The sequence below is a fragment of the Lissotriton helveticus genome, chromosome 5_1, assembly GCF_964261635.1.
Source record: "Lissotriton helveticus chromosome 5_1, aLisHel1.1, whole genome shotgun sequence".
Taxonomy (NCBI): domain Eukaryota; kingdom Metazoa; phylum Chordata; class Amphibia; order Caudata; family Salamandridae; genus Lissotriton; species Lissotriton helveticus.
Window position 1 is genome coordinate 689,865,349 of NC_136065.1, and position 72,089 is coordinate 689,937,437.

A 72,089-nucleotide genomic window follows, 5' to 3' on the forward strand; every position below is an offset into this window, starting at 1 on the left:
AAGTGCTAGTGCTTGGTTATTTAACAACGAATACACATTCGCCACAGTGCTCAAGTGTCTAGACAGAGAAAGAATTATTTACTGCAAGTAAACTACTTCCATTTACTTTTCACGCGCTGCGGGTAGATCTCTTCCGCCTACCCTTCACTCTAGCATCGGTGAACCTGTTATTCCCCTAAACTCATCCACTTCTCCGGGATATATCCGAGTCTAAGGTTTCCCAGCGGACCCCTCTGCTTTCCCCCAAGCTCCGATGAACCTGCTACTCTTCCGATGTGACCCTTACTAGGTTACGCCACTATGGGAATTTTGCCAATGAACCTCGTTACTGACATTTATTCACACACGTATTCAGAAAACCCTAGTTAGTGCTTCCCGGTTATCCTAACCTGCACCTAACTTTTCCTTAAGCCTGCGACCTCAAGGCAATGGATTCTATTCACCACTTGCCTTTTCAATTCCCCGGGGAGTTCGGACAACAATGAACGAGACGGTTTACAAACGCATGGATTAATACATATAACAATATAAGAACAAGAATAACAATGATAAAACAATTCATGAATTTCAAAAAGCAACACCTTTCAAGAGAGTGATCAGTTCCCTCGGAATGGCCGCTCTTATAGCAGCATTAATATACTAGCAGCTACCGAATTAGCTAGCCTAACCAATCCTGCCTAACCTTCAACTAGTCCCTAACCATCCTCTGCTAGCCAGAAAAACTGATAGAGCGCGCGAGGTCACCCAGCCAATAATTTCGCCGTTTCCGGCTTCGGGCCCATATACTTTCAATTCACACTATTCATTGACAGGGTGACTTCACGGGCTGCTACCAATTTGTGTGAATTCCCTACTGTTATTACTCAGTGTACCCGACTTACCATCCACCGACACGGGTACCTATGACCTCAACGGATCAGGGAGCTAGCTGTAAAAGGAAAGGCAGCAAAATACGGACTCAAATTGACATTTAATACTGTTGTAAAATGACCACGGACAACTGGAAGTTTAAAAGCTTTATCTAAAGTTCGTTTTCATTAAGCATCAAGTTTACAAGAATAAGGCAATCAATAATCAAGATAATGAAAAGTACATAACTATAGAGAAATAAAGTCAGGGTAATCATGGAAATGCTAATATGAGATGCAACAGGAAACGCTATGCATTCAGGGTAAAAGTTCTTTGGACAGTTTAAGCAAGGCCGTTCTAGACCATATCAGAAAATGACAAACTGCTATGCAAAATATGATTTCTAAAAGGTAGGGTAACATGGGAACAAGTTATGGAAATATGCAATTGACTTTACGTTTCAATAGTTGCGGCAAAAGCATGGAAAATCAACATATGCAAGGTGTCTCTTTATTGAAGCAAAAGACAGAAAAATAGAAAGGTGCAAGTTTAAAGAGTTTAGAGCAATATTTACCTAGACTGGTGTGGAAACCAAACCCTGGCCACGGGTCAGTTAAGGACAGGAAACCCTCAAGGAAGGATACCCCTCAAAGGACAGCAGGTGCAGAATGGACACCCAGGACAGGACAGGATACCCTCAGATTAGGAATCAGGACAAGGACCTCAGGACAGGACAGCAAACCCTCAGGACAGAACCGCACAGGACAGGACCGCACCCGCAGTTTGGAAGCAACGCCTGCGCTCCACCCTCTCTGCAGCTATCGATCAAGACCCCGATTGGGTCAGCGAACTCCCAGCAAAGTGCTTCGCCAGCACTTTAAGGTTCAGTAGAACCTTAGTCTATGGTCAATTTCGGACAGAGTGCTCCGCAGCGCTCTGTATCTTCAGTCACCTATTGAGTACGATGGGTCTGTGACAGGTCAGCTAAACCAGACAAGTCGGACAATTCCCTAGGTGAACCCAGGGTAGATATACAGTTTGGGGACGGTGTACCACCCCCCAATGTTGCAAAGTGTCAGAATCCCTCAATTTGGATTGGTCCTAAGATAGGATTTGGGTAACACACCAATCAGAACACAGTATTTGGAGGCCTTATTTACATCTCAGGGCACCGCCTAGCAAGATTGGGGTTCCCATGAGAAAGTTGCGCAGAATACAGGCAAAGAATACATTTTTGCAACATATTAGAACAATATCATGACGTTGCGGGTGAAGGTGCTGCTTTCCCAGGCTTGCTTCTGGTATCAACCTTCTTTGGCAGCTATTCAATGCCGAGATGACTTTCGGCGAGTCTGAGCACAAGCACCCTCCAAGATGGCTTTCAGTTCAGTCAGACCCCCATTCCCCGCAGTACATGAAAAGTAAGCGAGAACAAATTAATACATAGAAATAACATTATGAAAACACATCACAGGGTTTGTACTTTCAACTTATCACCAAAAAATATACTTATGCAGTCTAAATGTTAGCTACATACAAACAGATACAAGAGCAGTGGCACGAGCAGTACCACGTTATTGGCAAAGCAATGCATTACGCATGCGCAACTATTTCCCTCCAACTCTGCAAACACATCAGGACACGTGAGTGTGACTGACGCATGCGCAGACACTTACTCCCAAGCAGCGGCCATCTTTAAAAGACTCGAGTTAATTATTTTAGTAAAACACATAGGCAAGCTTCGGGAAACCTCGTTTAAACATAAAATAAAAGTTAGCAAGACGTACAATTTATTACTGGGTTACACACGGACGAGGTTCATGAATTCGGCAAGTCGCAAAATATGCGAAGCTTTGCTTCATCAGGGTCCCCCTGCCCCAAGAAACTCAACCTGATCAGGTTCAAGCTCTTCTGGGACAGTCTCCTCTTGGATCTCAGAATCATCCTCCTGTGAGGTCTGATCCTCAACCTGGGGCAAGTGGGAAGGCACTGCCTTGACCCTCTTGCTCTTTCTCTTGGGTTGTGGTTGGTCTATTGTTTCAAGATCCGTCACAGGTTCAGGTAGGCTCTTCTTAGCCTGGGACCTGGTTACAGCAAGGACATGTGCTGAAATCCCCAGCATTTCTGCATGAGTCCTGTACTCCACTTCTGACCATAAGGATTCCTCAAGATCATTGCCCAAAAGACAATCAACTGGGAGGTCTGCACTAACAACAACTTCCTTGAGGCCAGTTACACCTCCCCATGAGAATTTACCAACAGCCACACTATGTGTAGTAGTGGCATTGCTAGCATTGGTCACTAGGTAGTTCTCACCTAGTATCATTTGTTCAGGGTCCACAAAGTTAGGTGTCACCATAGTGACACTGGCACAAGTGTCCCTGTAGGCCCGAGCCAGTTTCTCATTAATCAAAGGCGTCTGTCTGTACTTGCCCAAAGTATTAGGACTTATAGTAGTGGACAAGGCTATGTCCCCATCACAGATCAGAACTGCCTGAGTAGGGATTCTGACTAAGCCAGACTCCATCTCAGTTCCCAGGGTTAACCCTACTATCCCCTTGGGTTGCGCACTACCACTGTTAACTGTACTAGGGGGTGCAGGTGTCTTAGGGACTACAGTGGTAGGTACTGGATTTTTCTTAGTGCATTCACTTCCCCAGTGAGAAGTGGACTTACAAGTATTGCACCAAGGTTTCTTTGGGCCATCATTCTTCTTTTTCTTGTTTTCATTTTGGGAACCACCCTCCTTATTAGAATTATTTTGGGGGCCTGTAGAAGACTTCTGGTCTTTTTCTTTCTTATCTCCTCCCTTCTGGTCTGCCTTCTTTTGATCGCCTCCTTGGTTCTGGGGTTTCTGCTTAACCCTTGTTCTGACCCATTTGTCTGCCTTCTTACCCAATTCTTGGGGAGAGGTCAGATCTGAGTCAATAAGGTGTTGATGCAACTGCTGGTTAGGACAGTTATTAAGGATCTGCTCTCTCATTATAAGATTGTACAATCCTGTATAGTCTGAGACTTTACTTCCCTGCAACCAACCCCCCAGAGCCTTAGTGGCACAATCAACAAAATCAGTCCAGTCCTGAGTCTGAGCTTTTTGGGTATCTCTGAACAACAACCTGTATTGCTCAGTGGTTAGGCCAAACCCATCAATAAGAGCACTCTTCAGGACAGAGTAGTTTTTAGCATCCTCAGGTCTAACAGTGAGGAGCTTGTCCCTCCCTTTCTCAGAAAAGGAGTACCATAAGATTGCAGCCCACTGTTCTTGAGGAACCTGCTGTACCATGCAGACTCTCTCCAGAGCAGTCATCCATTTGTGGATGTCATCCCCTTCCTTGTAGGGGGGCACCATCTTTGTCAGGTTTCTATTATCATAGGACCTGTCTTTCTCTCTAGGAATATTGCTGCTACCAGTGGTTATCTCCCCACGCAGTTTTTGTTCCCTTGCTAAAGCAAGTTTAGCTTGGGCCAGGGCTACCTCCTCCCTCTCTATCTGGAGTTTGACAGCTCTCATCCTGGCCTTATGCTCTATTCTCTGGGGGGAAGTCATTCCCCTTTGAGATTCCCTTGAGGCACTAGAAAGGTGAGAATCCCTGGAAAGAGATCTATCCCTTCTATTACCTGTCAGAATTCTGTTATGTACTCTGGGGAGGTGCTGGCCCTCTCCATTTCCATGTAGGTCCAAGTTGACTTGGCAAGGCCTCCCAACTGGTACCTGGTTATCCCTTTGATCATGATCTGACTCTTCACCTTCCAATTCAGGGTCCACTTCCTCATCTTCTACCTCTGGGGTGGTGTTCTCAATATCTGGGGGATTCACTCCTTCTCCTGACCCTGAGGGAACTACACTAGCTTTCTCAAGATCATCCTTTTCTAGGATGGCTATCAGGATGGGAATGGTTGGGTTGTGACCCTTTTTCAGCTTCCTTGCAGTGCACAAGGCACTCAAGTCTCTGTGGCTGTATTTGTCATAGCTGGGGGTTGCCTGTGGAAGGTCAACCAACACAGGTAGAGAGCTGGGAGCTTCACCTGTGCCAGACATGACTCTAGTGAGGTGTAAGTGATGCACTTACCTACACTAAGTGTTTTCCTACTGTACCTTGCTAGTGAGATGTCGTCAGGGTGTACTAAGCCCTTCTACCTACAACTACTAAGTTCAGTAGAACTTAAATATGCTAAGGTTTGTTTATATGTACCTATGGTACTTACTGTGATCTTTCAATTTGATAAAAAGATTGCAATGGTAAAACAACAGCAAGCTCAAATCCCAACCGCTGCACACAAATGTGAGAAGTTGGCCTGATGTATGATGTCTCCAATTCTGGGGGCATCTTGTATCAGTCCAAACAATCCCTTAAGGTGGTGGTTGTAAGTCAACCTTAAGAAGGACAAGCTATTCTAGGGGTAGCATGGACTAAGCAGCCTAAAGGCTTAACTCAAGAGGGCATGTGAAGCCAGCTGTTTTACCTTATGCAATCCTGTAATATCAAATGAAAGGACACCACACAAGTTATATATTATAAAAATATGTGTATTTATTCTCAGAATAATCCCCTATACTCTTTATGAGTATAGAAGCACAAGCGTTTAAACAAAAGCACAGTATAACATATGAAAGTTGCACAATTATGGATGAGGCCGGTGGCCACTCAAACCATATATCAAAAAAGTGGTATAAGTATCACTATTCGATCAGTGATAAGGCCTAAGGCCTTGGGAATCGCTGGGACTACACTGGACTAACAGCAGTTAGGACGGGAGTAGCCCACGGGATTCGGGTGCAGCGCTAAAAGCACACGCATGCACCAATGCAAAGTCAATGGTGCGTAAAAGTTATCGAGTTACAGTTTTAAGAGTCTTCCGACTGGACTAGAAGGACAAAACTTTAGACTTAGACACTAGAGGTGTAAACCACTACAGGAGCATTGGCGTTCAAGAGTTACCTCACCGACAGGAAGCGGGTGCACAGGTGCAAAAGCGTGTCGGGTCTCGTCGTGTAGATCTATGGAGCCTGGAGATTAAGATGCTGCAGGCGGCCAGAAGAGAAGAGTCCGGTTGGATCCAAGGGTGGATCGAAGATGTAGAGTACCTGAAAGCAGAGGGGACAGAGTCTGGGTCACTAGCCAGTGACCAGGAAGGAACGAGGAAGGAACCAGGCAATGTTGGGCACAATCAGGTAGTTGTTGTGAAGCTTGTCTCCACTGCCACGTGGACTCTGGGGCACTGAGGATGTCCAGGAGTGGATCACGAGCTGTCTCACAAAGGCTCTCGCTGTCGTCGGCGGCGGCTTCCAAATCGGAGTTAACAGGCCTTGGCAAATGCAACCCACGCAGGATTCAAAGATCGCTTCTTACTCGGACCAGCAAGGTCTGAGCAGGTGCAAATTCAAAGGTTCGTCGGTACTGGGGCCACTAGCCAATGGGCAAGCGACCAGACCAATGCGTCAAGCAGGAAAATGCAAAAGGGCCCCACGCAGCACTCGATGAGTGTGGAGGGGTGAGCTTTGGTGCAAAAGCTGCTCTGGGTTGGGGCTTCTTAAACCCCAATGCACAGCTTCGAGGGATCCTTGGAAGCTGCACAGTCAGCACTTTGTAGTTTTTCCAAGATGGCTGGCCCCACGCTTCAGGTCACCTCCACGGGTCTCAGCTTTGCAAGGACTGTGGATCGAGCTGTTGGAAGGCAGGAACGCTGGGTGTTGTTGATCTCTGTTGCTCGAGTTCCAGCAGGAACTGCAACAAAGCAAATGGTGACGCGCTGGATGATGCCTGTTTGCACAGGGTGGTCACTCCTTGACCACAAGGGAGATTCTTCAGTCTTCCACGTCGAGTGGGATGTCGAAGGGTCCAGAGTTTCGTTTCATAAGTTTCAGTCAGGATAATCTGATGTGCATTGGCACAGCTCCTACCTTTATTCCAAATCAAGGGGCTGGATTACCTGCTAGGTCACCCCTATGGATGGGACCCAGGAAGGGGGTGGTTACACCCCTTTCCCTTTGTCCAGTTTTGTGCCAGAGCTGGGGCTGGAGTGCCCCAGAACCGGTTTGACTGGATTTTGCATGGGACACCTTGTGTGCCCCAGGCAATGTCTAGTTTATTTCAACCCTCCCTGCTCCAATCCACTATCTCCTGTCTGGGGTGGTGTAGCACCTCCCTGTGACAGGAAACCCTTTGTCCAGGCCTCCCCTGCCACGTTTCGGTCAGCAGCAGGAGGTCAGACTTGTGTCGGGGCAGCAGCATCCATTTTGTGATGCTGAGGCTATGGTTAGGATTAACCGCGTTTTAAGTAAAGTAACATGTCTTCTCCCTCTAGAAGGGTGGAATGCTACCCCCGTCGCCAGAACTGGCGAGGGGGTAGTATTCCAAAGTGTATGACACCAAACACGACATGTTTTGATAAAGCCAAACCAAAGTTAGCATTAACCGCGAGGATTATAATGCACTTAAGAGTATATGGAATGGCAGTATCACTGGGACAGCAGTAAGGAAATGGCTCCGAACGCTGCAGACAGGCTCAGCTCATGCTAGAGTGCCATCTCACATAAAACCAACCACTCTGCCTACAGGATTGTTAAGGCCTGCCATAGGAGTGACTTATAGGTATATATGTGTCCAGATATAGGTTTAGATATAGATATACTATATCTAAGCAAGGGGTGATTACACCACCTTGCCCAAGCTGAGTGATCAGCCAGTTGTGCAGATTTAAGGACCAGCCAGGGGTGGCAAAAGATATGCTGCAGCCCCTGGTAGGCCTTGGATGCACTTATGCCCTTGGCACCTATTGTGCACTGGATAGGGGCTGACAAGGTGTCCAGTACCAAATTGGTGATGTACCTATAGTACATGTCTGTGAATTTAGACAGAGAACAGCAGGCTGTGGGTCTGATTAGCAGGCCCACAGCCACATTAAGTCGAAAACCAGTGAAGCAAAAAGCAAAAATTGGGGTGACCATAGGAAAGCAGACCCTACTCTCCTACACATGTTACATCCTGGTCATGTGCCTAAGATCACACTGTGAGTCAAGCTTGATTTTAAATGGATCTGGGTGAATAATATGCTTAGTTGAAGTCTTTAAAAATACGGAAGAACATGTTTTTTAAAGTCATGGTAGATTATATGTTACATCCTGGTCATCTGCCTAAGATCACACTGATGGGTGAATCAAGCTTCACTCACAGTGTGATCTTAGGCACATGACCAGGATGGTACATGTTGTCAAGCCTGTCGTGGTTGCTCCTCGGGATTGGATTGATGCAATAAAGGGGCCCACCTCTAGATCATCCCAAGTCTGGCTAAGGTTGTCACAGACTATTAAGGAGATCAAGCGGGGGAAAAAGAGAGGTCCGGAGGGGAACAGCTGGGCAACTGGAACCGACACCTGCAGATGGAGAAAGCAAGGGATGAGTGGCAGAAGACCCTCAGCTATAACTACTGTATACACTGCGTTACTCCTTTCCTCACCTGCAATAACCTGCAGGTATGCGGATACAAGGGGTGATATACAAGGCTCTTCTACGTCCCCTGGTGTTCCCACTAGAAAACACATCAAAAGAAAAACATCAATACCCCACTGTTCTTTCCTTTTCACAATACCTATATGAGCATATGTGATGGATGTACACCTACCCAATATGAGGATGTAGAATACCAGGATGCCTACTAGAAACAAACAGTTACTATCACTCCTTGTTCGGTATGTTCTTACTGATAGGCAATTCCCCCCTCCGAGGAGATGGATGGTTTGCAATATCTAATGTCAGTGTAATAAGCAAACAAGTTATCCCCTATAATGAGTTATCAAGACAGTTCCTGATACCATCAAAGCAAGAACACAATTGCCCAAAATGAAACAAAACACAGCGTCTATGCAGATGCCTCTCTGCATGCGCCAAAATCAGTGATAAGGAGGTTCCTTGAAGAGAATGCGGCACCTAAGCCTAGGTGTCCTGCAATGATAGGAACTTCCCACTCCTAGTGATTGTTTTGGAGCAGAAACCAAATGAGCACTGCACTTCCGGTTGAAGCACCGCAACACCAGCACCCCCCTTTGATAACAGAAAACCTGACACTCGTTCCCTGCTCAGGATTCGGGCGCTTCCTAAGCCCCTCCGCAGTAATCCGGGAAGCCAGGGGGAACTGCAAACACAACGGGCGCTTCCTAAGCCCCACCGGAGTATTCCACAATAGAAGCAATGAGACCTCAGGAACACAACTCGCCAAAACGGGCGATGTCCTGAGCTGTTCCAGCCAGAACAACGGATCAACGAAAGCTGTGAGCCCTTTCCGCTCACCTTCAAAGGATACCATAAAGTACACAGGAACTGCATGCACCGCTAGCTCTCCAAGAGGAATAAACGGCAGCGTCTTCCTCTGCAAGCGCCCTGTTATGCCATTCGGTCGCGCAGCGTCAGTCCAGCGCGCGGCGCAAGGGATCATGGGATTTGTAGTTTGTTGTGGGTTCCTCGCCCGCGCTCGCTGCAGTCAGTGATCTACCAGCGGCCGGGGAATCCTGACAGAACGCCCCCTCTCACAAAACTCACTGACTGCCACCAGGCTTACCGGGATGGAGCGAATGGAACTGTCGCACCAGTCTAGGTGCATGCACAGCCCCCACAGGCTCCCAGGAGTCCTCCTCAGGTCCGTACCCTTTCCAGGATACCAAGTACTGGAGTTTGCCACGCACTCTACGGGCATCCAAGATGCGCCGTACCTCGTACTCAACGTCCTGTTGCACTCTCACAGGCGCAGGGGTCTTTGAACGGAGACATCTCGCCGGTTTGAGCAGTGAGATGTGGAACACCGGATGTATCCTGAAATGAGTAGGAAGTCTCAGTTTCACCGCCACCGGGTTGATATGGCGAATCACTTGGTAAGGGCCTATGAAGCGGGGGTTGAACACGCTATACTTGCGGAAACGGATATTACGAGTGGACAACCACACCCAATCCCCTTTCCTATACTCCGGACCACCCCTCCGATGTTTGTCGGCTTGCGCCTTGTACTTCATTTTCGCATGCTCTAGATTTCTCCTTGCTTGTTGCATTGTTGTTCTCAACTGCACCAATCTGGTCTGCAGCTGTGGGATAGGTGCCTCAGCGACCGACAAATGCAAGGGAGCGAATCTAGGGTGAAACCCATAGGAACAGAAAAATGGGGTGTAGGAAGTGGAGGAATGGGTAGCATCATTATATGCAACCTCGGCCGTCCACAGCCAGTCCACCCAAGCCTCAGTAGTGGTATCCACGAAACACCTTAGGTATTGTTTCAGAGTTTGATTTAACCTTTCGGTCTGCCCGTCCATTTGGGGATGAAAGCTGGTGGACAAGGACGAGGCAATGCCCAACCTGTCACACCAGACCTTCCAAAATCGTGCCGTAAATTGTGCCCCTCTGTCCGACACAATAACCTTGGGTAATCCATGCAACCGGATGATATGGAGGAGTAGTAAATGGGCAAGCTGACTAGCTGTGGGAACCCCTTTACAGGCAATGAAGTGACCCATTTTTGTTAAGTAATCCACCACTACAATTACCGCAGTCATGCCTTTATCTTTAGGGAGACCTACTACGAAATCCACAGAAAAGCTCTCCCAGGGACTCTCAGGAGTGGGCATGGTTTGCAAAAGCCCTTGTGTGGGACGGTGATCGCTCTTGGCCTGCGAACAGATGACACATCTCTGAACCCAAGCAAACACATCTGGGCGTATGGTGGGCCACCAATAGGTTCGTAACAGTTTTTCCAAGGTCTTCTTCCCTCCCGTGTGTCCAGCACATGGCAGATCATGACACCACTGGAAGGCTTGTTGTCTCAAGGCGAGTGTGGGAAGAAGCAACAGAAGTCCTTTTCTCGGCAGTCCCTGACGGATCCTCCATTCCGGATGAAGGCGAAGCCATGTCTTCCATGCGAAAGTTTGGATTCCTTTCTTGACTTTCTGGAGGAAATCGTCGGTGTGTATCACTCCTATCACCTTCTGAGGTTCGATGATGCTAGTCTCCGGGGATGCTGCCACTGCTGGGTTGTTGTCTTGCCGTGTGAGTGCATCCGCCTTTCGGTTATCACATCCTGGGCGGAACGTAACTACAAAGTGATATTCAGAGAAAAAAAGCATCCATCGAAGTTGCCTAGGAGTGAGATGGCGTGCCGCTCGCAGAAACTGTAGATTACGGTGGTCCGTATACACCGTAATTCGCTGAGAAGCGCCCATCAACCAATGCCTCCATTCGGTGAAGGCGTCCTTAATTGCTAGAAGCTCCTTTTCCGCTATAGTGTAGTTACGTTCGGCGGTATTCAATTTCCGAGACATGAAGGCGATGGGATGGAGATGTCCTGTACTACCGTTCCTTTGCGAGAGAACAGCCCCGACTGCAACATCGGAAGCGTCTGCTTCCACCACAAAAGGGAGTGTTGGATCAGCATGGGTTAACACAGGTGCAGAAGTGAACGCAGTCTTTAATCGGTCGAAAGCGTTTTGCTCAGCCATGCCCCATACGAAAGGGGTATTCTTTCGTGTCAGTCTGGTGAGTGGGGTTACCATGTCCGAGAAGTGCGAGATAAACCTCCGATAGAAGTTTGCGAATCCTAGGAGCTTCTGGATATCTCTGACACATGCAGGTCTAGGCCAATCCACAATGGCACGTACCTTTCTTTCTGCCATTACTTGTCCAGATGGTGTGAGCATAACTCCTAGGAACTCGACTGTGGTAACATGAAACTCGCACTTTGTTAGTTTGCAGTACAATTGGTTGCTTTGAAGGGCCTGCAGCACTCGGCACACGTGTTGTTGGTGTTCTGGTTCGCCATCAGAATAGATTAAGATGTCGTCTATGTAGACGACTACAAATTTGTCTAGAAATTCTCTTAATACCTCGTTAAGGAAGAATTGGAAAGAGGCAGGGGCATTACAGAGCCCAAAGGGCATCACCATATACTCAAAGAGGCCATACCTAGTTTTAAAAGCGGTTTTCCATTCATCGCCGCTTCGGATGCGCACTAAATGGTAGGCCCCTCTCAAGTCCAATTTCGTGTAGATCTTGGCTGATCTCACCTGCTCCAACAACACTGGTATCAATGGCAATGGATACTGATTTTTTATAGTTATTGCATTAAGAGCCCTATAGTCAATGCAACAGCGTAATTCCCCATTCGCCTTCGGGATGAAGAAGAGCGGGGACGCCGCTGGAGACCTGGAAGGACGAATGAAACCCAAAGCAAGAAGGTTGTCCAGATATTCCCGTAGATGTTCTGTTTCGGGTACCGATAGTGCATAAATCCTGCCACAGGGAACGACAGACCCAGGTGTTAAATCGATCCGACAATCGTATTCCCTGTGGGGTGGGAGAGCACCTGCTTTCACTTTGCTGAAAACCTCCTCAAATTCCTGATAGCAGCCTGGTAATACCACCTCCTTTTCGGCAGCGGTCGAAACACTGTGAGTAACTGCCAACACCGTGGAAGGTCGAGGAGTCTCTCCTAGGCAGTGTTCCTGGCAATGAGAGGAGGTGAATTCCAAGGACTGTTCCTTCCACCGAATAACGGGTTCATGCTTCTTCAGCCAAGGGAGTCCCAATATCACACCATACGTAGGGGCCTGGATGAGATTGAAAGAAAGTCTTTCCTTATGGTAACCCTCATACCACAGTTCGTATTCCGGAGTATGTTGATTGATGGGACCGGATTCCAATTCATGACCGTCTACTGCAAACACGGCTTCAGGTACGGATTTTGTGACTGGGGACACCCCCAATTTACGAGCTTCTGCCAAGTCCATAAAACAACCCGTTGCCCCTGAATCTATCATGGCTCGGATGTTCTTTGGTTCATGGTCTATCCATAATTCCATTTCTAGAAAGAACAAATGGTTTCCTGCGGAGTCCCTGTCGGTCACAGAAGGGATGAAATGTGTGCTCGAGTTCCTCCCTTCGTTTGAACTCAAGCATTGGAGTTTTCCGACCCCTTGTCAATAGTGGATACCGCTGCTGGCCCTGTACGATAACGCCCTCCCTTAGGTTTCACCGGGCATTCCCGCAGGAAGTGTCCTTTTTCCCACAATAAAGACAGAGACCGAACTTTCGGCGATGTTCCCTTTCCGTCGCCGTCAGTGACGCTCGTACCACTCCGATTTCCATGGGTTCTGCTTTGCCTTCATGCTTTTCCCCACTAGATGTTTTGTCTCCCAGGAGTAAAGGTCTGTCTTTTCTTCCTTGTTCTCCTCGTCTTTCCCGTAACCTGTGGTCCAGACGCAAGGCCAGATCAATGAATGCCGCACATGTTGTAGGCTGGGGTTCAACTTGAGCTATGACATCTTTTAGATTTTCAGAGAGTCCCTGGTAGAACAAAACCATTTGTTTCGCCTCAGGCCAATCGGTTTCCGCTATCAGCCTCCTGAAGTGGTTCAGGTAGGTAACCAAATCGGAACTGCCCTGTTTTAATACAAGCAATTCCTTATCAGCAGAAAACGTTTCTGCTCTCCTGTCAAAGGTTTTTTCAAATTCTGTACGAAACAACTCCCAATCGTACAGAATCGCGTCATTGTTCTTGACTATAGGGACCGCCCACTGAGCCGCCTCTCCACCCAAGTAGGATATGAGAAAAGAAACCCTGGATTGGTTGGTAAGAAAACATTTGGGCTTACAGGTAAAATGTAGCATTACCTGGGTCATGAAAACCTGCACTTTTTTCCTGTCTCCCATGAATCGTTCGGGAGGAGCTAATGGTACAGGGGAAGGCATTTCTACCACTACTGAGGCGGGTGGAAGAGCGGGGTTTCCGGCATCGAACGGATTCCGCTGCAAGGCATCCATCCGGGCCTGCAGCGCGGCTGTTTCTTGACGGGAGGTGGCTAATTCCTCCTGTACTAGGACTAGAGCGGCCAGTACGTCATCTAAAGTGGCCATCCTTAAATCAATCCAACCAAGAGGAACAGTATTCTTGGGCCGTTTATTCTGTCAAGCCTGTCGTTGTTGCTCCTCGGGATTGGATTGATGCAATAAAGGGGCCCACCTCTAGATCATCCCAAGTCTGGCTAAGGTTGTCACAGACTATTAAGGAGATCAAGCGGGGGAAAAAGAGAGGTCCGGAGGGGAACAGCTGGGCAACTGGAACCGACACCTGCAGATGGAGAAAGCAAGGGATGAGTGGCAGAAGACCCTCAGCTATAACTACTGTATACACTGCGTTACTCCTTTCCTCACCTGCAATAACCTGCAGGTATGCGGATACAAGGGGTGATATACAAGGCTCTTCTACGTCCCCTGGTGTTCCCACTAGAAAACACATCAAAAGAAAAACATCAATACCCCACTGTTCTTTCCTTTTCACAATACCTATATGAGCATATGTGATGGATGTACACCTACCCAATATGAGGATGTAGAATACCAGGATGCCTACTAGAAACAAACAGTTACTATCACTCCTTGTTCGGTATGTTCTTACTGATAGGCAATTCCCCCCTCCGAGGAGATGGATGGTTTGCAATATCTAATGTCAGTGTAATAAGCAAACAAGTTATCCCCTATAATGAGTTATCAAGACAGTTCCTGATACCATCAAAGCAAGAACACAATTGCCCAAAATGAAACAAAACACAGCGTCTATGCAGATGCCTCTCTGCATGCGCCAAAATCAGTGATAAGGAGGTTCCTTGAAGAGAATGCGGCACCTAAGCCTAGGTGTCCTGCAATGATAGGAACTTCCCACTCCTAGTGATTGTTTTGGAGCAGAAACCAAATGAGCACTGCACTTCCGGTTGAAGCACCGCAACACCAGCACCCCCCTTTGATAACAGAAAACCTGACACTCGTTCCCTGCTCAGGATTCGGGCGCTTCCTAAGCCCCTCCGCAGTAATCCGGGAAGCCAGGGGGAACTGCAAACACAACGGGCGCTTCCTAAGCCCCACCGGAGTATTCCACAATAGAAGCGATGAGACCTCAGGAACACAACTCGCCAAAACGGGCGATGTCCTGAGCTGTTCCAGCCGGAACAACGGATCAACGAAAGCTGTGAGCCCTTTCCGCTCACCTTCAAAGGATACCATAAAGTACACAGGAACTGCATGCACCGCTAGCTCTCCAAGAGGAATAAACGGCAGCGTCTTCCTCTGCAAGCGCCCTGTTATGCCATTCGGTCGCGCAGCGTCAGTCCAGCGCGCGGCGCAAGGGATCATGGGATTTGTAGTTTGTTGTGGGTTCCTCGCCCGCGCTCGCTGCAGTCAGTGATCTACCAGCGGCCGGGGAATCCTGACACATGTAATGAGAAATTAATGTTATGTCTTGCTTATATATAGGTGGCCTGTTTTTGGCCTGTAGAGACAGTGAAATAATATGAGCAGAAACACACATACTGCTCGCAGAGACAGACATGGTAGATTACATGTAACATGTTGGTCATGTGCCTAAGATCACACTGTGAGTCAAGCTTGATTTTAAAAGGATCTGGGTGAATAATGTGATTAGTTGATGTCTTTAAAAATATGGAAGTACATGTTTTTTAAAGACATGGTAGATTACATGTAACATCGTGGACATGTGTCTAAGATCACACTGATGGGTGCATCAAGCTTCACTCACAGTGTGATCTTAGGCACATGACCAGGATGTTACATGTAATGAGAAATTAATGTTATGTCTTGCTTATATATAGGTGTATCACTGGGAAAGCTGCACCTGTCCTGACCTGCGAGATTGCTGTTTGCCATTTGCCTCGAACTTCAGAAGGACTATCTTTACTTCTCGCGGCCCCCGCTTCGCGGGAGCCGCTCGTGAGGGAGGGGCTGATCGGCTGTCACTGCGGGCAGTGGAGGAGACTGACCCCGGACTTCTACGGGACTGCGAGGACCAGCAGGGTGCGCGGTGTTCAATCTCCCACAGCTGGTCCTCTTCCCGCCCCCGCCCCCTGGATCAATAAACGGGCGTGAGGAACCCTCCTACCTGATGTATCACTGGGAAAGCTGCTCCTGTCCTGACCTGCGGGATTGCTGTTTGCCGTTTGCCTCGAATTTCAGAAGGACTATCTTTAGGGAGGGGCTGATCGTCTGTCACTGCGGGCAGTGGAGGAGACTGACACTGTACTTCTGCGGGACTGCGAGGACCAGCAGGGAGTGCGCAGCTGGTCCTCTTCCCGCCCCCGCCCCTCATTACTTAATTGGTTCTCCCACCGCGCATGCGGAACGCGCGCAGGCCGGAGCACAGGGCGAAGCCCGGGCAAAGGGCGGGCCGTCTGTGTCCGTCAGGGGCTGCAGGAGGCTGGGCTGGGCTCACCCTCTTACATCTGGGTTAGGACCTTATTCTGATATTCTGTCGTCGACACAGTGAGTCGTTTCCTGTCAGATACTATTAACTGTTACTGTTAAAGGTCTAGTATTTTTCGGGACTTTTTATGTAGTCGATTATAGTGACCAAGCGATATTTTACTATTGTTGATTGATTTAAGTATGGCTATGTGTACATCAAATCCCTTAGCCTCTACTGTAGGGGTTTCAATATTAGGACCCCTAGATAAATATTTTGTCAGGGCAATTCGGGAGATAGATAGAGAAATCGCACTGGCTGAGAGACGCTCATCCATCGACCTTCTCAAAAATCTTCCAGAGAAGTGGTTGTCATCGGGCTCCTTGGTGCTAGCTCCTTCTCCAACACGTGTAACTGATCCCGTGGCGAATGCTTCCCTTCTCTCAGATCATCCACGGGGTGCTGCTTTAGGGGTCAGTTCGGATAGGCTGGAGAGTATGGCAGACATAGCCCCATTCATTGAAGATGCTGTCTCGGTTTCACGGCCCAGTGATGCTTCCGTCTCTATGTCCCCTCCTAACATTCCTTCCTGCCATGGGGATTCCCTCCCCCCTCCACTGTTGGTATAGCTGGTAGTAAATAGACCTGTCCATACCAAAAGGAAAAGAACTGTTAGCCCGCGTAAAGGCTATCATCCCAAACCTTTCAAGAAACTTAGGAGACTAGGTACTAGGGTGGGTGCGATCCAGAAGGGCGCGGGGGTGGGTGTAAGTTGCCCTCAGGGGGTCACGGGGGTGAGCTTTCCGGCGCCATAGCAGAGAAGCCATGCGTTGATCTGACTATTGACTCCGCCGAACTCCCACCGCATGAGATCCCCTCGATTGCCCTAATTGAGAACATGCTGAAATCCCTGCTGATCCCGGTTTTAGAGAGAGTTAAAGGGTTGGCAGAGCGGTTGGATAGGTTTGAGCAAGTGACCCTGGACAATTTCTTCTCCATAAAATCTCTCATTAAGTTACATTCTAGAATTAGGGAGGATGGACCAGGGGGGAATCTGATGTCTGGGCGACCCCTATATCCCCACAGGGCCCACCTATTGCACTTGAAAGGGCTAGAGGGGTGGCCGCGGCAAATGCTTCTGTCACACACGCTGGGGCTACCAATGGGGGTGTTCGGAACCCAGGGTTGGCCACAGCGAATGTTACAAAACATCAAAGGATACCAAAGGCTACTACTCTCCCTGCTAATGAGCCTGTACGTTCCGAGGTCTCTGGTAGAAGTAGCCCTGCCATTCTAAGAAACTTTGGCACTAGCAAAGGCCCTGAGCTAGCCCAACCAAGTAGATTCAGCTCTAATCGCTCATCAGCTAGTCAGCCTGATGTGCTTCCTCCCAAAGAGGCTCCTAGTATACCACCCGTGAACTTACCTCCAGACTGTCAGCCTTATGTCGCTATTCTTACTAATGTACCATCCTTGAAGGCTGACCAGCAAGACTCCTACCAAATGCTAAAAAAATAAATCCATTCATTGGCTAAGGATAAATAGACCTCTCCCTAGGGAATTAGATGGCCTGATCCTAGGCGTTAGAAGGGTAGGGTGGGTAGGCTACGGGCACAAGCATTTTGAGGGAGACTGTGTGGTGGTTAATTTTAAGGATGTTAGCGTTGCCCAAACAATTTGCAACCAGAATCTGGGGACTGGTGGTGCAGGTATTGGAATAGTAGATTTGACCTACTTCTACCCGAGATCTGTAGGTAACAGATCCAGTATTAATTGGGGTGAGGGATGGAGGCATAATTTTACCCCTTACGAGAATCACTTCATCCCTTTGCCACACCAGCCTGTCGCATGGTTAGGGCCATACGGGAGGATGCCTGGATATTGAAACAATATTTCCCCTGGGGCGGTTCCATTGTCCCTGAGTCCGGGTCTTGTGTTAGAACCTTATGTCCTAGGCCTAAGCAATCCCAGTCCGCCATTTTCACCAGTTGTTCGCAGCCCCCTTGTTCAGGATCTTAACTCGGTTGTTGGGACTCAACAAGGAGAAAGTGCACCTTGGACATCCCCTGAGAGTGAGGGGGTATTTAGCCCTGCACCCCGCGGGGTGCCTGCTGTGGCGAATTTAGATCTAAGGATTCTCAGCTGGAATGTTGCAGGTATTTTAAGCAAACTAGCTCTACCCGACTGAAATACCCTTGTGGAAGGCTACTCTATTTGCATCTTCCAAGAAACTTGGAGTAGGGAGCCTTGTCACAAGGTAGGCTACTCAACCTTTTTTGTACCAGCAGTGCCCTCCCTTTCGGGGAAGGGCCGTCACTCAGGAGGCCTCCTCATATGGGTTGCTATTTCACTTGGCTGCCAAGTTACTCAGCATGCGTAAAATTCACCTGATCTACTGAGTATATCAATTAAGGGACCACGGAGAGGGCTGACCTTGGACATCTTTAACATTTACGCCAGGGGTACAAAGGGAGGCTCGCACTCACCTATAATATCAGGGTTGGAATCTTTGCTTGGGCAGCGTCCCAATAGTTCTCATGTCCTGGTAGCGGGGGACCTAAACTGCACGTTTGAGCCCCTTGGGTTGGAGGACACCTTGGGAACCGCCGACGAAGACATTAGGAGAGGGATACCTGTCCTAACCATACCCCCCATTAAGAGGTGGTCTCAAGTGGTGGTTCAAATTAACTCCTTAAACATGGAATTTGGCCTTAGGGCTGTTAACGGAAGGACGTTGTCAGATCCTTCTGGAGCCCTTACTTATAACAGGGCTAACCACACGTCTAGGATAGATTATATTCTCCTTGACATAAAACTTTGGAGCTTCTTGCAGGATATGGAGGTACTTCCTTCAGTTGAGAGTGATCACAACCTCCTCTCTCCTACCCTCCGTCCCTTGTGGATTGGGAATCAGGGGGTGCATATTTGTCATTTAGCACCTATCCTTCAGGAAGTATACCCTTCCAACTGTGGTAGACGTTTGAAATGGAGTAAGCTTATCATAGACGAAGAGAAAGTCCTAGCTATTGGGGCACTCTTAGACACAGCTCAGTCTAAATTGGACTTGTTGATCCCCTTGTCTGGGGATGTCACAGCGCTTTTTTGTGACACAGCCAAGGCCTTGAGTGACCTTTTCATTCTCCCAAGTAAGGAGCCCCGAACTGGCAAGTGCAAGAAGCTGTCTAAACCGCCGGGTTGGTATACTAAAAAATGTAGGGGGAAGAAAAACGCACTGATAGGTGCTGTTAAAAGTAAATCCCAGGCTGCAATTAGACTGGCCAGGAAAGAGTACTCCCAGACTACTATCGCAGCAAAGAGAGAATGGGAGGACAGGTTCTGGGCGGATCTCATGGAAGCAAGCACGGGCAGGGATGCCAGAAGTTTCTGGAACCTTATAAGATCAAGAGATAGGCCAGTTAGCACTCTGATGACGTGCAACATCCCTGCACAGTACTGGTTCAACCACTTCTCTTCCCTCTATACCCCTATTGAGGTGGCCTCTTATACCACCTTCTCCTTGGCTGATTGTACAGGGGATACTGAGGGTGTTCCCTTTACTGCTAGAGAGGTGGAAGGTGTAATCGAATCCTTGGTGCCCATAAAAGCAGCAGGGCCCGATGGGATACCGGGCGACTTGCTACGGGCAAATCCCAAGGAGTGGGGAAAGCTGGTTTCATCATTGCTCAACGCCATTAATAGCGGTGCGCCTGTACCTGAATCCTGGAAGGGGGCTGAGGTTGTCCCGATATTCAAAAAGGGGTGCCGGGATAACCCAGCCAACTACAGGCCAATAAGTCTCATCGACTCATCCCAAAAAGTGGCAGGGAAGGTGATTTTGGGAAGGGTGATCCAGTGGGCGGACGACAATAACATCCTGTCGGACCTCCAAGCTGGATTTCGCACTGGAACTGGGACTATTGAACAGGCCTTCAGACTGGCTCTCTTGTATTGGAAGGTGATGGTGCTGGGCAAAGGCAGTCTGTACTTGGCCTTTATAGACCTTAAGACTGCCTTTGACCTGGTGCCAAGGGAGGAGTTATGGAGGGTCTTGTTGGAACTGGGGTTGCCTCCGTACATTCTATCCCTCCTTGTGAGATTTCACGCAGGAAATTTTGCGCAGGTGCGATGGGGTACGAATGGTGAAAAAACTGACAGTATTCCAGTGGGAAGGGGCGTCCGTCAGGGATGTGTGCTTGCTCCCACTCTGTTCTCTCTTTATGTGAACGGAGTGGTTGAGCATTTGTTAAGAAATCCCACGGATGCCCCTTCCCTGGCGGGCAAACGGATCCCAACACTGCTTTTTGCAGACGACACCCTTCTTATTTCAAAGACCCCCAAGGGGCTCCAGAGCCTCCTGAATAGTTTCCAGGAGTTTTGTTCACTGAGAGGATTGGTAATCAATACCGACAAAACTAAGTATTTGATTATGAACCCGCCTAAAAAACCTGGGCGAGCTCCGGTGTTGAATTCTGTTCCATTGGAGAGGGTATCCGAGTTTGACTATTTGGGTATCCGCCTTAATGACGCATTTAGCTGGAACCCCCATATTCAAAAAATGCTCCTCAGCCATAAAAGGGTGGGCGGAGCATTACTTAAAGAACAACGCTCCTCCACAAGCAAACCTATAGCCCCAGTTGTGGAGATATTTAAAGCCAGAGGGGTTAGTGCTGTACTCTACGGGGCGGAGCTGTGGGGTAGTTGCAACCTGGATGTCCTAGCAAAATCGGAAAGCAAATTTTTGAAAGATCTGATGGCTCTCCCGTTGAGTACTCCTACAGGACCTGTGTTATTGGATCTAGGTTGCAGACCAATTAAGGACCAAGCACAACTCCGCCCGCTGCTTCTCTGGGCTCGGTTGCGGCGGGTGCCCGAACTAGCCTCCTATGCAGAAGCGCTGTCAGAGGTTATGGCCATGGAAGGCTGGTCCAGGATCAAATGGTTGAGGGATGTAAAACGGCTATTAGTGGAGTTAGGGCTGGGTGATGCGTGGGCACTGAGAACTGCCCCACCTAAAGCCATGATTAAGAAATTGTATTGGAACTGGGTCTCCTCTAAACTATTCTCAGATCCATGTCCCTGTAATTCCACTGCAGCCTTTGTGAGGATAAAAGATGTGGTGGCTTATGAACCTTACTTAGATATGATCTCCATTCCTTTCGACCGCGCCTTGTTTTTTAAGTTCAGAGTGGGGACCCTACCTGTAGGCGAACTAGTTGCCGATGGAAATCCTCTCATCACTCTTCCCCTTTCTGTGCTCGTTGTCCCACTCGAGTAGAGTCGGCAGCCACCATTCTTTTCGAATGTCCGGACTATTGTGCACCTAGGAGGCGCTGGCTCAAACCCTTATGTAGACTTTTAGGTACCCGCCAGCACAAAGTGGCACTACGTATTTTAATGTCTGACACATCCACTTTGATTGTTTGTGCTGTGTCTAAATTTTTAAAGTGGTCATGGTTGATTCGTGTAGGAAGGCTTTCCTTGTCAATCTAATTCTTGTTTTAACTGTTTTAACACTTTCTTCCCTTTTTTCCCTTTTGTGTAAATAGAAAATGACTGTCATAAATGTAGTGTTTTATACTTGTTGTACAAGCTTTTATGATATTTTTGATATCGAAATAAAGCCTATCAATCAATCAGGTGGCCTGTTTTTGGTCTGTAGAGACAGTGAAATCATATGAGCAGAAACACACATACTACTTGCAGAGACAGATGTGGTAGATTACATGTAACATCCTGGTCATGTGCCTAAGATCACACTGTGAGTCAAGCTTGATTTTAAATGGATCTGGGTGAATAATATGCTTAGTTGATGTCTTTAAAAATATGGAAGTACATGTTTTTTAAAGACATGGTAGATTACATGTAACATCCTGGTTGTTGTGCCTAAGATCACACTGATGGGTGAATCAAGCTTCACTCACAGTGTGATCTTAGGCACATGACCAGGATGTTACATGTAATGAGAAATTAATGTTATGTCTTGCTTAAATTTAGGTGGCCTGTTTTTGTCTGTAGAGACAGTGAAATAATATGAGCAGAGACACACATACTGCTTGCAGAGACAGCCATGGTATATTACATGTTATATCCTGGTCATGTGCCTAAGATCACAATGTGAGTCAAGCTTGATTTTAAATGGATCTGGGTGAATAATATGCTTAGTTGATGTCTTTAAAAATATGGAAGTACATGTTTTTTAAAGTCATGGTAGATTACATGTTACATCCTGGTCATGTGCCTAAGATCACACTGATGGGTGAATTAAGCTTCACTCACAGTGTGATCTTAGGCACATGAGCAGGATGTTACATGTAATGAGAAATTAATGTTATGTCTTGCTTATATATAGGTGGCCTGTTTTTTGCCTGTAGAGACAGTGAAATAATATGAGCAGAAACACACATACTGCTTGCAGAGACAGACATGGTAGATTACATGTAACATCCTGGTCATGTGCCTAAGATCACATTGTGAGTGAAGCTTGATTTTAAATGGATCTGGGTGAATAATATGCTTAGTTGATGTCTTTAAAAATATGGAAGTACATGTTTTTTAAAGTCATGGTAGATTACATGTAACAACCTAGTCATGTGCCTAAGATCACACTGATGGGTGAATCAAGTTTCACTCACAGTGTGATCTTAAGCACATGACCAGGATGTTAGATGTAATGAGTAATAATGTTATGTCTTGCTTATATATAGGTGGACTGTTTTTGGCCTGTAGAGACCGTGAAATAATATGAGCAGAGACACACATACTGCTTGTAGAGACAGACATGGTAGATTATATGTAACATCCTGGTCATCTGCCTAAGATCACACTGTGAGTCAAGCTTGATTTTAAATGGATCTGGGTGAATAACATGCTCAGTTAATGTATTTAAAAATATGGAAGTACAAGTTTTTTAAAGACATGGTAGATTACATGTAACATCCTGGTCATGTGCCTAAAATCACACTGATGGGTTAATCAAGCTTCACTCACAGTGTGATCTTAGGCACATGACCAGGATGTTACATGTAATGAGAAATTAATGTTATGTCTTGCTTATATATAGGTGGCCTGTTTTTGGCCTGTAGAGACAGTGAAATAATATGAGCAGAGACACACATACTGCTTGCAGAAATAGACATGGTAGATTACATGTAACATCCTGGTCATGTGCCTAAGATCACACTGTGACTGAAGCTTGATTTACCCATCAGTGTGATCTTAGGCACATGACCAGGATGTTACATGTAATCTACCATGTTCTTAAAAAACATGTACTTCCATATTTTTAAAGACATCAATTAAGTACATTATTCACCCACATCCATTTAAAATCAAGCTTGACTCACAGTGTGATCTTAGGCACATGACCATTATGTTACATGTAATCTAACATGTCTGTCTCTGCAAGCAGTATGGGTGTTTCTGCTCATATTATTTCCCTGTCTCTACAGGCCAAACACAGGCCACCTATATATAAGCAAGACATAACATTAATTTCTCCTTACATGTAACATCCTGGTCATGTGCCTAAGATCACACTGTGAGTGAAGCTTGATTCACCAATCAGTGTGATCTTGGGCACATGACCAGGATGTAACATGTAATCTACCATGTTTTTAAAAAACATGTACTTTCATATTTTTAAAGATATCAACTAAGCATATTATTCACTCAGATCCATTTAAAATCAAGCTTGACTCATAGTGTGATCTTAGGCACATGACCAGAATGTGACATATAATCTACAATCTCTGTCTCTGCAAGCAGTATGTGTGTCTCTGCTCATATTATTTCACTGTCTCTACAGGCCAAAAACAGGCCACCTATATATAAGCAAGACATAACATTAATTAGTAAATCGTTTTTGACACAAAGCAAAGCACATGTAATGTAAATCAGCCTTTTGTTGTATACTAGTGTTTATATCGCTTACTTATTGTAATTGCTATGTAATATGTTTGTAGTGGTCTATAATATGTTATTTTTTCTTTACCACAGATTATAATCATCTATACAAAGAAAGAAAAATATGCCATCCAAACAAAGACGTGAACAACTTTATAAAAAAAATGTAAGGTCTAAAGAAAAAAACCCAAGACTCAACCAAAACAAAATCTTCAGAGAAAACAATAATGCTCCTGGTAAGCACACTAAGAATTTTCTCAGGAACCTATTGAAATGTAAAAAAAAAACGTGTAATTAGAAAGAAGACAGTCTGCCCCTCTAAAAATGTTAGACCTGTACAAGGAGATGATATTGTCTATAGCAATAGAAGGAGAAATCAATTTATTGAAATTCGTAGACAAATGTTTTATAACAGAATTGTATCTAGTTTATTAAAAAATGTAAAGAGGTATAAAAAAAAGATCGCATTTTACAAGAAAAAAAAACATAGTTAAGATTGTGGATGAAGCATTTAAAGTGAAAAATAAATTGTTTAGTTTAGTAATGAATAGAATTCGTACACTTGATAAGGTAATCAATGTGTTCAAATCAAAATGTAAGTGGAGGAGAGTAATTAATCGGACTCATTTTTGTGATGTTTTTTCTGGAGAATGGAAGCATAGTTCAAGTTGTGAGCCATTTTTTAATGAAGAAAGTTACTTTCAGGATTATGATTTGGTGCATGCAGTTGACACCAGTGGTCGAGCATATGAGGTGAAGGATGGTTGTCCGGTTAAAAAAGAAGGGATTGTGCCTAGAAATACAGAAGAGGTGTTTACTGATGAAGTTTTAGGGAGATGTCCTAAGGCTCCAGTGTATACTTGGAATTGTAGTAGTATTTGTAGTGTGCGACAGGATTCAATTGATTTGTTTCGCAGTTTCTTACGGACACATACTAAGAAAAGTGTGAAACAAAAAATGAAAATTTTACAAGAGTTAGATCCTTGTAGAGTGAGAGAAAAAACAGGTTTTCAAGGGCATTCACTGGCTTGTCTTTCAAGAAAAGCATGTCAGAGTGTTTTTCACCATTTTAGGATGTTAGCAGTGCATCATAATAAAGTGAGGAAATTAGTGAGAAGGTTGTATTATGCAAAAAGTCCAGCACTTAAACTAAAACAGTTAAACAGTGCTCTTTTGCATGGAACTGAATTAGATGTCAAAAACATTTGTGATGAAATTGAGTTTTGTTACTTTGGTGAATGTCAGTGCAGAAATTGATACAGTAATAGAAGGTAATGTAGAAGAGAATGTAGAGATTTTAAGTACAGAAACATTTGAAAATGAAATTACAAAGTTTAAGGTCAATTCAAGTGAAAGGCCTAATTTTACTTGTGTGTGTTGTCGACGAACTCATTATAAGCATCGGACTAGATTAGTTGATTTATATGTAAAAAGCGAAAAGATAAATAATAATGAGTGGATGGATTTTGCAACTTATTTGATGGTTGAAAATGTTTTGATTTGGGTTCTGATGAACGTATTTGTAAATATTGTTATAATAAATTAAATGAAAACAGAATGCCTGCTAGAGCTGTTCATAATAATCTGGAGTTGGTAGACATTCCTTCTGAATTGATGGATTTAAATACCTATGAGTCTATTCTGATTCAACGTGTGCATCCTTTTCAGGCTATTGTTTGCATGGAGCCTAAGACAGGGAAATTGCCTCCCTCAGATTTACAGAGAGGATTAAAGGGAAGAGTTGTTTATTTTCCTCTAGATTTTAAGAAAAATATTGATACAATTGGTGTAGAGAAAGTGGAAGAGGAACCTCTGGTTATTCTAGTTAATGGGGTTCCGACAAAGAGTAAGAAAATCTGGCAAGATTTAGTGGATGTTAGGAAAGTCAAAAAGGCAACGTTGTATTTGGTCAAAAACAATGAGTACTACAAACAGGTATGTGTTGGAGCAGAGTAAACAGCTGCAGATGAAGACAGTGATTCTTCAGCTGGCCAAATAGAAAAAGTTGATGTCTCTAGAAGTGAAGAAATTTATGAACATTATAGTGTTCATCCATTGCATTCCAAAGAAGTAATGGGGAATGCTATTGACTTGTTTCAGATGAAAAAAGCCAAAGGAAGTCCCATTAGTGTATGGGAAGAAAGTTTGGAAGCTCGTTGTTTTCCACAGTTATTTCCAACAGGTGAAGGTGGACGATATGACGATTGACCTGTTCAAATTCCTGCATCTGAATACCGGACTTTAAGATTATATGCAGAAGATCCAAGGTTTCGTCATTGCATTCCATATTTGTTCCATTTATTGTTTGAGAGTGATTTGTCTGGACTTTCTTATGCAGTAAACCATATACTGAAAAGTGGAACACATCTACAAAATGTTTCGGCAAGGGATTTTATGGATAAAGTGAAACTGCAAGACAGTGTTTTGGAATCTCAGCTAAGTAATCTCATGGCATGTCAGCGTGGTACTAACGAGTATTGGTACCGTCGTCATGGGGAATTGAAATGTATGCTAAGAAACTTAGGAACTCCTACATGGTTCCTCACTCTTAGCTGTGCTGAGTATGCTTGGGAAGAATTACTTGAATTTCTACGAGAGGCAAATAAAAACATTGAAAATATTGAATACAAGACACCTGGAGAACTGTGCTCTTTGGATCCAGTTAATGTATGCAGATATTTCAATCATAGGTTTAAAGCTATGATGTCTTTTATTACAAACAAAAAAAATCCTCCGCTTGGAGAGGTGTTGGATTTCTTTTGGAGAAAGGAGTATCAAGCAAGAGGTGCTCCTCACATACATATGCTGCTATGGATTAAAGATGCACCAAAATTTGGAACAGATTCAGATGAGAAAGTGATGAGTTTCATTGAGCAGTATTCTACATGTGCTGTTCAGAAAAGTACTGAAGAAAACAATTTAAGACATCAAGTTTTATGCTTTCAAACCCTTCGCTGTGGGAAACACTGTCGTCGAAAATACAAATCCAAGGACAAGTTCTACACAAAATGTCGTTTTGCATTTACGCGTCCAGTAACATCGAAAGGAAGAGTCAACAATTTGATGTCTTCTCTGTGACATACTGTGACAAGAAAATCACCCAAAAATACATACAACCTAAGAAGAAATGAGGAATCCAAATTCATAAATGACTACAACCCATTCATTTTGTCCATGTGGAATGCTAACATGGATATTCAATATGTGGCTAACAACTCTATTGCTGTGGCTCGATATGTGACGTCTTACATCACAAAATCAGAAAAGACGGAACTGAAGGAAATGTGGGAGGAAATTTCACATGAAAAGAGTCTAAGCAAGAAATTATACAGTTACAGTCTGAAGATGTTGTCGCATCGAGAAATTGGAGCATATGAATGTTCTGATCGGTTATCATCAGCAAGTCTATATGCCAAATCTAGAACCATCATTTGGGTGAGTCTAGGTCTTGCTGCAACACGAAACCGAGTTTTGAAATCTGTACAAGAAATAGAGTATTTGGCGGAGAAAGAACCAGACAGTACAGATATTTTGAAGACAAACATGTTGGATACATACTATCCAAATAGAAGTACTCCCCTTGAGAACGTTTGTCTCTATGAAGTTCTGCAAACCTATACTTTTAAAAAGAACGTCACAGAAGACATCAATAAAGGTGTATATGCTGTAATTGGTTGTGAAGGCTGTCTAGTGAAACAAAGAAAAGGCCATTTGATTAATCATCGAAAATTGAGTTGTGAATGTCCAGACAAAAGGGAATTTTATTACTTAGCTCTTTTGCAACTTTTTAAGCCTTGGCGTACAGAAGAGGAACTACTTGGAGATTTTCTTACTTATGAAGATTCGTTCAATGCAAAGAATACGATAGAATGTCCTGTTTTTTCAAATTATCTGCAAATGTTGAACGAGGAAATACAGCAAGAAGCTACAATTGCAGCAGAGATTGCTAGAGACAGTTCTCAAGATAGTCAGAGTTCTGCTTCATTGAGTCAGGATCCACTAGGAGGAACAATTATACAAAATGAAGCTTCCACTGCCATGGATGAAGTTGAAAGAGCCATGGAACAAGCTCAGGAGGATGGAGTTCACTTAGAAGATTTGGAAAAAGAACTAAACATTGAGCAGGGACAAATATATGACGAAGTCACAGAAAACATTAAGCATGGTTTATCTCATGAGAAAAAAGAATGCTCATGTACATCAATTATACCTGTCCGACTGTATGTGAGTGGAGAAGCAGGAACTGGAAAAAGTTTCCTGATTAAAGCGATTGCAACATATTTGCAGAAAACAACGGAGTCATCGCTCTCTTGTGTTGTTACTGCTTCAACTGGGTTGGCATCACACAACATTAAAGGGATTACTTTACATCGCTTATTGATGCTGCCAGTAGAGCATGATAACAAATTACAATACCACAAGCTATCTGGAGAAGCTTGTTGTGAAGTTTCAAGAGTCCTAAAGAAAATGAAACTTCTTATCATTGATGAAGTAAGCATGGTATCAAATGTAATGCTTGCTTTTGTGCATTTAAGAATGCAAGAAATTCTTAAAACAGACTATGATGTGTTATTTGGAGGCAAACACATCATTGTTTTTGGAGATCTACTGCAACTAACTCCAGTGAAAGGACAGCCAGTGTGTAAAATGCTTACGCATGAAGATACCAGGAAGTGCTTAGGAAGCATTGGAAATGTTAACATATGGTTACATTTCAAATATGCAGAACTGCTTCAAAATATGCGACAGGCAAAGGATGAAGATTATAAAAATATTCTACAAGATGTAAGAATTGGAAAACTAACTGAGCATGGCAAAGAAGCTTTACATGGACGATTAATTTCAAATTTGTTTCCAAATGAAAATATTCTCTCAGAGAATATTTTTAAGAAAATTCCTGAAAACAAATCTGTCATATGCTTGATGCCAACTCTGCAAGAATGTTCAATCTTCAACAACAAAATGTTAAAGTTGGAAAATCAAGAGATTGTGAAACTGGAAGCTATTGATAAAACTATTATTTTGTCAGAAAAGTTTAAATCAAAATTGGATTCTTTATAGAAGACAATATCTAAAACTGCTGGTATGGAAAAGACTCTGTATGCATCTTTAAATTGTCGTATAATTTTACGACGTAATTTTCATGTGGAAAGAGGTTTAGGAAATGGAGCAATGGGTCATGTTGTGGATTTTGTGAATTACCGAAATAGAGATGGAATTGAATTTATAAAAATTAAATTTGATGGTATTGAAGAAGTACAACAAATCAGTCGTTGTCCCGCCCGAATTTTGCTTGTGAAAGATGTATATGTCCGCAGAAAACAGTTTCCTGTTTCTTTGGCATATGCAGTGACTATTCATAAATCTCAAGGTTTAAGTGTTGATAGTGCTTTGGTGAATATTGGAAATTATGTGTTCAAGGAGGGTATGGCATGTGTTGCTTTATCTCGAGTCAGAACTTTATCAGGATTGTACTTGATTGATTTTGATGAGACAAAGATTAATGCAGATCTAAATTGTGTAAAAGAATATAATAGGTTAAGAAGAGAGTATGTTCCAAATTTACCTCAATATCCTCTATTTGAAAACCGTGTGGGAGGCCGAAAAAGAAGAAATGAGAAAAATTGTAGTGAAGTTGTAGCAAAAAGAAAAAAGCTAGATGAACCAGTATTTGTAAGCAGAAACGTAATGGATTCAGTTAAAGATGTTGTTGGATTTCAGTTTGAAAATAGTTCTGGTGTCAACTGCTATGCTAATGTAGTGGTTAATGTTTTTTTTTGCCCCAAACTGTACAAGAACAGATTGCTGAAAATCGTGATCAAACATTTTGTTGTTTATTAAATTCTGTGTTAGAGAAATGTAGCAGTGATAGAACAAAAATACAAAGTGTTTCTTAAATTCGAAATATTTAGACATATGTTCTGGTCTAAATCAATTTTCACAGAATATTCAGCAAGATTGTCAGGAATTTCTAATGTATATGCTTGTTGTTTTGCAAGATGAAGGTGTAGATGTAGAACATCTTTTTGGCCTTTCTTATAAATGGCAGCATGACTGCGACAATTGCTTCTTTTCAAGTAGTACTACAGTAGACACTGAAAGATTTATATATTTGACTTTACCAGACTGCAAATCAGTGTCATTTAATAATCTAGTTAGACAAGCAAATCAAAGCATGGTCTGTACTCAATGTAAATCAGCAATGCTATCAACATTATTTATACAAAGATATGGACAGTATGTTATTTTAATGTTCCAACGATGTAGACCTGATGGAACTAAATTGACAACATTAATTAAAAATGTTGTGGCTTCTCAATTTTCAATTTCAGGAAGAACCTTTACAACTGCAGCAATTATTTACCATGATGGTCCTTCAACAACATCAGGACATTACACAGCTTATTAAAAATGTCAAAAAGGATGGAAACACTGTAATGATACTCAATTGACTTTCAAACAACGTTTGCCTTCTGACTTACAAAATTCTTACCTAGTGTTCTTACAACCGAAATTTTAGGAAAGGTAATTGGCCTACGAAGATTTCAGCAGTTGATATCAATTAGTTTGCTGTTCAAAATTACTTTCTGAATGAGAGTGATGAAGATAATAAAAAACATGTAGTTCTCATAGAGATAGTATATGTATATCACATAGTATGTGCTGTGAGTATTATAGAAAATATTTATAAAAAGGAAGCTAGAGGTGGAAATAAAACTATTGTTTCATAATGTAAAAGAGGTTGGAGCTTTTCTTTCAGAAATTTGGGTAAATGAGAGATTAAGAATACTCTGGACTAATTTTCAAAGAAAAGGACTTTCCATATACTATTTGGCCTCGTGGAAAAGTAGATGGATCAAAAGTGAGTTTAGATATGTTTTTTCTAAATTTTACATTATTTATTAAAAGATAGTATGGGTTTTTAAACACAATCATTTTGATTGTGTTTTTTTTGCCCGCTGTTATATGATGAGTACTATTGAAGTCACTGTTTTAAGTGAAATTCAATATATTCTGAGAACAGCAAAAATAAACCATATAACATGTTGTTGAAATTATTTTGTATTTTTTATTATTAAATATATATTATTTTCCCATTCTCTTATGCTCACTCAACTATTTCCACCCTCTATCACTCCTCTTAACTCACCCTCACGGGCCTTTTTTCACTCTCCCTCACCTCCCTTCCCTTATTCCACTTTCCTCACTTATTTTCATTATCCACTCCTTCACGGCCCTTTCCCTCTCTCCCATCCACCACTTTCCAGCTGTCAGTCACTCTACTTCACTCCCCTTCCCCTTGTTTCCTTTCTTTGTTCCCTCAATAATTCCCTTTCTCTCACTCACCTTATTACACTTCAATCACTCCTTCTCTCACTTCCTCTGTCCTCTCACTTCCTCACTCCCCTTCCCTCACTCACTCTCTCTTAGCCTCAGTCTCTCGATCCTCTCACTCTCTCACTCCTCTTCCGTCACGCTTACTCCCTAAAACTCACCCACACTCCCTTACTTACCTTTCTTTGCTCTCTCACTCAGTTCCTTTCTGCCACTCTTTCCTTCACTACCTCTATGTTCTCACTCCTTCACTTCCCTTGTCTCAAGCTCACTTGCTTTTATCCTCTCTTTATTTTCCCTTTTTCATCAACCTCACTGCCCTTCACTCACCCTCCCTCACCCTTGTTCCCTTACTCCAGTTCCTTCAGTTATCCTCATTCATCATCTTTAACTACCCTTCTTCTTTCTCTCGTCACGCACTCACATCCACCACTTCCCAGTCCCTTTTTTTCACTTTTCTTCCCTTTCTTCCCTCAGTCATTCTCCTTCCTTTACTCACCTTACTGCCGTTTACTCACTCTTTCTCTCACTCACCTCTGTTCTCTCATATTCTCACTCGTCTTCCCTCACTCCCTCTCTGTTACCTTCACTCCCATTGTCTCCTCACTGTCTTACAACCCTACATTCACCCTCACTTACCTTCCATGCCTCATTGTCATTAATCAACCGTTATTCACTCCTGCTTCTCTGTCACTCACTCCCCTTTCTTTACTCCCCTTTCTTCCTTTAGTTTTCCTAATGCACATTCCTTTAGTATCTTACTCACCTTCAGTTAATTTCTCTCTCCTGCTCTTGTTCACTGTCACTGAATGTATCCATGTCATTATCCTTTTAGTAATTTGCTCTCTCTCTATTTCTTTTTAACTCTCTCTGACCTTCACCATTCCTTTGTTTTTTCTTTCTGAGTCCTTCACTTCTACTTTATCTCTTACTAACCTTTTATGACTTTTAATCTCCTACTTTGTCTCTTGTATTGTAAAATATATATTATAAATATTGTAACTTATTTTGTTTTCTCTTTCACAGATATTAAATTTAATGAAAATATGTATTTAAGTTAACATTACTTATAAGGTAAGATTGATGTACAAAATGTACTTTCCCTATACTCTTTCCCTTAACCTCACTACTCTTCTGTGATGCTCCCACACCCCTGTTCCTTTATTGTGCTTGCCTCACTTATTCTGATTCCCCACGTTTACTCCCCTTTCCTCACTCCTCTCTCACACTCACCTTCTTTCAGACCTTCTCCTTTACTTTCCTTCCTCTCTCTTCCCTTTCTTCACTCCTTTACTCTTTTCCTTTCCCTTACTCTCCTTACTCCACATCACTAACTCCTTCTCTTACTCCCTCTGTCCTCTTTATTCTACACTCCCCTTCCCTCATTTTCTCTCTGTTAGCCTCATTCTCTCCATTCCCTTAGTCTCTCACACCTCTTCTGTCATGCTCGCTCCCTATAACTCAGCTACACTCACACACTCACCTTCTTTCAAACCTTCTCCTTTACTTTCCTTCCTTTCTCTTCCCTTCTTTCGCTCCTTCACTCTTTTCCCTTCCCTTACTCTCCTTACACCACTTCATTAACTCTTTCTCTTACTCCCTCTGTCCTCTTACTTCGACACTCCCCTTCCCTCATTCTCTCTCTGTTAGCCTCATTCTCTCCGTCCCCTTAGTCTGTCACTCCTCTTCTGTCACGCTCACTCCCTATAACTCAGCCATACTCCCACACTCACCTTCTTTCAGACCTTATCCTTTACTTTCCTTCCTCTCTCTTCTCTTACTTCATTCCTTCACTCTTTTCCCTTCCCTTACTCTCCTTACTCCACTTCACTAACTCTTTCTCTTACTCCCTCTGTCCTCTTTCTTCTACATTCCTCTTCACTCATTCTCCCTCTGTTAGCCTCATTCTCTCCATTCCCTTAGTCTCTCACACCTCTTCTGTCACACTCACTCCCTATAACTCAGCTACACTCCCACACTCACCTTCTTTCAAACCTTCTCCTTTACTTTCCTTCCTGTCTCTTCCCTTCTTTCGCTCCTTCACACTTTTCCCTTCCCTTACTCTCTTTACTCCACTTCACTAACTCCTTCTCTTACTCCCTCTGTCCTGTTAGTTCTACACTTTCCTTCCCTCATTCTCTCTCTGTTAGCCTCATTCTCTCCGTCCCTTTAGTCTCTCACTCCTCTTCTATCACTGTCAAGATTACGTTCCACAGGATCCGGTCGTTGCTAATGGGGGTCCACCTCCTAACATTACCAGCTCCCTGATCTTATAACACAGGGAATTGGAACCATTAGGTGAGGGATGTCAGGAACGGGGAGGGGACTGCTGAGATAAAGGCTCTGAAACGATATAAGGACAGAATAAATGGTTAAACACTGCATAGTAACAACATGACTACTCTCATTAATTCTCGCTATGAGGGAATAGCCTGCTGGCACAGAAACACACCTGAAACCCAGAGTCTGCAAACACCCAGTAGGGTTAACAAGAAAACAAGGATTGGGTCTTTAGCACTCCAAAAAGAGAGCCAACTGACTCCCAGCAACCATCCTGAAGTTCAGCAAAAGTAAAGTACTCCAATCGTTTCTTAGGACTGAAACAAGGTTCCGAACACCTGGAATATTATAAAGCCATATCCAGATATTGGTTAAAGGAAAAGAATAAAGTTTATTCCCAAAAGAAGACAATACCAACGGCAAAATGTAGCAGCCACCACAAAACTCCGCTGTATCAGCTAAAGGAAGTTTAAACAAGGGTTCACGGCAGCAAGTGGTTAGCCAACACACCTTACTCCGCTACAAACGCAGAATGATTAATCATTTACGGTAGCACGTGGCAGGATACACACCGCGCTCCGCACATAAGAAGGAAGCTTTGGAAGTCACGGTAACATGTAGTGAACACCACTATGTTGCGCAATAATATCGCAGTTATTAAGATCCCATCAGAGACGCGTGGCCAGCCGACACACAGCGTTCTGTATATTTCACAAGCGCAGCCGCGCTGGAACAACTCAGAGCTTTGATAACAGGAGAATGCTGATGGCACAACGGTAACGTGTGGTCGGCTGACACACAACGTTCCGTTGATAGTATAGGGAGGCAGCAGTACGTCGTCAACTCACCCACTGCAGCACTGAGGAATTCGGAAGCCTCCGATGACTCAAAGCGGGAAGCTACAAAGAAAGAAACTCGAGACCCGTTCCTACGGACCTCCAGCAAGGCAACGGAAACCAAACAGAATTACGCGCATCCGCTTCTGCGCGTGATGACGCTAAGTACCTTCCTGGTATGAAGGCTCATGGGAAACGTAGTTCCTATATTTAGGTAGGCGCGAAGGGAGCCTGAACCCTGACAGTAGGTCCTCCTCCTCAGCGCCTTGTAGGGCCAGGCTTCGCCGGGAACCGAGTATGAAAGCGACGTACAGCTGTAGGTGCATGAACGTTATGATGCGGCTCCCAAGTATCATCCTCAGCCGTATACCCTTTCCAGGCAATCAAGTACCACAGGACACCACGTCTCCACTTAGAGTCACAAATGCACCTCACCTCGTATTTATCCCCACCATCGACCAGCACCGGAGGAGCGGCCCTCCTGACTCTTGATAAGGCAGGTTTCAGAAGGCTGCTGTGGAAAACAGGGTAGATTCGCAGACTTGCAGGCAATTTCAACTTGAAAGCCACAGGGTTCACCTTCTTAATGATGACATACGGACCAATGAAATGAGGATGAAACACACTTCTCAGTTTGAATCTTATGTTCCTGGTAGAGAGAGACAGCCTGTCCCCCACCTGATAGTCAGGACCATCCCTACGATGAACATCGGCCCAACGCTTATATTCCAACTGAGCCTTGCTCAAGTGTGTGATGAGCTGCTTCTGTACTGAGTGTAGCTTCCTCACCCTGCTATACACAGAGGGCTGATCGGAAACACTCTCAGGGATCTTAACAGGAAGGATGTTAGCGTCAACCCCATAAGTGGCATAAAAAGGAGACACCCCTGCAGAGCAATGCCAGGCGTTGTTGTATGCCAATTCAGCCATCCACAACAACGACACCCATGAGTCCTGTGCTGAATTGGCATAACAACGGAGGTATTTCTTTAGTGTCTGGTTTAACCTCTCCGTTTGTCCATCCGTCTTGGCAAAATGCAAGCTTGAAGTCGTACAAGACTACAAATATCTGGGGGTTATGATCGATAGTAAAGGCAATTACAAAGTACAATTTGAGGCAATACAAAAGAGGGGGCTTATGATAGCAGTAGCACTAAGAAACCTGAAGAACATAACCGCGGGCCCGAGCTTCCTCCCTCTGACCAAGGTGATACAGGCTAAACTCATACCATCTATAACCTATGGAAGCGAAGCCATGAGAGGGAGGGATGCGGAAATATTAAATGGTACCATCGCCAGAGCGCTAAGAACTATATACGGTCTGCCTGGATACACATCTCCAGCGCAAATGAGGCTGGAATTTGGTATACAAAAACAGGAGCTAGACAGGAAAGGAGCCTTTGTTAAAACCTGGTTTAAGATCAAAAAAGGGCAACCAGAAACCTTAAATTTCTACTTGTGGAGAGAAGTAGAAACGAAAGAAACTTGCCCAGCCAGACTGTTCTTGGACACTGCACTGGACCAGTTGGGCTTACGGCAACTCTGGGCAACGCCTGGGACCATGGCAAGCTTCAAGAAAATCGTAAATAACATTGTTAAAAAAGAGTCCATCTTACAAGACAAAGCGGCCTTAACTGAACGTTCGCATGGCTGGCTCACTATACAATCTTATAGTAAAGCGACTCCTCAAGCTTACCTCCTCTCTAACTTCTACAGAACCATCAAAGAGAAGTTTCTGAAATTTCGGTTAGGTCTGCTGCCGACAGCATACCACCTGCCCCCTTGGCTGCGCCCTCCAAAGCCAGCAATGTGCCGTCTTTGTGGGGAAGGAGAGGAGGACATAGTCCACATTATAACCATTTGCCGCGAGCTGATGCAGGGGCACCGGCGACTACTCAGACCAATTTTCAACAAAAATCAAATACGGTCGTGCAGACAAGTGGTGCTTGCAAGCTTCTCTGGCCAAGATACTCAACTAAGCTGCTGTCTGGTAAAGTTTTTAATTGCAGCTGACCTACATTTTTTTTAAAAGTGCACACAACCGTAACAGTGTTTTAAGCATACAATGTCAAGTTTTTTTTTTGCACACCCAAGCCTCAAAGGAAACTATCGAAAGGCTAACTATATGACATACTTTGCACAAACCAACGGAAGCTGAGGCAGCACTATGCACTTTAAATCGGCGCATCTCGGTCTGGCATCATTCTGCAGCCAATACTTTAATAAGGGGGGTACTTTTATCTCACGGACTGCTACTAATATTCGCCGGCCGAAGTGAAGAAACAAGATTATGGATTGCCGAGGCCGGGGGTGTGGATTTTCTTCCCAATCTTAACGCATGTTTTTTTTTTACTATGGCTATCAGCTTTTTTATAAAGAAAATTGAGGTTTTATTGTTTATAATAGTGGGTCAATCATTGTAATGGTTTTAATTAACTGCACAATAAACTTATTACTTACTTACTTACATCCGTCTGAGGATGAAAGCTTGTGGACAAAGACGACTTGATATGTAACGCCGTGCACCAATATTTCCAGAATCTGGCGACAAACTGGGGGCCCCTGTCGGAAACAATGACCTCAGGTACCCCATGTAAACGAATCACTTCCGTAAGGAGCAGTTGTGCCGTTTGACCAGCCGTAGGTAGATTGATGCAGGGTATAAAGTGCCCCAGTTTGGTTAGACTGTCCACCACTACCAGAATTGCCGACTTACCCTGATCAGATGGCAAACCCGTCACAAAGTCCAAACTTATCGTTTGCCAGGGTTTTCTGAGCGTAGGCATGGGTATCAGTTTACCTCTCTTCATTCCGCTATCGGTCTTTGATCGTGCACAAACATCACAACGGGCTACCCATAAGGTAACATCTTTTCTCAAAGTCAACCACCAGAAGTGTCTCTGGACCAAATGTATTGTCTTGAGCACTCCCTGATGACCAGCCAGAGGAGCCACATGACAACACCGAAAAGCCTCTTGCTGTAAGGCGATGAATGGCAAGAACAGCTGAGTGTTAACGAAAGGCAATCCCTGCTCATGGATCGATGACTGTCTTTTGCCGCCCAGGAATCCCAAAGAGATGGAGTTTTAGCGTTCCGTATTTTACTCAAGAATGTTTCTGCGCTAAGTACACAAACCACCTTCGCCGGTTATATTATGGATTCTATTACTGGAGCGGTTGCAGAATCCCCTTCGTCTTGTCTGGACAGTGCGTCAGCCTTTCTGTTCTCACTCCCTGGTCTGAACATAACGACGAAGTTAAATTCGGCAAAGAACAGCATCCATCTCATCTGGCGTTGAGACAGATGTCTGGCTGTTTGCATGTATTGAAGGTTCCGATGATCGGAATACACCGTCACCGGATGTTCAGCACCCCAAAGGTATTGTCTCCATTCCTGGAAGGCCCTCTTTACCACTAAGAGTTCTTTTTCTGAGATTGTATAGTTCTTTTCGGCCGGGTTCAACTTTCTGGAAAGGTAGGCCCCCGGATGCAGTTGTCCGGTCTCTGGGTCTCTTTGTGAAAGGATAGCCCCGAGGGCCTCATCGGAGGCATCCGCTTCTACGATGAAAGGCAATTCGGTCTTAGGATGGGCCAACACAGGAGCTGAAGTGAATGCCTGCTTCAAATACACAAAGGCCTGATCAGCCTCCAACAACCAACAGAATTTCACTCCCTTTCTGAGCAAGCGTGTCAAGGGAACCGCCATCTGCGAGAACCCCACAATAAAACGCCTGTAGTAATTAGCAAAGCCCAAGAAACTCTGTACCTCCTTTACTGACTTAGGAGTAGGCCATTCTTGGACTGCTAAAACCTTGCGATCAGACATGCGCAGACCCTCTGGGTGTAGTATAACCCCCAGGAATTCAACGGAGTGCACCCCAAACTCGCATTTGCTCAGCTTGCAATACAGTTTATGTTCCCTCAACTTCTGGAGTACCATGATGACCTGCGATATGTGTGTGTCAACCTCCTCAGAGTAAATCAAAATGCCATCTATATATACAACAACGCAGATGTCCATGTACTCTCTCAGCACGTCATTCAGAAAAAAATGAAAAGCGTCAGGGGCATTGCACAGCCCAAAAGGCATGACCAGATATTCATACAAGCCGTAATGGGTCTTAAATGCGGTCTTCCACTCATCCCCTGCCCTGATGCGGACCAAATGATATGCCCCTCGGAGGTCAAGCCTGGTATATATCTTTGCATTACGAACCTGATCCAGCAATACAGTAATGAGGGGTAAAGGATATCTATTTCGAACAGTGACTTTATTGAGCTTGCGATAATCCACGCAAGCCCGTAGATCACCGTTTGTCTTTGAAATAAAGAACAAAGAAGAAGCAGAAGGCGAGCGGGAAGGCCTGATAAAACCTATTTTCATATAGTGATCTAGATATTCCTTCAGGTGCTTTGTTTCAGAGACCGATAAAGCATACACCCTACAAGTGGGGATTACGGCGCCTTCCACCAAATCTATGCGGCAATCGTATTCCCTATGTGGAGGTAGTTGCTCCGCCATAGCTTCACTGAATACATCCTGAAACCCTTGATAGCAGGGAGGCAGGACCACCACCTTTTCCGCTGCAGTAGCTAGACAATGGGAGTACAATAAAGCTACTACTTGAGGGGCTTGTTTAGACATGATATGGGCCCTACAACCAGGATCTGTAAACATTAGGGTTTTTTCTCTCCAATCAACCGAAGGATTGTGATGGCTCAGCCACGGCATACCCAGGATGATTTCATATTGGGGTGCTTCTATAATGTTTAGACTTATCTCCTCTCTATGCAACCCTCCCGGGACAGGCAAGGATAACACAAGTTCGTCCGTCCTTTCAGTAATGAGACCTGACCTCAGCGGTTTGCCATCTACTGCCCATACTTCCTCTGGACTGTCTCTCCGTATCCTGCTTAAAGCCAAAGAGGTTACTAAGCCGCTGTCCACAAAATTCCCCGTAGCCCCTGAGTCAACCATTACCATCACCTGGTGAACCTGAGCCTGGCTTTCTAGGGTCATGGTGAGCACTATGTTTGATTCATGTTCCTGTAGTTCTGAGGCTGTGAGAGAAGGGAGTTTCCAGTTCTTCACTTCTTTCACCACTGGGGCTAAGTCCTCCGTAGTTATTTAGGACACAGTTGCTTTCTTGTTCCTTGTCCAAGTCCCCGAAGCCCTAGGTTTCGTGGGACATTCCTTGACATAATGGCCCTTCTTCCCACAATGCATGCACAGTCCTAGGACTCTATGACTTTCCCTCTCTGCTCTAGACAAAGGGGCCCTTACTGCTCCTATTTCCATGGGTTCACTGCCTGTGTCAACTGGTTGGCTAAGCTTACGAGGGGAAAACTCCGATCGATAGTACCCTCTCTCAGCTTTGCGTCTCTCACCCCCTCTTTCTGTGAGCCTCCCATCTAATCGTAGGGAAAGGTTAATCATGTCAGAGCATGTGAGAGGCTGAGGGTCTATCTGTGCTATGACATCCTTTAAGCCCTCACGTAGCCCTTGATAGTATAGAGACATTCTCTTCTCCTCAGGCCATGCCATCTCTGCTACCAACCTGTTGAAGGTGGTAAGGTATGACACCAGATCCTGTCTCCCTTGTCTTAACTCCAACAGCTCTCTGTCAGCGCTAAAGGTGGTGGCCCTCCTATCAAACACCTTCTCAAACTCCGTACGGAATGCCGTCCAATTGGATAAGATGGCATCGTCATTCCGCACCAGAGGCACTGCCCAGTTGGCCGCATCACCACTTAAGTAAGAAATCGCAAAAGCCACTCGCGAATGGTTGGAAGGGAACGAAGAAGGCTTACAAGAAAAATGCATTAATACTTGTGTTAAGAAAACTCGAGTTTTAGTTGGGTCGCCAGAATACCTCTCGGGATTGGCCAATGGAATGGGAGGGGGTACCGTAACCTGAATAGGAGGAGCAGCAGTGGTAGCGTCAAAAGGGTTTCTGGCTAATTTGTCTACCATTTCACACAAGGCAGCTGCCTCAGACTTAGAGGCAATCAATTCCTGCTGTACTAAAACCAGTGCTTGAAGCACATCATCCATGGTGGCCATGATTCCCAGAACCACCGGATCGGGTGGAACACAATTCGTGGGCGCGTAATTCTGTCAAGATTACGTTCCACAGGATCCGGTCGTTGCTAATGGGGGTCCACCTCCTAACGTTACCAGCTCCCTGATCTTATAACACAGGGAATTGGAACTATTAGGCGAGGGATGTCAGGAACGGGGAGGGGACTGCTGGGACAAAGGCTCTGAAATGATATAAGGACAGAATAAATGGTTAAACACTGCATAGTAACAACATAACTACTCTCATCAATTCTCGCTATGAGGAAATAGCCTGCTGGCACAGAAACACACCTGAAACCCAGAGTCTGCAAACACCCAGCAGGGTTAACAAGAAAACAAGGATTGGGTCTTTAGCACTCCAAAAAGAGAGCCAACTGACTCCCAGCAACCATCCTGAAGTTCAGCAAAAGTAAAGTGCTCCAATCGTTTCTTAGGACTGAAACAAGGTTCCGAACACCTGGAATATTATAAAGCCATATCCAGATATTGGTTAAAGGAAAAGAATAAAGTTTATTCCCAAAAGAAGACAATACAAACGGCAGAATGTAGCAGCCACCACAAAACTCCGCTGTATCAGCTAAACGAAGTACAAACAAGGGTTCACGGCAGCAAGTGGTAAGCCAACACACCTTACTCCGCTACAAACGCAGAATGATTAATCATTAACGGTAGCGCGTAGCAGGATACACACCGCGCTCCGCACATAAGAAGGAAGCTTTGGAAGTCACGGTAACATGTAGTGAACACCACTATGTTCCGCAATAATATCGCAGTTATTAAGATCCCATCAGAGACGCATGGCCAGCCGACACACAGCGTTCTGTATATTTCACAAGCGCAGCCGCGCTGGAACAACTCAGAACTTTGAGAACAGGAGAATGCTGATGGCACAACGGTAACGTGTGGTTGGCCGACACACAATGTTCCGTTGATAGTATAGGGAGGCAGCAGCACGTCGTCAACTCACCCACTGCAGCACTGAGAAATTCGGTAGCCTCCGATGACTCAAAGCGGGAAGCTACAAAGAAAGAAACTCGATACCCGTTCCTACGGACCTCCAGCAAGGCAACGGAAACCAAACAGAATTACGCGCATCCGCTTCTGCGCGTGATGACGCTAAGTACCTTCCTGGTATGAAGGCTCATGGGAAACGTAGTTCCTGTACTTAGGTAGGCGCGAAGGGAGCCCGAACCCTGACAATCACGCTCACTCCCTATGACACAGCCATACTCCCACACTCACCTTCTTTCAAACCTTCTCCTTTACTTTCCTTCTTGTCTCTTCCCTTCTTTCGCTCCTTCACTCTTTTCCCTTCCCTTACTCTCCTTACTCCACTTCATTAACTCCTTCTCTTACTCCCTCTGTCCTCTTACTTCTATACTCCCCTTTCCTCATTCTCTCTCTGTTAGCCTCATTCTCTCTGTCCCCTTAGTCTGTCACTCCTCTTCTGTCACGCTCACTCCCTATAATTCAGCTACACTCCCACACTCACCTTCTTTCAAACCTTCTCCTTTACTTTCCTTCCTGTCTCTTCCCTTCTTTTGCTCCTTTACTCTTTTCCCTTCCCGTACTCTCCTTACTCCACTTCATTAACTCCTTCTCTTATTCCCTCTGTCCTCTTACTTCTACACTCCCCTTCCCTCATTCTCTCTCTGTTAGCCTCATTCTCTCCGTCCCCTTAGTGTCTCTCACGCCTCTTCTATCACGCTCACTCCGTATAACTCAGCCATACTCCCACACTCACCTTTTTTCTAACCTTCTCCTTTACTTTCCTTCCTTTCTCTTCCCTTACTTAATTCATTTACTCTTTTCCCTTACCCTACTCTCCTTAGTCCACTTCACTAACTCCTTCTTTTACTCCCTCTGTCCTCTTACTTCTACACTCCTCTTCCCTCATTCTCTCTCTGTTAGCCTCATTCTCTCCATTCCCTTAGTCTCTCACTCCTCTTCTATCACGCTCACTCCTTATAACTCAGCCATACTCCCACGCTCACCTTCTTTCAAACCTTCTCCTTTACTTTTCTTCTACTCTCTTCCCTTCTTTCGCTCCTTAACTCTTTTCCCTTCCCCTACTCTGCTTACTCCACTTCACTAACTCCTTCTCTTACTCCCTCTGTCCTCTTAGTTCTACACTCTCCTTCCCTCATTCTCTCTCTGTTAGCCTTATTGTGTCCGTCCCCTTAGTCTGTCACTCCTCTTCTGTCACGCTCACTCCCTACAACTCAACCACACTCCCACACTCACCTTCTTTCAGACTTTCTCCTTTAGTTTCCTTCCTCTCTCTTCACTTACTTCATTCCTTTAATCTTTTCCCTTCACTTACTCTCCTTACTCCACTTCACTAACTCCTTCCCTCTGTCCTCTTACTTCTACACTCTCCTTCCCTCATTCTCTCTGTTAGCCTCATTCTCTCCGTCCCCTTAATCTCTCACACCTCTTCTGTCACGCTCACTCCCTATAACTCAGCTACACTCCCCCACTCACCTTCTTTCAAACCTTCTCCTTTACTTTCCTTCCTGTCTCTTCCCTTCTTTCGCTCCTTCACTCTTTTCCCTTCCCTTACTCTTCTTACTCCACTTCATTAACTCCTTCTCTTACTCCCTCTGTCCTCTTACTTCTACACTCCCCTTCCCTCATTCTCTCTCTGTTAGCCTCATTCTCTCCGTCCCCTTAGTCTCTCACACCTCTTCTGTCACGCTCACTCCATATAACTCAGCCATACTCCCACACTCACCTTTTTTCAAACCTTCTCCTTTACTTTCCTTCCTGTCTCTTTCCTTCTTTTGCTCCTTCACTCTTTTCTCTTCCCTTACTCTCCTTACTCCACTTCACTAACTCCTTCTCTTACTCCCTCTGTCCTCTTACTTATACACTCCCTTTCCCTCATTCTCTCTCTGTTAGCCTCATTCTCTCCGTCCCCTTAGTCTGTCACTCCTCTTCTGTCACGCTCACTCCCTATAACTCAGCCACACTCCCTCACTTATGTTTCTTTCCTCCCTCACTCAGTCCTCTACTCTCACTTTTTCCTTCACGTTCTCTGTCTCTTCACTCCCTTACTCCCCTTGTCTCACTCTCACTTGCCTTTATCCAGTCTGTATCACCACTCTTTCCTCAACATCACTGCTCTTTTCTTACCCTTCCACACCCACGTTCCTTTACTACATTTTCTTCAATCAATCAATCAATCAAGCATTTATATAGCGCACTACTCACCCGGAGGGTCTCAAGGCGCTGGGGGGAGGGGGTCCGCTACTGCTCGAACAGCCAGGTCTTGAGCTGCTTCCTGAAGGCGGGGTGGTCTTGGGTCAGGCGGAGGTGGGTCGGAAGGGAGTTCCAAGTTTTGGCTGCCAGGTAGGAGAAGGACCTTCCTCCTGTGGTGGGTCTTCGGATGCGGGGGACGGCGGCGAGGGCGTGGCTGGTCGATCGAAGGTGGCGTTTGGGAGCGTAGAAGTTGAGGCGGCTGTTGAGGTATCCTGGGCCTTGGTTGTGTAGGGCTTTGTGTGCGTGGGTGAGGAGCCGGAAGGTGATTCTCTTGTTGACCGGGAGCCAGTGCAGGTTTCTCAGGTGTCCGGAGATGTGGCTGCGGCGGGGGATATCCAGGATGAGTCGCGCTGAGGGGTTCTGGATCCGTTGGTGTCTCTTCTGGAGTTTGGCGGTGATTCCGGCGTAGAGGGAGTTGCCGTAGTCCAGACGGCTGGTGACGAGGGCCTGGGTGACCGTTTTCCTGGTCTCGGTGGGGATCCATCGGAAGATCTTACGTAGCATGCGTAGGATGTTGAAGCACGACGAGGAGACGGCGTTGACTTGTCTGGTCATGGAGAGGGAGGAGTCCAGGATGAAGCCCAGGTTGCGTGCGTGGTCTGTGGGTTTGGGTGCGCTGCCCAGGGCGGGGGGCCACCAGGAGTCGTCCCAGGCGGAGGATGATGATCCCAGGATGAGGACTTCCGTCTTGTCCGAGTTCAGTTTCAGGCGGCTGTTCGACATCCATTTGGCTACGTCTGTCATCCCTTCGTGCAGGTTGGCTCTGGCGGTGGCGGGGTCGTTGGTGAGGGAGAGGATCAGCTGGGTGTCGTCGGCGTAGGAGATGATGTTGAGGTTGTGCTGGCGTGCGATGGCTGCGAGGGGGCTCATGTGGACGTTGAAGAGTGTTGGGCTGAGCGAGGAGCCTTGAGGAACGCCGCAGATGACTTCGGTGGCCTCCAATCTGAACGGGGGGAGGCGGACTCTCTGTGTCCTTCCGGCGAGGAAGGAGATGATCCACTCCAGTGCCTTCTCCTGGATTCCAACGTTGCTCAGGCGCTGTACTAGGGTACGGTGGCAGACAGTGTCGAAGGCCGTGGAGAGGTCCAGGAGGATGAGGGCCGCTGTTTCTCCGTTGTCGAGCAGGGCTCGGATGTCATCGGTCGCTGCGATCAGGGCGGTCTCGGTGCTGTGGTTGGCCCGGAAGCCAGACTGCGAGAGGTCGAGGGAATCGTTCGTCTCGAGGAAGGCGGCCAGTTGCTTGTTGACGGTCTTCTCGATGACTTTTGCCGGAAATGGGAGCAGCGAGATGGGGCGGTAGTTCTTGAGGTCGGTGGGGTCGGCTGATGGTTTCTTGAGTAAAGCGCTGAGTTCGGCGTGCTTCCAGCTCTTCGGGAAGGTGGCGGTGTCGAAGGAGGTGTTGATGATGTCCCGCAGGTGGGGTGCGATGACAGCATCGGCCTTGTTGAAGACGTGGTGAGGGCAGGGGTCTGTCGGAGATCCGGAGTGGATGGAATTCATCGTGCGGACGGTGTCTTCGGTGCAGATCGGGGTCCAGGCGCGCAGGGTGGTTGTGGGGGGTGGTGGTTTGGTCGTGGCTTGCGTCGGTTGAGTGCTGAAGCTGTTGTGTATGTCCGCGATCTTGTTGTGGAAGTAGGAGGCGAGGGATTTGCAGAGGTCCTGCGAAGGGGTGATGTCGTTGTTTCCGGCGTTGGGGTTGGAGAGCTCTTTCATGATGTTGAAGAGTTCCTTGCTGTTGTGTGCGTTGTTGTCCAGTCGTTCCTTGAATGTGGTTTTCTTAGTGGCGTGGATCAGTTGGTGGTGTTTTCGGGTGGCGAGCTTGAGGGCAGTCATGTTGTCCGGTGTTGGGTCTCTGCGCCAGGTTTTCTCGAGTGCTCTGCAGTTCTTCTTGGAGCTCTTGAGTTCGTCGTTAAACCATGGGGCTTTCTTGCTGCTGGGTCTGCTCGGCGGGGTCTTCAGGGGGGCGAGGTCGTATCCTCATTCCCCTTGTTCACTCCCCTTCTCCTCACTCACCTCCCACACTCACCATCTTTCAGTCCCCCATTTCACTTCCCTTCCCCTCGTGTCCCTTTCTTTGCTTCCTCACTCATTTTCCTTTCCTCTCTCACTGCACTCCACTTCAGTTACTCCTTTTGAATTTGTTAAGAATACAGTTCTTTTTTGAGAATTGGAGGTAGTTCTAAAAATAACAGTTTTTTTTCTTCTTTTTTTGTTTTTTTTCCGAACAAAAGCAAAAACAGGGAATGCAAAACTGCTCAACAAGAGCAAAAAAAAGGGGGAAAATTAGGGCTGGGGAGGGCAGCGGTGTTCTTTCCTTTTGCGTGCAATGAGCTTGATGCTCTGCTCACCATAGCAAAGCAGTTCATCGCATTGCTTGCACTTGATAGTAATGTCACTAAAAACAGGCTGAATGAATCAGAATCATCTCCAATTCCACTGCACGTCCTCTCCCTGATGTTGTGGCTCCTCCAGTGGATGTAGAGGCACCATCCCTTGGGGGATTACGTGCCAGGTCTCTGACACTCTCCCGGGCATAGTTCTGGGGGTGCCTCCGTTGGACATGGCGAATCATTGTGGTGTTGCCAAAACTGTACTTCCTTCTAGGGTCTCCCCGTGAAAGCACAGTTTTGCAGATTTTGCACTCCACCTTAGGAGCATTAACCTTTTTCAATCCTACAGGCATTGAAAAAGCTTCCAGAATAAAGTGCTCCTTGACCTTGGGCTGAGGAGGCTCTTCCTGAATTAAGTCATCTGACTCCTCACTGCTGCTGGGTGCTCTGGCAGCCATTCTTTTCACAAAATGGTAGAACAGAAAAGAACAGGTCTTGCTGTCTCCAAAGTAAAAGAAGAAGTGAAGGAAATGGGTGGGGTTTTCATTAGTTGTAAAAAAAACTGTTAACAACCATTGAAAAGAGTTATTTTAAGGTCACATGACTTGACGCGCTTACGCTACGCGCACCGGAGCGCTTCCGGGGGTGCTTACGCGGCGCGAACGTAGGCGCTTCCGGGGGGGCTTACGCGGCGCGCCTGAATGACGTTTTGCTATCTTTTTATCACGCACGCGGAAATAGCCCTCTCGCTGCGCTCTCTGATGAGCTTACGGGTGCGCGTACCCTGAGCGCTTCAAGACAAAATGATAAAAAAAAACAACATGAAAAATACATTGTAAAAATTTTTGGGGAAAAAAAATAAATAATTGATAGTTATAAAAAACAGCTAATAAAAAAACTGTTTAAAAATCGTAGGTTACAAACTCGATATACAAAGGTATTAGCTTTTAAAAACCTTTGAAATTCACTGAAAAAACCATAGGTTTCACAATTGTTATAGTTAGGAATTGGCATTTAAAAAACCTTTGAAATTCACTGAAAAAACCATAGGTTTCACATTTGTTATAGTTAGGAATTAGCATTTAAAAAACCTTTGAAATTCACAGAACCAAACCTAGGTTTCACACCAGTTATAGTTAGCTGGACATTTTACTCATACAAAACCATTGAAATTCCCACGTTATAGTTAGTTGGACTCACTATAACTCGCGCGCCCGCAATCCACTGCTGATGATGTCACATATTACATCATTCATGACATGGTCAGTGACATCACTGATGACATCTCAAATTACATCACTGATGACATCACTGATGACATCTCAAATGACATCACTGATAACATCACTGATAACATCATGCATGTGATAATACAATACACCTCCTCACACTCTAATCTAACCTTTGATACACCCAGTGTTAAATACAAACTACCATTCCTGAAACCATTGACACAGTAATACCACTTATCACATACGCACTTACTGATTTCTAGGTCTACACACACATCCACTCATTCCCCCATACAATCACTCATACATACAGTCACTCATCAATACAAGACTAACATATGCACTCATACACCTATACAGAGACTCACACAATGCCACTCATCCATGGAGTTACTCACACACCTAGTCAGTCATGTAAAGAATCAATCACACTCCCATTTCCACAACTATACAGTTATACACACAAAACCTTGCTTATTTAAACATCTTCTTTTACAATCACTGATACAAGTACATATTGATAGATACAGTCACTTATGCAATCACAGGCTGTTATATATAGTCATTTATAATGACAACTCTCACATGCACTGTGTTTTACATATGTACTTACTTGGACATGTAGCACTGAGATATCCATTCAGTCACCAACATACCCATGCACACAGTAAACCGCCTATACAGCTGTTTCCTCATGCACTCTTGAACACATACACCAAGTGAATCAACTGCTCACACATCTATGCACAAAGTCACACACCTCCCAGCCACCTCCACTCACACTCACACTCACCCTCACATACACATACTTGGGTTACCAATCATTAACCCATATAGCCAGTCATTTAGGCCCACATGCATCATTGTTACATTTTGCACTTCCTAATTTGTGAAAAATAAGGAATCGCAAATTAAGAAGTGCAAAATGCTATGCATCATTATTTTCGGTATTCATTTGGGATTCGGTAAAAATCGCAATTTTTACCGAATCCCAATTGAATACCGAATTCTTAAGTAAATTTTCGCAATTCCCATTGATTCCTATGGGCCAAAAGGCCCATAGGAGTCAATGGGAAGGCATCAGCAAATTGCGAGTGGAACTTAGAAAATTTCATGGGTGCAGGAGGGGGTCCAAAAGACCCCCCCATGCACCCCTGAAATCTATTTTTCGCATCATGTTTCACACACACATGTCCTAAGGACATGTGTGTGTGAAACATGAATGTTGGAAAAAAAACATTTTCACCATTTTAAACACTTTTTCCAAATTTACCGAGTGGTTCAACCACTCGGTAAATTTGGCACCCTAACTGCGAATTTCCACTTGTAAAAGTAATGATGCATTGCTTTTAAGAAATCGCACATATGCGACTTCTTAAAAGCACCCGCAATTTTAGAACTCGCAACAATGTTACGAATTCTAAAATTGCTTCATGCATCCCAAAAAGCACTTTTGCATTCGCAAACGGCCGATTTTAAGGAATCGCACCGTTTGCGACTACAAAAATGCTTGATGCATGTGGGCCATAGCTACTAATCAATACATGCAGCAGCTTACACAACAACAGACACAATGATGCACACATTCTAACAGTTTAGTCACTAACCCATGCATTCAGTAAGACACATTTAATCTCCCACTCATACAGTCAGTCACACACCTACTAAATCCATTATCCAAACATTCATACATACACTAATTCTACAATATGTTAAACACATTTTTAATTTACAGGAACACACATTCACTGGATTATGTCATCAGTGATGTCATCAGTGATTTCATTTGAGATCAGTGATGTCATCAGTGATGTCATTTGAGATGTCATCAGTGATGTCATCAGTGATGTCACTGACCATGTCATGAATGATGTAATATGTGACATCATCAGCAGTGGATTGCGGGCGCGCGAGTTATAGTGAGTCCAACTAACTATAACGTGGGAATTTCAGTGGTTTTTTATGAGTAAAATGTCCAGCTAACTATAACTGGTGTGAAACCTATGTTTTTTTCTGTGAATTTCAAAGGTTTTTTAAATGCTAATTCCTAACTATAATAAATGTGAAACCTATGGTGTTTTCAGTGAATTTCAAAGGTTTTTTAAATGCTAATTCCTAACTATAACAATTGTGAAACCTATGGTTTTTTCATTGAATATATATATATATATATATACATATTCTACTGGCTGTCGCCAGTAGATAGTTATAGTTAGGACCTAATTTCCATAGGAAACTCGTTTTTTGTTTTCTCAATATCTTTGGCACCGGTTGACGAATCTTCATGAAATTTTTAAACTTGTGGTCAGCTCCTGTCTTAAGCGGGGGGCGCGAAAATAGGGGGGACCCAAAACGTGTTTTCTCCATGTTAATTCCCATAGGAAACTTCAGACACGGCTACAGCTTAAACTGCTGAACGGAATTACACCAAATTTGGCAAAAAGGTAGCCCTTGTTTCAGAAAGAGACCTTTTTTTAATGGAGTAAATCCATTCAGTAGCTGCTAAGAAAATCAAAAAATAAAAGTTTTGATATATAGAAGTGCGGTGGATCCGCGCACCCTCCCAATCATGAGCTTTATTCTAATTGGCTGTCAACACTCCAAACCAGGAAGTGTTGGCAGCCATCTTGTGCCTCGGTAACCAAGGCACAAGAAAACAGAAAAACAAATGCAAAAAACAAGGAAAGGGGGCAGGGTAGAAACACCCTGACCCCCTAGGCCTGCTCAGGGGGTCCCACAAAAGCATTTTTTTTTTTAAACCGGCCAAATACCCACTGGGTGAGCAAATCCGAGCAAGACCTTTTTTTAAAAAACGAAGCCCGTTTTATTGTATTGAAGCCCCCAGGTGGGCCAGGTCCCGAGGGCAGTGAAAAAAAAGTGTGGGCAGCCTCAATCCCCGCCATACTGCCTCAGGGACGGCCACCTGCCCGGGGCTTGATTAATGAATTGCAAGGGGCACGCAGACCTCCCGCAGCCCCGGGGACCGCCACCCCGGGGCATTCATTAATTATTTGCAGGGCGCACGCTGCCCCCCCCGCAACCCCGGGGACCTCCACCCCCTGGGCTTGTTTTTTTAACAAAAAATATACCTGTGTGGGTGGGCTCGAGCCACCCACAGGCCCCGGGGACTGCCACCTCCCCGGGGCACTAAAATGCAAATTTGGGGGTCCATTATGGACCCCAAGCCCTGGGGACCATCACCTCCCCAGGGCTTTGCAAGAGAAGCCCCCCTCCTGGAGCCTGTGATGGCCCTGGGGACTGCCAAACCCTCAGGGCAGGCACCTGCAGTGTCCTGGGGTGCCCGACGGGTTGGGAGCTGCTCGACTCCCACCCTGTCATTGCTAACTGCTTTGCTTCACTGAAGCGAGAGCAGGGAAACCTGCTCTTGCTTCAAAGAAGCAAAGCAGATTGCTTTTCCACAAGGGGAGCTACATGTTAGCAACTCTCCATGTGGAAAAGCAATGCCGGCTCCCACAGGATGCGGGAGCCGGCGGGACCGTGGGGGAATTGGGGCTCCCCCCATGGTCCCCAAAGAAGAGGGCTGGCCCCAGGGGATGGGGTCCCTGGGGCTAGAAATGGCCCGTGATGGGGGGCCATGCAGCCCCGCTCCATAAATAATAAATAAATAATGTGGCCATGCCCTGGGAATGGGTCCTCTGGGCCAGAATTGACCATGGGAGGGGGCCCACGTGGCCCCCTTCCCGTTAATTTATTATTTAAAAGGGGTAAAGCCCTGGGTGATGGGGTCCCCAGGGCCCAAAAAAAGGAAAAAGAAAGGGGGCCACACAGCCCCCCTTCTAAAAAAAAAAATTTTTAAGTTGCGATTGTGCCAGAGGCCCCGCCCCCTCCCAGCAACACTTTGCAAAACGCGTCCTGTGGCGCGTTTTAAATTGGGGAATTAATTCCCCTTCAATACTGGGGGTCCCTGGGGGCCAACTAGGTACCTCCAGTAAGCGCCACAGGGCTGCGTTGCAGAGAGGTGGTCCACCACACCCCTTTTTACACCTCTCTACAACGCAGCTCTGTGGCGCTTACTGGAGGTACCTGGTGGGCTAGTTGGACCCCAGGGACCCTCAGGATTCAAGGGGATTTAATGCCCCAACTTAAAACACACCACAGGGATCGTTTGCACAGTGGTGAAGGGATGGGTTGGGGCCTGAGGTGTCATATGTGCAATTACTCCCTGTGGCACGTTTTAAGTTAGGGAATTAATTCCCCTTCAATCCTGAGGGCCTCTGGGGGCCAACTAGCCCACTAGGTGCCTCCAGTGAGCGCCACAGGGCTGCGTTGCAGAGAGGTGGTCCAGGCCACGCCCCTTTTTACATTTCTCCGCAATGAAGCTCTGTGGCGCTTACTGGAGGTAATTAGTGGGCTAGTTGGACCCCAGGGACCCTCAGGATTCAAAAGGATTCAATCCCCCAACTTACAATGCGCCAGGGGGCGTGTTTGCAGAGTGGTGGAGAAAGAGGGCATGGCCCTTGTCTACCTCTCACCAATCCCACTGTGTGGGGCTTGCTGGAGGTAAAAGGTAGGCTAGTTGGCCCCTAAAGGACCCCCAGCAGTGGAGGGGACTTCATTCCCCATCCAAGAGCATGCCAGGTAGCGCGTTTGTAGAGTGGTGGGCCAAGTGGGCATGGCATGAGCACTTACCAATGCTGCTGTGTGGGACTGACTGGAGGTAATAGTTTGGGAAGCTGGCCCCCAAGGATGTCCTTGGGGGCCAACTACACCTCTTGTTACCTCCAGTAAGACCCCCACAGTGGAATTGCTAAGACGTCTTTGGAAGCCATGGCCCCCTTTCTCTACCACTCTGCAAATGTGCCCTGTGGCAGACTACGTGATAGGGGAGGAAGTCCAATTTAGTCCTGAGGAAGTTTGGGGGTCAAGAATCCCTACTGGTACCTCCTGTAAGTCAGACGCAGCAGAATTCCTGAGCGTTGGTTGGACGCCCAGCACCCTTTATCCACCACTCTGCAAACACGACTACTAGTTAAAGTAGCATTTTTCTGCACCTCTCACTTAGAGGTAGTTTTAATCCCCTTGCCCTAATATGTACTAGGGCTCAGGGGGGAGGTAATGGTAATCACAGGGGTAACCCAACGCATAGTGTTCCCTAGTGTATGTAGGTGTTTTCACTGTATTCTAAGTGTCTTTTAGCATTGCACTGGCTCTAGACCTGGTTAGTCAAAGTCAGTTACCACCAGTACACGTCTGAAAAAGTTGTGGGCACAGGATGATTTTGCAACAAGGCCTCTTTCTGCTCCTCTGTTGGTTATTTCTGCACATGTCTTGCTTCTTCCTGCACTTTTGTTCGTCTTTGTGGACTTGTTGGTTCTTTCTGCATTTCTTTTGCTTCTTTCTGTGCGTTTTTTCTTCTTTCTTCACATGTCCTACCTCTGTAGGCATAGTTTCAAATTGCATTTAAAAAACCTTTGAAATTCGCTTAAAACACCATAGGTTTCAGGCACGTTATAGTTAGAAATTAGCATTTAAAAAATCTTTGAAATTCACTGAAAAAACCATAGGTTTCAGTCCCAACATTTAAAAAATTCCTCCGTTATAGTTAGTTCAGCTAACTATAACTCGCGCCCCCTGCAATTCACTGCTGATGACGTCACATATTGCATAACTCATGACATGGTCAGTAACATCACTGATGACATCTCAAATGACATCACTAATGACATCAACCATGTGATAAATTGATGCATCTTCTCACACCCCAATATAACCTTTGATACACCCACTCTAAATTACAGACTGCCATTCTCAAAACCATAGACACTCGAACACCAATAACTACATACCCACTCACTGATTCTTAGGTTTACACACACATCCACTCACTCACCTGTACAGTCACTTATACTTATGGTCACTCAGTACAGGATCATCATATGCACTCATACACCTATACAGAAACTCACACACAGCCACTTATCCATAGAGGTACTCACACACCTAGTCATGCAAATAATGAATCACCTGCTTTCGCCCTACCTGGTGCCTCGGGACTTGTTGCTGTTGTGCTGGGGGAATCTGTGTGGCTGTGTGAACCGGCTCCCGCTCCCATTCTCACCGGACAAAGGAGGTTGCGTGTCCCGTGTGCTGCCCTGGGACTACATCTCCCAGAGTCCCATGAGGGGCGCACACCACCGTCGTCATCGTGAAGCGCCCGGAGGCGCTTAAAACAGCTCTGTGCCTCCCGTGGCGCGGGTTTCTCTGGATGTGCTTTCGCCCTACCTGGTGCCTCGGGACTTGTTGCTGTTGTGCTGGGGGAATCTGTGTGGCTGTGTGACCCGGCTCCCGCTCCAATTCTCGCCGGACAAAGGAGGCTGCGTGTCCCGTGTGCTGCCCCGGGAATACATCTCCCAGAGTCCCCTGAGGGGCGCACACCACCGTCGTCATCGTGAAGCGCCCGGAGGCGCTTAAAACAACTCTGCGTCTCCCGTGGCGCGGGACGTGTGCAGGCATGCCTTGGCCTAGCCCGGGCCAAGGGCTGGCCCGTCTGCGCCCGTCAGCGACAGACAGAGGCTGGGCTGGGCCACCCTCTTGACCATTTGAAAGAGGAAGCAAAACCATCGTTGGCCAGTGATCGTGGACTTTTCTTTTTGAAATTTTAACCTGAGCGTGCTTTTGATCTGGAACTGGAACTGGAACCTAGGAGTGCCTAATGGGGGTAGCACCGTATAGTGATTGATTGATTGATTGATAGGCTGTATTTCGATATAAAAATATCATAAAAGCTTGTACAACAAATATAAAACACAACATTTATAACGATCGCATTCTATTTACACTAAAAAGGACAGGAAGGAAAGTATTAAAACAGTTAAAACAGAATTAAATTGACAAAGAAAGCACTGTATAGTATTCACGCACTGTTTTAGATACTTGTTAAGTTTATCTCTCTCAAGGGGGGCTCATTTTGTATTGTAGAGGCACCTGACAAGCCAAACGTGAAAATATGGTGAGGTGTAAAACACAGGCAAACCGGGACGATGCAGTGGGAAATATTAAAACTCCTGTGACCACGCTGGACGCATACCTGTCCAGGGCGGCCACAGTTATAGATAGGGAGATAGAGTTGGTTAATAGGCGGCTATCAAGATCTCCACCCACATGTACAGGGCTGCTAATAGAGGGAGAGTTGGCCCACCCCACCATCTGTACGGGGGAACCAGAAAACCCTACCTCCACGCATGACACTGTCAATGGCACCCCTAACATGGTGGTGCTTTCCCCAGGCGTGGAGCTAGAGATGGGTTTTACACCAACTCCCTTAATCCCCGTTGTTAATATATCCAACAAACAAGGGGCTGCTCAACCGACCTAACCTATCCCGGTAAATAAGGACGAGGGGACAAGCTCTGTAATTAATACCCGTAGTAACACCAAGGCTATTACCAGGCCCAACTCATCACAACATTTGGGGGGGGGGGTCCGTCGCTCTACTGATGGCACCAAAAGGAAGGGTAAGGAAATGGGTAGTCAAGCTAAAAAATCTAAAATTAACGTGTCAGGTCTAGGTGGGGTAGCACAGACAGTGCCCGACTCCTCACTAATAGAAGTTTTTAAATCCACACGTACCAATATAATAGAGGAGAAACTAGGCCCAATTTTCACAAAGCTTCAGAACATTGAACAGATCATAGCTGCTCAGCATAAATATATACAATCCTCGTTTCAATCGGGAGGTATAGCTGTAGCTGTATCGTCTGCCGCAAATGCCGCAGATGCCTTGAGGGAGCCTGTTACGAGGCGGGATGAGGACTTAAGCAGACAAAATACCTGTGTCTCGGATCACAGTAGAAGTAATAGAGAAGCAGAGCTGAGGGACAAAACCCCGGGGGGCCAACAAATAGACTTAGCAGAGAAGGCGGGAACAAAGACCAAACAAGTCAACGCTGTCCCTGATAAATTAGTAACCATTGACCTGCCCCCCCAATCAACCCCTCTGGTGGTAATCCTGGGAAACGTCCCGCCACTCATGAACGGGGCAATAGAAGAACATGACCAGCTAAAAAACAAAGTAATGCATTGGCTGAATCGGAACACATCAGTGGGTCCTAACATCGCTCATAACATCATCATGGTTCAACGAGTTGCCTGGGTAAGTGGCTCCAGGAAACTGGGTAGGGGAGACTGCATAGTGGTGAACTTTAGCAATCCTGCTTATGCCAAGAGAATCCTTGGGGAGGCCACGGCTGGCCCTTTATATAATGATCAAGGAATACAGGTACTACCCCTTGGATATTTTTATAGGGTAGAGAAGAGCAAGGAGTATTACCAGAACAACGAAAATCAATTTGGGTCCTCTAACTTAGCGGTACAGGCTCGGCCGAGCAAACCCAGCCACTGGAGAGATAGGGATAACTCTTGAGGCGTTTTTACCCAGGGACAGAATAGATTTGTCGCCCTATCAGGATTAAATGATTGTGACCGACTATGTAAGAGCATGGCCCAACCAGACCAGTTAACCCAGCCATTTCTAAACACTTTTACAGCTCTGTCGGGTACTGAGTCCCTGTTCATAGTATTAGCGGAACCAATTGGTGTAACACCAACAGATCCCGCTTTGGTTAAAGGGGCAACAGCCTGTGAACTGCCAGGAATTTCTATGATCACATCACTCCAGGACATAAATATAGATCCCTTAGTAGCCCCTTGCAAGATCCATAATTTGAATGTACTATCGTGGAACATAGCTGGATTTGGCGACACATTTTCAGACCTAGTTTGCATTCAGTTTATAAGTAATTTTTCCATTATATGCCTCCAGGAGACTTGGCTGGTTGAGTGTAATCTCTTCTTAGAGGGCTATAAAGCCTTTTTTGTTCCCGCAATCCCTGCAGCTAGAGGGAGAGCAAAGAGAGGCTTTACCTCACTGTCTCTGAACTGTAGGATCAAGCCCATCCCCTCTACAAATAGAGACTTACAGGCCATCGTTATTGAACAAGGAAATCTCAGCCTATGCCTGATCAATTTTTATAATGCGTTAATAGAGAAGAGGGCTGTAAAATAGCTGAGCTGGATACATTCGTTAAGTGGCATTGTGGTCCCCAAAGAAATAGTATAATGATTGTGGGGGACTTTAATGTCCATCCATGTGGTGACCCAGGACTTTCCAAATTATGTGAACTGGGCTGCCTGAGGTTTAAGGGGCTACACTTTGAGCACTCCACACGGGGGATTCCCTAAACGATATGCTCAATGAATTTGATCTTTTCTTAACTATGAGCTTGTTAACCCCTTTGAGCACACAAAACATACCGACCTTTAAAGGGCGTAATGGTGGATCCTTTATAGACCACATCCTAACTTCTACAAACTTCCCTATCCACGTATTGGGTTATACAATCATGGAAAGCTCTTTTAGTGACCATAACCCCGTATGTGTTAGATTAGGTGAGAACTTATTAAAAAGGAAGGAGTCTGTACAAGTGGTGGGAACTCTTTAGAATATCAGTGGTAGGCGACACCTTAAATGGACTCAGGTAACACCATCTCTTTTCTACAAAAACGTACAAGAATCCTGTAAAGCTGAATTCTTTTTCTGCCTGAACCCAGACTCTACAGCCCCGGGCATAATGAATGCCTTTAAAGGAATAATTGCCAAAGTAGGGACCCTGTTATCTGTCCCAGGTCAGAGCAAGATTTCTGGCAACCCGAAATGGTTTGACCGTTCATGCTCTAATGCCGCCAGAGTACTTAAGGCGGCTTTAAAAACCATTCCTAGGTACAATGCCCTGATCCGTTCCACATGTGCCAATTATAAAAAGCAGATAAGTATCCGCAAAAGGGAATTAAAGGAGGATACCTGACGAGAGCTTCTAGACCCTCTGACCTTATCTAGCAGTTCCAGATTCTGGAACATTATTAAAAGCCCACTTTTTTTTAACAGATAAGCCTGCGGACTTAGGTACAAACATAACAGAAGAGGAATGGGTGGCCCATTTTAGCACCATTTTTAAAAGTTTAACACCTGATCCCGAGCTGCAGTCAAGTCCACAGTACGGGAACAAGATTGTATTTACTGTACAAGAAGTGGAGGACGGTATCACTAACCTTACCTGCGAGAAGGCTCCAGGCCCTAATGGTGTCCCTCCTGATCTTTTTAAATCTAACCCCTCGCTGTGGGCGTCAGTATTGGTGGCTGCGTTGAACGCGGCCGCAAAGGTTGGGTGCCCGGAATCTTGGGGTACGTCCACAATAGTACCAGTTTTTAAGAAGGGAGATCGCAACTGCACTACGAATTATAGACCAATCTCCCTCATTGATTCCGCTGTAAAAGTTGTGGGAGGAGATGTGCTGAACAGATTGAGCACCTGGGCGGAAGAGAACAAGATCATATCCGACGTGCAGTTTGGGTTTCGCCCAGGATGTTCAACTGTGGCACAATGTGTCAATCTCTACCTCACCCTCGGAAAGTACACCATTGCCCGCCAGGGATCAATCTACATGGCCTTCATGGACCTGTCCTGTTCTGTGGTTCTGAAAATCTGGACCCTATTGTTATCCCAATATCGAGGTCCAATACCCGTGTCACAAAATATCAACGTAACATGACGAATTTAGTGTCCAAGAACCGATAATGATTAGGACATCAGTCCTATGTATTTGCGTGACAATCGAGGGTAGCCAACACCCCTAAATCGTAGTTTCCGTCCCAATCCCTTAGACTCCATTTTGTGAACGGCATCCATCTTACGTCTTGCCCTCATGTTAAGTCAATTAAAGGTCGAGCTTGATCCAAAAGGACACGTCCACCTTCCCTGACTTCCCCCTGACCTGTCCAAACTGACTCCATTGCCTTAAGCCAAACCTGTTTGGGCGGCTCCCCGCCCAGTGGCCGAATACGATACTATCGACACATAAACATTCCACAAACCATTCACCCCATACAGAACATGCTTTCTACAAACATGCACCTGTCCATACTCCTTCTTTATGGCCAGTTTTATGACTGGGTGGTACCTGCCTTTATTGGTGTTTCATCGATATCTGATGGGAGTCCCGGATCTTGCTGGGTAATCTGTCACGAACTGGACATCTAAAATATGGGTTTGCTTACGTGACGCCGCACTTTGTATTATTACAGAAATATGTTTACAGCCATATCATAAACTCAAGAAAACTTGCTTGAAGCCATTATTTCTGTATAAAAGGAGAAGACTGGTTCTGTAAAAACGAACACGTACAGTCTCCTGAGAATACATGACCCGTGTTTGTCATGCTTCTAGGACACGTGTTACTTGGTAGCTACCAATAAAACTTGATCTCTGACTGCGACTGGAAGACTCGTTGTTTCTGTGGTCCGGAGCAAGGGAGAACTCAGAGGTCATCGGGTGTTATCCCCTGGCACCACCGGGTTCCTAAAAACCCGGCACCTCAATTGGCGCCCAACTCGGGGCGATATCAAGAGGCGACGGTCCAAGCCAGATGTTCGTGAGGAGCTTCGTGTGAAAATTCCGGAGGACGGCCAGCCACTTCAGCGACCCCTGTATGTCGACGTGGTTCCGAAAGTCTTTGCTGCGAGGTTCCCCGCGTCCCGACGGCTACGAAGGACTGCTGCCCTGACTATCGCCTTGTTTTGGACCCAGTGATCCTTGGTAGAGCAAAACGATAGACGAGTCTTCTAGCGACGTCACCGATCTTCAAATACTTCAGTTAAGTATAAGTGGAGCGTCTCCCAGTCCTTAGTTTGTCCTTAGTTTTTGGTATCCTGGAGATACAACTTGATTTGGCACTTGCAAGCCCCAAAGCCGAAGGACTCATGTTTTCACGAGAAATATCATAATAGATAAACCTTTGAAGTTTGAAGCTAGACTAGTGAGCGAAGATGCCTAGTTTTAGCAGACTTGGAAACTTGTTTTGTCTTGGTTATAATAGGGACTCCCGATTAGAGGATTCGTGTCCGGTTCCTCCAATTGGAACTCCAACGTATGAGCTCTATGTAAAGCACGGCGTAGGTCCTATCACATATAATGAAGTGTGGATAAAATACACCCGTAAAGATGGTGTTTTAAAATGGCCCCAATATGGTAGTTTCGACTCAGAAATTCTAGATAACCTAGAGGTCAAACTGTTCAAAAAGAAAGCCCGACCGGCGATGTTTGACTCTTTCCGCTTATGGCGTAAAGAGGCCAAACAAAAGGCAATTAAACTAGAAAAGAAGAATAAGAGGGAAAGGGGTATTTCTGTAATACAAGCCGCGATAAAATTTAAAGACAACGAAGAGGATCGAATAAGTGAGCAGTTGCACAGGCAACGTAAAATGGCAATAGATAAATGCTCTCCTGTTTTACCATCTCTTCAGCAAGAGACAGTAAAAGAGCGTGAGAAAGATCCATTAATGGCGCATTTACTGAGTTCGCCACCACCCTATGCGCAAAATGCCACAGCACCTCCGCAACCTTTAGTTGCACCTCTGGTAGCTGTTATACCAGCTCCTCTACAGCACTCACCAGCTACTCTTCAGCTGGCTTCTATTTCTCTAGTGCAGCCTCCTCAAGGCTCACCAGTCACATCTACTTCTCCTACTGTTCCTTCTACAACTTCGCCTTCGCACCTTCTATTTCTTCTGATACTAGTCCTGCGAACGCTTTTGTTTCTGTTTTGCGTGACTCTGTTCTGACACCAGTTATTCCTCCACTTTCACCTTCCGTCTGGCATAAAACGGCCAGCATTATTACTAACATTCCTTCACCACTTTTTCGGTCGCCTAAAACGACCCCTAATACGGGACTAAGACAGTTACGAAGCCAAATGCCTGATTATCGAGAGAGGGAATGCCTGAATAAGTTAGCACGGAATTGGGCTCTGGATACAGCCAGATATGATGTAGAGTCCGTCATGAACGTTTTCCGTCAATGGGATGAACCGACGCAAAGATATGTTTTTGAACAGATGTGTGTTTTTCTGTGTGAGGATTTGGAAGATGATGGTCAAGAGAGCAACTCTTGACAATTGTGTAGTATACGATTTAAATTCGGGGAAGGCATGATTGTAGGTCCCGATGTCGACAAAGCAGTTGAGGTATTATTATCATATCGAAGCACAGGTGGTAACTCTGGGTCATCGTCTGAATGTGGTACGTCTAGTAGGAAAAGAGCGAGACAGTACCCCATGAGAGAGGTTCCTCCTGTTTGGAGGGAAGGTGATGCGAATGCTAATCCACCAATTCTGCCCCATTTCCAGCGTGTATGGGTACATGTCCCATGGAAAAGATCGGAAGTATTAGCACTCAAACAGTCACTACCTGACCCTCGTAAGAACCCAACTGGGTATTATAAGGAGTTATCGCAAACTGCAAGCTCATTTATAATGAATTTAGCAGATGTAGACATGTTATTTGGGAACGTTGTTCCACATCCTTTATGGAGCAAGATACGTCATACAGATCACGATCAGGAACTAGGTGACTCATGGGCGAACATTGCAACTACAGATGCTAGACAAGTCGGTGGTTTTAAACCTGAGCCGTTAATAGCTGAACTCCCCGGTAGAATTATAGCGTACATGAAGACAATAATGCCTGAAGTACGCGTAAATTGGGACAAGCTATCAGCATGTAAACAAAAGAAAGATGAGAATGTGTCTGACTTTTTCACAAGATTTGAGGAAACATTCACCGACCACAGTGGTCAAGATATGGCTACCGAGGGTGGCCAAAGATTGTTTGTGGACAAGTTCGTACATAATTTGCTCCCTGAACTATGTAATAAACTAAAAGACTCTGAGAGTGCTTGGGCTGTCTCTACGTCAGCACAGATTTTAGCTACAGCCCAGTACTATGAGAATAGGCGTAAAGACGAGCTAGACAAGGCAGATAAAAAGACGAAAGATTTGAAAACTAAGGTTCTCCTCCAGCAGGCCTATCCGCCTCGCACGGCTAGTCAGCCCGACTATCAACCGCGACAGCAGTATTCGAGGAACGCGCAAGGTAACAAGTTTTCCCACCAGCGTCCTACATATGGCCCGAATCAATGTGCGTATTGCAAAGAACAGGGTCATTTTAGGGATAATTGTCCGGCTCTTGCGCGACGTTTAAACGGTGGTCAAGGTGTAAGGGGGAGAGGTGTTCAACATGCCCCTAGAGGTAGAGGCCGTGGAAATGTCACTCTGAATACAACTTCTTTTCCGCCTCAGAAGTCCATGAATAGCTTTGACCAACAGAATAATTCATCGTCTAAATCAGCTCAGTACTATGTTGACGACTATTACGCTGAACACGAAAATGAGGGTAACGATTGCTAGGACAGCCATGGACAAAGAGAGGGAGTTGTCTCAGTTCCGGTAGATCAGAATGGACCTTATGTCGAGGTAATAACCTCAGGAGCGTCAGAGCCATTTCTGCTGGATACTGGTGCTACAAAAAGTTCTATCATGCACTCGAAACTTCCTGGCGCACCTTTGTCTGGCGAAATGAATGTCTCAGTAGGTTTCTCTGGCGCCCCTGTTAGAAACCCGATCTCTAGTCCTATGTCTCTTTCTGTTGGCCCATGCGAATTAGAAGCACCCCTCATTTTGACAACAGGTTGTGGTGAAAATTTGCTAGGTTTGGACTTACTAAAAAGGTTATATGCGACCTTGTACTGTTCTCCCTCTGGAGTACAACTTACTTTAGGCAAGAAGGTCATTTCTCCGATGTATTTATCAAAGGAAAATATTCCAACTGAATTATTGTCACTTCCTGATATACTCTGGGCTAATGGTTCTAATGATGTAGGTCGTTTGGAGATAACACCATATGTCATAACGTTGAAAGCCGACGTTAGGTTGCCACGTATTCCCCAATACAAAATATCTAGCGAATGCGAAAAAGCGTTGTTGAACATTGTTCATGATTTAATTTATAAAGACGTCATCGAAGAAACGACAGGAAATGTCTGTAACAGTCCGGTTTTGCCCGTCTTAAAACGTACTGATCCTTCACAAAATCCTGTGTATAGGTTCGTGATCGACCTCAGAGAAGTAAACAAGATAGTTATCCCACAATTTCCAGTCGTCCCCAACATTACTGCTTTATTGACAATGGTTCCAGCTTCAGCAAATTGGTTCTCGGTGATTGACCTGAAGAACGCTTTCTTCAGTATCCCGATGGCCGAGGAGAGTAGAGATATTTTCGGATTTAATTTAGGAGGACGAAGCTTCCGCTTCAAGTGCGCTCCTCAAGGCTACTGCGAAAGCCCATCCATATTCAGTCAGGCCCTGAAAACACAACTAGACACGATTGTTCTGCAAAGTGGTTCAACTCTGATTCAGTACGTAGACGATCTGCTGATCGCTGCGGACACTGAAGAAATTTGCAAGAAAGCTACGTTATCATTATTGCATCACTTATGTGACATGAAGCACAAAGTCTCCCTTTCCAAACTACAATTTTGCCGACAAGAAGTAACCTACTTAGGTCACGTCTTGTCGAAGGAGGGAAGGAGACTGACACCAGAAAGAATACAGGCAATTGCAGGACTAAGTGCCCCAAGGACACAGAGAGAAGTTCGAGCTTTTTTGGGCATTACATCGTACTGTAGACAATGGATACCGAATTTCTCACTGCTAGCTAAACCCTTGCTGGCACTACTCCGTAAAGATACGCCCAATCCTATGCCCTGGTCTGAAGATTGTCAGACGAGCTTCCACAAGTTGCGTGATGCATTGTGTTCAGCCCCTGTGTTGGGAAACCCCAACTACAGTAAGCCTTTCACATTATATGTCCATGAGAAGGAAGGCTGTGCATTATCAGTCTTAACACAACGTTTTGGGAACAGACAGCGCCCATGCGCGTATTTTTCGGCAACTTTGGATCCTGTGGCTAAGGCACTACCAAGTTGTCTGAGGGCTACCGCCGCAGCAGCTGTCTGCATTCGACAATCCGCTGGCTTAGTCATGAATAATACTCTGATCGTTACGGTTCCGCACGCAGTAGACATTTTACTAAACAGGACGAAGACACAACACCTTACTAGCGCTCGACTATCCAGTTACGAACTGACGTTGCTAGCAAGCCACATCCACATAAAGAGGTGTGATACACTGAATCCCGCAACGTTATTACCCATTCCGACGGGAACAGACAAGAGTGATAAACATGACTGCTGCTTTAGGACAGAAGAAGAGACTCTGCACAAGCTGCGGAAATTATTGCACTTACCAGAGCATGGCTGTTAGCAAAAGGAAAGCGAGTGAATGTGTACACGGACAGCCAATACGCCTTTGGCGTGGCTCACAGTTTTGGGAGATTATGGCGTGAACGTGGTTTCCTTACCTCACATGGTGTAAAGATACAACATGGTCAGCTAGTTAATGAGCTCCTTGAGTCACTAACCATGCCACTACAAGTTACCATTATGAAATGCAGTGCACACAAGAAAATTCAAGACGATATTGGCCGCGGGAATGCATTTGCAGACGAGGTTGCGAAAGAGACCGCAAGGGACACGATGAGTCGAATGTATGTTGCGGGTCCCGCTAGATGTACTGCTGATGTGGGAATGTGTGAGGACACCATTGAAAGCATAAAATGCATACAAGCTGAGGCAACTGAGAACGAGTTGAATGAATGGAGAGAAAGTAAGGGTAGATTGGATGCGAATGGTTGTTGGGTCGAATTATCGGAACACCAGCGATGGCTACTACCTAATGCGTACGTACTTGCAGTAGTAACAATGGCTCACGGCATGGCACACATCAGTTCGAAAGGAATATGTAAGCTATTGGCCCCAGTATGGCAGAATAGCAATATCCCAAAATATGCAGAAAATGTGGTCAGAAACTGTATGATATGCCTAAAACACAATCCCGGTAAAGGAACTCCAACTCCAGCTGGTCACTTTGCGCCTCCTACGTATCCGTTTGAGGTTTTGCAGCTCGATTTCATTCACATGGAAAGGTGCAACAATCTAAAGTATGTGCTTGTTGTTGTTTGCGCTTTTTCAAGGTGGGTGGAAGCGTACCCCCTTAAAGACAATACTGCTATGACAACTGCCAAAGCCCTTATCAAAGAGTTCTTCCCGAGATTCGGTATGCCTAGAATTGTCTGGAGTGATAATGGAAGTGAATTCATAGGACGAGTGATGAAGAGAGTGTGTGAGTGTCTAGGCATACACCAGAAATTCCACGCTGCAAATCACCCCCAATCAGCTGGATTAGTAGAGTGCTACAATGGCACATTGAAACTCAAGCTAGCCAAGATCCAAGCCAGTACAGGTCTTAAATGGCCTGACGCCTTGCCCCTAGCACTCTTGTCAACTAGGATGACCGTCCATTCCAGATTAGGTCTTAGCCCCCACGAGATCGTGTTTGGCCGCCCAGCCAACGTCTGGGGCGTGCCAAGACCGAAGAAACTCCACGAAATAGAACACCCCGTACTGCTTGATTATTTGTGCGAATTGACAGCTAAATTGCGTGTTTTACACCAACAGGTTCACAGTTCCTCCCCGCCAGCCTCTGACGATCCAGGTCATACCATCGAACCCGGCTCGTGGGTCCTGGTGCGGAATTTCCAGCGCACCAGCAACGGACAGCCGAGGTGGACCGGACCATACCTGGTACTTCTTTCCACGAGATCAGCGGTTCGGGTGGACGGCAAAAAGAACTGGGTGCATGGGACCCATTGCAAACGGGCCCCTCTGCCCCTTCCATACGACCGGTGGGTCGATAAAGGACTTGCCGACTCTAAGACTGAATCCGTACCTCGTTTCACCCCTTTCAGCGATGCACGTTTAAAAGAGACTGGTACCGAAAAGGAGAGTGATCGTATTTTGCAAGAACGTGTGTCACCATCTATGCAATTGGACACTACCGAACCTGAGACATTGTTTAAAGACCACACCGTACCTGAGAAGCGACGATATGACCTGAGATCCAGCCCCAGAGACTAATAAAACCTTGATCTAATGTGATTTCCCTTTTCCCCCAAGAACTATTTTTTATCTTCCAGCTCTCTCGTCCCAGGAAACTAGCTCATTTTTTGATTTTCGAACCGCCATCCGGTTCCGCTGCTAGGGTCGCGGTTGAAGAGTAGGGAGTGCAACCAAGGAAGTTTTAGGTCCACGGTTCTGGTTGGTCCGAGGGAGTCACCCCGGACCGAACGGAGCGCGCTCCCTGGCAGAATCAACCTACCACCGCGGGCAGCAAGTAGAGGATGGAGTTTCCAAGGGTAGAGAGACCTGTCAAGCTTACGAACTTTGAAAAACAATTGTGTACTATACTGTCCAAGAAAAGATTTTTAATAATATGTGTTCTAATGCTGTGTAGCACTGTGATGCTTTTGATTGGTTATGCTCTATTCGTATTTCAAGTCTCCCTACTCTCAAATGACACTCTGCCAACGTCTTCTCCCACTCTCTCCCCACATTCTTTTCACCCTCTACCTGAACACGAGTCTGCCAGAAGGCTCGAATTTGTAAATAACTCTTTCATCCAACTCCTACACCAACACCAGTCTATAATGAACACATCAAACTGTTGGATATGCGGACTCATGCCGCACACGACGGATAAGGGTATCCCATACTTCATCCTGCCATTTAGTTATTATGGTTCTCTGTGGGCTTTTCAGACCATGTTCGCCCTAGAACCATACCCGACCCGTTCCACTGAAAGCGATTCCAGTAACATGGCGTTTACCTGATCAAGAGCCAGGCAGCAAAGAAATCCCGCCCAGTTTGGATAGTGCCCCACCGAGGTCACCTATGTTTACAAGGTATTGGTAGAGATCCCACTGCACAGTTAGGAAAGAGCATTTGCACAGAAACATATGTGCTCGCCTCCCGAACTTCCCCTATACTCTTAGCAGCCAAAGGCACGTACTTCGTCTGCCACGACCAAGCCTATACATGGTTACCCCCTGACTTCTCAGGCACGTGCTTCATCTCATTTCTGCTGCCTCCTACCTACACGGCCCGAGCAGATTACCATCGGACAAGGACAGCTAGAGGTGTCGTGAGTAAAGACGACACCGCGGGTCAGGAATTTGCTGACTTCGCAAAAGGTTTTCTGCCATTTTGGGGACCTATGGTGAACAGCAGGAATATTCGCCAGTTAGCAAGGATAGTTGAATCCGCCGTGACTACAACGGCCGGAGCACTTGGCAATTTGACAACCGAGCTTCAGTCGGACCGACTTATGACCCTTCAGAACCTAATTGCCCTTGATATCATACTCGCCGATCGTGGTGGTGTGTGTAGAGTCATCCAATCCAGTTGTTGCATATTCATCCCTGATAATGCACCGACAGTATACCAGGCCATCTCTAAACTACATGAAATATCTGGTTCCCTTCACGTTGAGAAAGGGGATTGGTCCTTGCTCGGGTGGTTCTGGGGACTGATCGCTGCCTGGGGATGGAAAACGCTAATCTTCATTGGGATGATCTTAACACTTCTGTTTATGTTCTGCCTATGTGTCCAGTGCGCTCCTGCACTCTGTGGCCTCTGTGCTACTTCATGTGTACGGAAGCCTGCGTCAAGGGACGAACTAAGCAACAGGATGATGTTACAGCAGCATCTCCACAAATTCCTTCATACAGAGTTGGACTCGGATTAACATGAGTTATTGCCTTACATAAGGGCAAAAGGAGGGTCTGTGGTTCTGAAAATCTGGACCCTATTGTTATCCCAATATCGAGGTCCAATACCCGTGTCACAAAATATCAACGTAACATGACGAATTTAGTGTCCAAGAACCGATAATGATTAGGACATCAGTCCTATGTATTTGCGTGACAATCGAGGGTAGCCAACACCCCTAAATCGTAGTTTCCGTCCCAATCCCTTAGACTCCATTTTGTGAACGGCATCCATCTTACGTCTTGCCCTCATGTTAAGTCAATTAAAGGTCGAGCTTGATCCAAAAGGACACGTCCACCTTCCCTGACTTCCCCCTGACCTGTCCAAACTGACTCCATTGCCTTAAGCCAAACCTGTTTGGGCGGCTCCCCGGCCAGTGGCCGAATACGATACTATCGACACATAAACATTCCACAAACCATTCACCCCATACAGAACATGCTTTCTACAAACATGCACCTGTCCATACTCCTTCTTTATGGCCAGTTTTATGACTGGGTGGTACCTGCCTTTATTGGTGTTTCATCGATATCTGATGGCAGTCCCGGATCTTGCTGGGTAATCTGTCACGAACTGGACATCTAAAATATGGGTTTGCTTACGTGACGCCGCACTTTGTATTATTACAGAAATATGTTTAAAGCCATATCATAAACTCAAGAATTCTTGCTTGAAGCCATTATTTCTGTATAAAAGGAGAAGACTGGTTCTGTAAAAACGAACACGTACAGTCTCCTGAGAATACATGACCCGTGTTTGTCATGCTTCTAGGACACGTGTTACTTGGTAGCTACCAATAAAACTTGATCTCTGACTGCGACTGGAAGACTCGTTGTTTCTGTGGTCCGGAGCAAGGGAGAACTCAGAGGTCATCGGGTGTTATCCCCTGGCACCACCGGGTTCCTAAAAACCCGGCTCCTCAGTGCCTTCGATTGTGTTAGTCGGGAAAGGCTGTGGAAGTCCATGGAGGCCATGGGGGTTGAAGTTAACTTGAGGGACCTACACAGAGACACCAGGACAAATATTAGGTACTCTCAAGACCTAAGGGTCACAAGGGATTTTAAAACAGAAAAGGGGGTACGCCAGGGGTGTATCTTAGCCCCCTTTCTTATTAACTTATATATTAATTATCTGGACCTGACCCTGCAGGAAACTGGGGCTGATTTCCCGTACGTGGGATGCAGGGGACTGCCCGTCTTGCTATACGCAGACGATGCGGTCTCCTGGCACGTATCCCCAAAAGCCTGCAAATCCTGCTTGATTCATTTCGAGGGTTTATGGCAGAGAGAGACCTGGCCATAAATAATGCAAAATCATATATAATGTAGGTAGGGGCCCGCCCAAAGTGTCAGTATCCCTTTATGGTAAACGGAGCGAGAGTACCAATATCCCCCACTTTTTCTTACCTTGATGTCCTAATGGATGATCGTTTGAACTGGGATGCCCTAATTAAGAAGAAGAGAGGGGAGGTATCTAGGTGTAACACAGCGATTCTCAGCTGCTCAGCAAAAATGGGCAACCGTCCCGTGGCTGCAATGCTGAAAATCTACCAAGCCAGGAGTGTATCCATAGCCACTTATGGGAGCATGCTGTGGGGATACACCAGAGTGGAAGGGATCCAGGTGACCGAAAACAGCTTTTTAAAACAGTTGCTGGGGGTCCCGCAAGGGGCAGTGAACCTCTCTGTACATGAAGAAATTGGTTTTACATACATCAGTGACACTCTGGGTTTGCGCCCATTGCTTTTCTGGCTGAAAAGCTGGCTAAATAAAGATCTTGCCCTTGCTCATAAAATATTGAAAGAGTCCTTGAGCTTGGACCACATGTCTGCAATACCATGGCTTAATTACCTAAAGGGGTGTTTTAGTGAGCTGGGCCGTTTGGACCTTTTTTTTAACACCTGACCGCATCACCAAGGCAGATATGGCCCTTGTGAAGGAACTTTTCACAACGCGCAAGCAGATCAAACGTGAGGAGCAGGAACTGTTGAAAAATGGTGTCCGTAAACATCTAATGCTTAGAACTTCTCTCGCTATGGAGCCATATCTCATGTGGCCTTTGTCAATGCATGAAAGATTCCTGCTGGTCAGGTTTAGACTGGATTACTTCCAACTTTTATTAGCAATACCTAAGGGGAGCCACAAAGGCCAGGTGTTAGCACCCTGTGGCTGCGACAATGTGTCTCCACAGGACCTGCTACACTTTGTCTTTTTTTGTCATTTTTATGAAGCCCCCCGGAGGTTGTTTTTAAAATCCCTTTTAAAAAACCTACACTTTTCGCAGGTTCGCCCAGCTCTTTTCTTTTTGCAACTTCTAAAGCCTGAACATATTCCGCTTACTGTTGTTTTTTTAAAAGGCTCCTTAAGGTACAGGAAATGTCTGGATTCATAACTGTCCTGGATGCTGTGTATTTTTAAGAATGGATTTTATTATAATAATGTGATGTACCCCGTTTCTTTAAACTTCTGATTGATTTACGGGCTAATTGTACTCCTCGTGTATATTTCTTCCGCTCTGTTTTTATAATGAGAAAATGTAACTTTTATGGTTTTTATTTTTTTGAGAACCGAATGAAGTTTAATTAAATGAATCACACTGACATTTACTCACCTATACAGTTATACACACACCAGCTCAATTACTCATACAAATACTAGCACATTCTTACGCTCTTATACAATCACTGATACAAGCACACACTCATCCATACAGCCACTCTCACAATCACACACTCTCACTTATAGCCATTTATGTACTCCAACACACATATATACTGCTTTTCAAGTATGTAGTTACTTACACATGTACCACTGAGATATACATTCACTCACTGACACACCCATACACACACTCACCCACCCATACATCACAGATGCACTCTTGAAACCATGCACCCAGTGAATCACCCACTCACACATCTATGCACAGAGTCACACACACCCATCCCACACAAACACTCAGACAACCAGTCAATAACCCATATGAACACTCATGTAGATATTCGCAAACCCATGCAGCCGCGTACACACCAACAGACAGACGGATACAGACATTCACACAGTTTAGTCCCTAACCCATGCATTCAGTAAGATAAGTTTAATCACTCACTTGTAGTCAGTCACGCACCTACTAAATCATCCATTCAGACACTTATACACCCACTCATTCTTCAAAACGCCTTTCCTATATTTATTAAACATATTTAAACTTTACAGAAACACAAAGTCACTAGATGGTATCATCAGTGATGTCATCAGTGATGTAATATGTGACATCATCAGTAGTGCATTGTGGGGGTGCGAGTTATAGTTAACTGAACTAACTATATCGTGGGAATTTCTCTGGTTTTGTACGAGTGAAATGTCCAACTAACGATAACTTTGCCTAAAACCTATGTTTTTTTCAGTGAATTTCTAAGGTTTTTGTAAATGCTAATTTCTAACTATAACGTGCCTGAAACCTATGTTTTTTTAAGTGAATTTCAAAGGTTTCTTAAATGCTCATTTCTAACTATACCGTGCTTGAAACCTATCTCTTTTTTAAGTGAATTTCAAAGGTTTTTAAATGGTATTTTCTAACTATGCCTACAGAGGTAGGACATGTGAAGAAAGAAGAAAAAACGCACAGAAAGAAGCAAAAGAAATGCAGAGAGAACCAACAGAAGTCCACAAAGATGAATAAAAGTGCTGCAAGAAGCAAGACATGTGCAGAAAGAACCAACAGAAGAGCAGAAAGAGACCTTGTTACCTTGTTGCAAAATCATCCTGTGCCCACAGAATATATATATATATATTTGCGCACACCGCTTCCGTTAAAGCCCCTGAAGAGAAGCATATGTAACTTCGAAACGCGCCGGGCAGATCCCGTACGGAGTGGCGTCTACAAGTGGATCCCCGTCCTCACCTATACTTAAACCAAGCTGCTGTTCGCGTGCTACTCAAAGGTGGACACCTTCGAGCATTGATATATATATATATACAATTACTGGGGGCGGAGCTGGCTTGCAGCAGCAAGCGTTCAAATGAGGGACTGATTTCCAGCATGAGACATTGCTCACGGATCGCTTTGGGCGCTGAAGAAGGCAGAAGGCTGCCGAAATGCATCCGCATATGTGCTAATAAAAGTGTTGCCTACCGTTTCCCCTGGGTCGCTGTCTCTTTTCGTGGAAGGAGGTTTGGTGCATATATATATATATATATATATATATATATATATATATATATATATATATATATATATATATATATATATGATCGTCATGTGATCAAGGCTTGGTGAAGCCGAAACGCGTCATGGCGGACTGCTGCTGGGTCTTTGAATAAAGAAATTCTGCACTATTTATGGGTCTTGCTTCGTCTATCTATCGAATATATATATGATGACGGCGAACATCGAGCCAGAAATGCATTCGCCACAGAACACATTAAAAGCCTCCAATGTTCCCCTCGGGTTTCTGCTCCTTTTTGTCAAGGGAAGGAGGTTCCTGTCATGTATCCATGCGTCTGCCAGAGACGCGTTACAGAATACCCCGCTTCACTAAAGGGTCCGGACTAAGCTGGTATGAGCTGTTGCAGTTCTTCGTGTACCCAATGTTAATTGGAAGTCCGGAGTCCGCCGAGAAGTCTTGGAAGAGATTACGCAGTCGTGTGGCCATGGGGCCACATACAGGGAAGCGTGAATTGTCATTGCGACCCCTGCTACATTGATCCATAATCTTCACGGCTGAAGCGTTATGAGGGGACCGGAGGAGACTCTTTATTTGTGAACTTTAAGCCACAAACCATGACACTTGGATTTCAAGCACAATCCGTGCTCCCCTGCACCTGAGTACAACCACTGAGGTACTGTTTTTTTTTGTTTTTGGTTTTTTTTCCCCTGCAACATCATTCCGAGGATCCGAACATTGGGGATTCTGGGACTTGTGGTCTCTCGACACACTAGGGAGATCACACAGGTGTGCTGAGGGGGCGGAGCGGGCCTGCAATATCGAGGCTTAAGAAGGCGGGACGCACTGGTGCTGTGCTATTGTAATCCTGGGAGGCTTTTGGGCGCTGATGACGGCGAACATCGAGCCAGAAATGCATTCGCCACAGAACACATTAAAAGCCTCCAATGTTCCCCTCGGGTTTCTGCTCCTTTTTGTCAAGGGAAGGAGGTTCCTGTCATGTATTCATGCGTCTGCC